Source organism: Typopeltis vanoorti, chromosome 15, assembly GCF_054136105.1.
Source record: "Typopeltis vanoorti isolate ZY-2024b chromosome 15, IOZ_Tvanoo_1.0, whole genome shotgun sequence".
NCBI lineage: Eukaryota > Metazoa > Arthropoda > Arachnida > Uropygi > Thelyphonidae > Typopeltis > Typopeltis vanoorti.
This window is the reverse complement of record NC_143563.1, coordinates 100697431-100769519: the sequence shown is the minus strand read 5'-3', so window position 1 is coordinate 100769519 and position 72089 is coordinate 100697431.

Genomic DNA, 72089 nt, shown 5'->3' with positions numbered 1-72089 from the left:
AGCACAGTTTTAAATTCTGGTGGCATTTCTTTGCAGGCTAATGCTTCCCTATGTATGAAACAATGTACCCAATTCATATCCCGAGCTACTTCCTTGATCATAGAAACAACCCCACTATGCCTGCCTGTAAGGGCGCGAGCTCCATCCGAACAGAAACCTATACATTTTTCCCACTGGATCCCTTTGTGTATTATGTAATTATTGAGAGTGTGAAATATTTCTTCTGCAGTTGTTCGGGATGGCAAAGTTCTACAAAATAGAATATCATCTGTTTTGTCATGAATTCATGAACAACATCATGAATGTTGTTATCATGCGCATATCTTACATAGCATATTAACTGTGCATCATTTGTAACATCAGTAGTCTCGTCTATTTGTAACGTATAATAAGGGCTCTTCTTAACTCTTTCGATTAACTGAGATTCTACATCACCTGCCATATCATTAATTCTGTGACCGACAGCGTCATTTGAAAGAGGAATCATATCAACATCTTTTAGTAACTTGTTGCCAAACATAGTTTTTGCCACATCTTTTATAGCTGGAAGTAGCAAATTTTCCCCGACAGAATGAGGTTTCCCTGTTTTCGCTATGTGCAAACTTAAGAGATAGGATGCTCCCAGTGCCTTGCTATTAATGGAACCCCTAGCCAAAACTATATCTTTCCCATGATTTAATGTCCCTAAGCATCGCTGAAAAAATTCAATTGGCTCATTTTTCACATTACAATGTTTAGTTTATAAATGTTGTTGGAGTTTCGCAGGTTTCATACATTTGTTTGCCGACACTTCATAACACAAAACACATTGAGGTTTCTGTTCACTTTCATCTCCACACCAAATGAACCCGAATTCCAAATATGAACTGTTATATTTTCTACTGTATTTTTTCTTTGAACTGCTTGTTTTTTCTCCTTTAATAGTATCAGATTTACTCGCTGTTACAACACGTGTATCACAATTAGGGTTAGCATCACCTGTTTTCATTTGCTCTTCTTTTTAAAGTCCTTGTTCTAAGCCACTTTTCCATTATTAAAAAACGTTTCTGGAAAATATATAAATACTGGGGTTAACTTACAACACACTTTGTCCAAGTATCATTTGGACAAAGTTTGTTTAATAATAGCACTTCTGAAGATATACCGAGCCTTGGTTAAAGTAGCGGAAGCCTTCAATAGTTGAAATGTGGATAACACATTCATTTCAAATCTGACAAGACAGTAAGGGAAGGCAATAAAACTTTATTATTGTTCACTTCGTACCTCTTATTATTCATCATTCTGCCACTACAAATTATTGTAGCGCCAGAATGACAAATAATAAAAGAGGGGTGAAATGAACAACGATATAGTTTTACTTCTTCCACCTTTGAACATTCTGATGCTGTTTGTTGGGTTATTTTTAAGTCTCCATTTGATTTCAATAATTTTTATTTACTTATTAAATTTTAATTTTTGTTTAGATAATTAAAAAATATATATTTATTTAATTAATTTAAGTCTGTCTGCAGACCACCTGTCCCATCACCACAGACCACAGGTTGAGAAACACTGCTCTATTGTAAAAGGTCACCAGATTACTAAAACAAGAGCACCCCCTTTAAGAAATCTAGCTATTATGCCCATTCTGTATAACAGTTCTTACCAATTTCTCCAAAATCTTAACTACTACAGTCTCCACTCCACTCTCCAAGAAACTATCCTATTGCAAGACATTAAACAGCCAAGCACAGTCAGTTCAACAGCACTTTCCCTTAAAACATGGTGAAACTTCATAACTTCTCACTGCCTTACTGACATTTAGTTTACTCAGTATTTGGAATGCATCCTCTTAATTCACTACTAACACTTCGCCACTCATTATCCTTCTAGGAATAAAGCCTGTAGTACCAGGATGAAAAACTCTAATAAAGTAACCATTAAATAACTCAACTAGGTCATCTGCATTGATCATCTGAGTTTTATTTTCATCCAGCAATGTAATCCGTCCACAATCATTTTCCCCCTGTGTTAAAACTTAAGTGTGGGAGAAACTCATGTTAGAGGTTTAATGGAGTGAAACAACACTGAAAAAGGATTAAAAATATTTAAAATCTCAGCCCCTCTCAAACCTTCTCTCTGGTTAACATATGTGGTGATGTGTTCTCTAAACTGGTCTCACGTCACAGACTTATTAGACTTTTTCCTCTCTCACCTCAACAGTCTTACACCCTAGAATCTCTTTACAATAGAAAAAGTAAACTAATAATAGTCTAGTCTAACTAAGATCAAAAGCCAAACGGCTATTTTTTCCGGCGAAATTAATTAAATTAAGGGGATAAAAATCCCTTATTATTTTACAGCCAGTGTGCGAAACTCTAAGATCGAAAACTACTATCTAAGAGTTTCATGCCGACGAACTATCAGCGAATCCAAGCGTAAGTGATCACCTGGTAGTACCACACCAAGGCAACTCGAAGCAAAGGTGGAGCAAGATCCCTCACTATCCTTGATATTTTCTCATAATGTAAAAACACACAGCTCCTAGGAGGCATCTCCTAGAAGCTGAGTTTTACAATTTTAAATAGTGACAATTTTGTTATTATATTAGATGTATCCAACAGATTAGAATAGAAAAACAAAATGAAATTTGCAAGTTTGCAGACAAATCTTGTAAAATGTCTTCCCACAAACTAACCAGAGACTTTCTTTGAATATCCACTCAATGAATTATTAGTCTTATTTGTTCATGCAAACCCTCAAATATTTCAAGAAACTGTGTCAACTCTTGGAACCAAAAGGAATTGGATGTTAAATTAATAGCCAGAATTTTTAGTGGAGAAGATTTCACATAAAAAGTATAATATCAGACCTAATGTTCAGTTGAAACAATAATAAAAATAATAAATAATTACTTTATTTATGTTGGATAAAAATACTTAACATAATAAGGATAAATAATATAGAAAACTATTCCAACCACAGTGATAAGATTTTCCCAATGATGTCACAAAGTAAGAAGTAAGCGAAAACATGTCCTGTGCAAAAGTTATATTTTTGAAGAAATGGTCAGAGTAAACAGTACTATAAGGAAAAACAATCGAGTCGAGTGCATTTTCAGTTACTGCATTTCGTTCATCCAGCTATCGTATTGTGTTGTGGAGTTTTGTGCCCAGTAAAGCAAAGTAAGATAATGGGCGAGCCACAAAAGTTTTTGAAATTTTCTTTCTTCAGTAAAATAGCATGAGACAAAACTCTTCCCATAGCTCTAAGAGGATGTAAACTGATTATTATTTTAGAAGACACGTACGTTGTGATGTATTTATCCAGGAACACTTGGGAAAATTTACACAGGAAGTAGTCTGATATCCTTGCCTACTTGCAAAGAAGAGTTGACTACGAAATAGACATTGGTGACCATTATATTCTGAAATGCCATGATGGGAACTAATGCTCGATGATACAGGAGCTGGCAGAAGTAAAGATTTCTCTATTAGTTGTGAAGAAGCTGGGAGATTTTCACCAAAAATGTATGACATTGATAATCATTTACTATTTTTGGAAACTGAATTACCAGCTATTCGTGGCACGGGAAGAATTATCGCTAACCATCTACATTCATCAATGGTAAAATTAGACTTTCTAGATTTTATTCAATTCGATAGATTCTTTATTTTGGGACAAATACGAAAACGTTAATATTAGACCTAGTAACCTGCAGAGAAAAAAAAAAAATGGCGGCGGCATTGTCATTCCATGATTTTCATTTGGATTTCAGTCGGTTCGTTAAGTGTGAGGTCTGTTATATGTATTCCTTCGATTACATAAATGATTTGTGGATGTTTAGTGCGGATGGAAGAAGGGTGTGTGCGAAATGTGACCTGAACGAGGAATTGATGAATGCGAATATGAAGTTGATGACAGAAAGTGCTAGTACCGATTGTGTTGCGAGTGCACGTTTGAAAGAGGAGGATGGTGAGAAAGACAGGAAATAAAAATGTTAAAAAATCAGGAAAAAAGAAAAAGAGCGATTTGACAACCGTAACGGATGTTAAAAGGGACGAAAGTGAGGCGGAAAGAAACGAAATTGAGAGAACGAATGAAAGTAGAAATGGCGTGATGCAGAAATCGCAAGTAAAAAAAATCGAAAGACTGAATGATAGCAAAAAAAGAATGACTGATGGCGAAAGTTGGACGCATGTTGGAACGAAAGTACTGAGCCAAAGAAAGATGAATGACAGTAAAAGTGAGAAGAATGATAGCGAAAGTTGTTAGTCCGAAAGTATGGAAACAAAGAAAGATATGTGAGAGTGAAAGTGAGAAGAATGATAGTGAAAGTTGGACGTATGTTGGACCGAAAGTACGGAAACAAAGAAGGATGAATGAGAGGGAAAGTGAGAAGAGGGGGTCGAGAGTTAGAAAGTTAGAAAGATTTAATGATAGAGTGAATGTGTTGCGAGGTTCGAAGGTGAATTGGATTGGATGAAGCAAGAAATGAAATGGATGCGGAATGAAATTAAGAGAATTCAGGTCAAAACTATTAAAATAAATCATGATGGCATGAAAGAGTTAACAAAAGATGAGCGAGTGGCGTTGTATGGCGACTCCATTATTAAGGGTGTGCTAGAGGATAATATGTACAAGGTATGTTTTCCAGGCGGTAAAATGAGTAGAGTGATTGAGGCATTGAATATGAGGCGGGAACGAGCAAAAGAGTTAATTGTATTAATTGGTACAAATGATTTGAGAGAGAACAAAGAGCATGTCAAAATGAATGTCAGGAGACTGCTTGGAAAGATAAAGGAGAATAGTGTGACAGGAAGGGTGGTCAGTGTGTTGCCTAGGTATGATTGTGGTGAAATGAGGCGGAGAGCAAGGATTATGAATGATATTCTGGCTGAAATGTGTGAGGAGATGGGAGTACAGTTTGTTAATGTGTGTAATGAGTTTGAGGGACGAAGTGAGCTGTATGGGAGCGATGGACTGCATTTGAGTGGTTATGGTGTGAGTCGCTTGGAGAGACTGCTGCTGGAAAGTGGAGAAGTCAATAGAGAGAATGAATCAGATCAAGAGGGGAGTGATGTGGAATAGCAGGAGAGTAAGAGAGGAGAGACTGAAGGAGTGGAAATGAATGGGGAAGTGAGTGGCATGAGTATAGAAAATGAGAGAATGGGTGTGCAAGAGGAGCAGGGAAACGGGGAGGCTCAGGGTGGACAGGGTCACACAGCATGAGAAAGGTGGATGCTCCAAGAAGAGGTGAGAGCATGTGTAGGCAGGAAAGTAATGGGATGATCAGGGATCAAAAGGAAACAGATGGAATTGCAAAGGGTTCTAAAATGAAGAAGCAGAAAGGGAAATGGCCCCAGTCCAGCATGGAGAGATCACATCGAGTGAGTGGTATCAGTGGAACTAGCTGTAGATCCAGAAATGAGTTGTTGTGTTTGTATACCAATGTTAGAAGTATAAGAAACAAGGCGGATGAAGTGGTTGCACTAATTGCGTCTGTGCACCCAGAGATTGTCGGAATAAGTGAGACATGGTTAGATGAGGATGACATCCTGACAGGAATAGAGATGGAAAGGTATGATGTGTTTCGTGAGGATAGAAGGGGTAAAAAGGGAGGGGGAATGCTATTGATTATAGAGAAAGAGTTATGTCCATACAAGGTAGAGATGCAAGAGGGAAATGGGACCAGTGGTTTTGAGGCAGTATGGTGTGAGATAGAGGTGAATGGAATCAAATACTTGGTGGGATGTTGTTATAGACCAGGTAATGTGGATGGTGGTGATATTGAAATGTACAATCAAATTAGCCAAGTAAATAAGAAAAGGGTGATCATTATGGGTGATTTTAATTATAGCAATATAGACTGGAATGAAGAGATAGCAACTGGAAGTAAAGAAAATGAGTTTCTTGAGTTTTTGAGGGATAACTACCTCAGACAGTATGTAACAGAAGGCACAAGAGGATTAAGGGTCTTGGATTTGGTCATCTCATCGGAGGATGTAATTATCAATGAGTTATAAATCATCCACCAATTGGTGAAAGTGAATATGAGGTGATTACTTGGGTGGTTGCCAGCAGTGCAAGGACCCCTGTGAAAAAAGGGTATATGTGGAACTACAAGAGGGGTGATTATGAAGAGCTCAGGAGACAGCTTGCAGGTGTAGCATGGAATGAGGAGTTAGCTGGAAAAGAGATCAATGCAGCTTGAAGGATTTTCAAAAAATATTTAGTGGATGCAATGTCTAAATGTATACCACGGGTGAGAAGGTTAAATAAGGTAGGTGTTAGATGGATGAATAAAGAGATTAAGCATGCAATACACAGAAAAAGGGCATTGTGGAGGCAGCATAAGAGAAGTGGAAGTAACCAATATCATGAGGTCTACAAAGACCAGGCAAGGAGGGTGACTTGGTTGGTGAGAGTAGCTAAAGAGAGGTATGAACAGCAGTTAGCTAATAAAGCTAAAAAGAATCCTAGGGAGTTCTTTCGATATGTAGCCAGCAAAAGAAAGAATGATTATGGAAGGATGACATTGATTGGAGTAAATGGTATAAAGACAGCTGTTGCAGAATGTGTGGTGGAGATACTCAATGAGCAGTTCATAAAGATCTTTCAATCTTGTGAATGTGACTTCATGGAGAGATTAAGAACAGTTGATGATGGGGAGGAGAGACTGACTGTAAGTGAGCAAGAGGTGTTTGGGGAGTTAAGTAAACTAGATGTAAATAAGGCTGTGGGACTTGATAATATATCACTGCGTATTCTGAAGGAATGTGCCAGAGAGTTGACATCTGCCTTGACATATTTTTTTAATACGAGTCTTGCACTTGGTCAAGTCCCTAAAGAGTGGAAGGAGGGCAAGATTGTTCCACTTCATAAAGGAGGTAATCGAACTCAAGCATCAAACTATAGGCCTATCTGTGTGTCAGGTGTTGTGATTAAGTTGTTGGAGAAGCTTGTGAGAACTAGGATCCAGAGTTGGGTTGACAACAATGGTATAATCTTTGATGGACAGAATGGATTTGCTAAAGGGAGGTCGTGTTTTAGTAATCTACTTACTTATTACAATAAAGTGACTGCTTCCTCGGACAGAGGAGAAGGATACACAGTAATATACTTGAATTTCGCAAAAGCTTTTGATAGAGTACCTCATGATAAGTTGACAGTCAAACTAGAGCAGATGGGGTTGGATATTAGATTAGTGCATTGGATTGGAGACTGGCTATCTGATAGGTATCAACAAGTTGTGTATGGGGGTGCAATATCCAGGAAAAGGAAAGTCACTAGTGGAGTGCCTCAGGGATCTGTTTTAGGGCCATTACTATTTAACTTGTATATTAATGATATTGGCGAAGATTTGGATGGAGATAGTCAGTTGTTTGCAGATGATGCAAAGTTGGGACGAACCATAAAGAGTAGTGAAGATGTTGTGGCCTTGCAAGAAGACTTGAATAAATTGAGTGCTTGGGCAAGCAAATGGGGGTGTGAGTTCAATGTTGCAAAATGTAAGGTTTTAAAATTTGGAAAACAAAGATGGGATGCAGATTTTATGCTTGGTGAGAATATATTGTTGGAAGTAGAGGAAATAAGAGATCTGGGAGTGATAGTGGATAAGGATCTAAAATTTAGGGGACACATCGCCAAAATTGTGAAGACAACACAAAGACTTCTGGGAATGATGAGGAGGACACTGACGTGTAGAAGTAGGGAGATTCTTGTTCCATTGTATAAGGCTTTGATTAGGCCACACATGGACTATTGTGCCCAGATTTGGTCACCTGGTTTTCAGAAGGATGAAGAGATGTTGGAAAGGGTCCAGAGGCTACTGACTAAAGTAGTTTCTGACCTCTGGAATGTCGAGTATGAGGAAAGATTGAAAAGATGTAATTTGCAGAGTCTAGTGGAGAGAAGGAAGAGGGGAGATATGACAGAGACCTACAAGTTGGTAAGGGTTTGTTATAGGATCAATGGTGGAGAAGTTCTACAGAGAATAGTGGGAGATCTGGGGAGAACCAGAGGTCATCCCTGGAAACTGTATAAAGAGGGTGCGAGTAGGGGAGTGAGAGGCAGGTGTTTTTCGTGCAGAGTTGTGAATGATTGGAATGCCTTGCCTGAGAGTGTGGTATCTGCAAGGAGTTTGAATGTGTTTAAGACCCGGTATGATGAGATGTGTGTGAGATAAAAGGACCTCCTAGATGAGTCTTTGACTCCATGAGGTCTTGTTTAATAATAATAATAATAATAATAATAATCATACGTAAACTGCTTGTGTATATCTGGTGACAAAAGAATACATAGAAAGTTAGGGAGGCATGGTGTCATATCAAATGTGTGGATCTGTGCTTCCTATGGTGTGTGATCTTAAGACTCTTTTGTGGGACCAGATATTTTGATGTAATGTAACCAAGAAACAGGGAGTAATGAACATTTTCTTTATTGAACTCATTGGAAAATGTTGAGTGTGAACAAAATATTGTCAAATATTTTTAGGTTACATGTGTTTTGAATTTTTCTCTGTGAATATACTTGGAAATAATATTTCAGCAAAATAAAATATGCATTTGTAAACTTAAATGAACAAAGATGTGTGGTGTTGTATTTTCCACAGTAAATTGTTTATTCAGTTATTCTGTTTAGAAGTTGATATATAAATCTATAACTTTATAATGCAATTCTGTTTAATTATTTTTTTAAAAAAGAAAAAAGTTAACATTTCTTTAGGAAAAGTAACGACTTTTAAGATCTAGAAAATTACATCTATACAACGACCATATCTGTAAAAATCGCTGACAATCTTTAAGCAGAATCATTAACACAGATCATAAAGCATCATAATACAAGAAAATGATGATGTAATATATATATATATATATATATATAAGGAAAACTATTAGCATCACAGAAGGACCATGCATAAAACATCAAAAGGGAGGATATGAGTCATGATTAGACACTGACATAAAACATAAAACTAGGCTAAAGTTTTAAATGTTTGTAACTTTGTAACATAGAAATTAACAAAGCATAATACAGAGCTAATATTCCTTTCAAATAACAATAAATAAATATTTATTTGTGCTGGAAAAAGAAGTTTCTAATAAGAAATCGCTAACGCAGAGTTCAAACCTTGTTTGTCTCATTTCCTTTAGCTCAAACTTACTAATGTTCAAATGTTTTCAACACTTCCACAATCGAACCAAGGACCACAACACTTGACCAAATATCCCCAGAATTCCAATCTGTAATCATTACCCATAATGCCACATGCAAACAAAAAAAACTCATCTCACTTCACTGACATGAGTCCCCCAGAGAAATCCCAAACATTCTATACTCTTTCTTATCTATAACCATCACCCACAATTCCATACTAAAATCATTACCCATAAGACACCACTGAAAACAAACGAAAAGAAGAAAATGTTCTCGTTTGTTTTCAGTTTACCTAACCTATCCCTATTTGGTTTAAAGTGTCTGACCAATCAATGCATGAATCCTTAGCTTGATCTTGATCTGGTTCGTAGTGTCCGACCAATAACGTCATGGTTCCTGCGTGACATCCCCAACATTTATCCTACCCCTATTTGGTTCATAATATCCGAACAGTGACATCATGAGAATGAAATATTTGGAATTTCCCTAGGGGAAACAGATGGCTGTGTTATCACGTTTCTGTTGACACTCCCCCACCATTTACCCTACCCCAATTATGTCCATGGTACCTCCCCTACTACTGAAGTGCTTGGATATCACAAGAGCAGAATCAATCCATTCATGGATTGATTCTGCTCTTGTGATATCTTGTGATAAAAGAGAGAGGTTATATATGAACCACTCGGTTCATATATAACCCTAATAGTTCCATAGGATAAGGCTGGGGCTGACTGGAAGAAGGATGATCTGTAGAAAATTAAAAAAGGACAAGGTTCTAGTCAGAGTTACCAAGTGGAGTGCTGAAGTGTATTTAATGAAGAGTTAGTTTTAAAAAAAGATCCAAGATGCTGGCAGAATGATAGAAATTATATGGCATTCTGGTAGGTAAGTTAACAATTTGTATTAGACCATTACTGACAGCAAACATTTCTGCTACTTTTCCAGCTTGTTCTCTGAATTTGAAGGCAGGTAGCCAGCAGAAATTGCAGACGCTGAAATCTCCAAGAAAAATTATCTCACTGTTTCAGTGATTAGACTGCATCATGAAATCGATCTTAAGAGGCAGATAATCAGTTAGGTCAGTAAGATCAGTATAATCATCAGAATTAGGAGAGCAATAAATGGAGGCAAGAAAATATTGAGCCTAAGCAGGTCGTATAAACAATTTGTCTGAATTTTCGGGAACGTTTTCTCTCTCTGCTTTTAATAATCAGGTGTTTTTACATTTATTAGTATCCAGTGGCAGTCCATACATAAGCACTGCGACACTGCAGCACCCCAAGGAAAAAATGAAAAAATTAAATTTTGTTTGTGTTTATAAATAATAACAATGCTTACAACATTATATAAATGCAGTACAACATGTTAAAAGATACAGCTTATGTTTTGACATTGATTGAATAGTTAATAATTGGAATTGTTCGATTAACGCTTTAGATTACGACACAAATGCACTGTGATCTAACGCCGATATTCGTTTGTGCTTGTCATTGTAAGTTACGTCATTCCCTACTGTAACTGCTCAAACGGAAGTGTATTTTTAGTATGCTTACGCACCTTATTCCTGTGAGATTCTTCTTCTTCTTCTTCTTCTGCAGCTTCTCCCACTTAAGTGGGGTCACTGTTTGTTATGAGTCTCCTCCACACCTTCCTGTCTTGGGCTGTCACCACATCCAAGTTCTTCATCTTCAAGTCCTCTTCTACCAGCTCCCTCCATCCCTTCTTTGGCCGCCCACGCTTCCGCCTTCCTTGCACATCCATCTGCATGACCCTTCTTCCCACATATTCGTCCTCCCTCCTCATCACATGACCAAACCATCTCAACCTTGCCTCCTGTATTTTTGCTCCTGTTCGTTACTTTCACTGTTCCCCTGACATAGTCATTTCTCAGATGATCCTTTCTGGTCACACCGCACATCCACCTAAGCATTCTCATCTCTGCTACTTCCATCCTGCTAATGTTATTTATCCTCAGGGCCACAGTTTCTATAGCATATGTCATAGCTGGTCTCACTACTGTCCTATAAATTTTGCCTTTCAGATTGATCGGCACCCTCTTATCACATAACACTCCAGCCATCTCCCTCCAGTTCCTCCAACCTGCTTATATCCTGCATCCCACTTCCTTCTCACCTCCTCCATCTTCTTCCACTGTCGAACCTAAGTATCTAAAGTCTCTCACCTTCCTGATGACATTTCCTTCCAGCTCCAGGTCTGTCTCCTGGCCACAGCCCACTGCGCAACACATATACTCTGTCTTACTTCTGCTCAGTCTCATACCTCTCTCTTCCAGTACTTTTCTCCATCTTTCCAGTTTAGTTTCCGCTTCTTCTCTTGAATCTACACACAGCAAGATGTCATCTGCATACAACATTGTCCAAGGTGCATATTCTCTCACCTCCTCTGTTACCACCTCCATCACAACATTAAACAGAAACGGACTTAATGCTGACCCTTGATGCAAGCCAACTGTTACTTGAAAACTTTCTGTCTGTCCCAAACAGGTCCGAACACTTGTCTTCACATTTCTGTACATTTCCTGCACCAACCTGACATATTTCTCCGGCACCTTCTTCTCCCTCAGACACCTCCAGACTTCTTGCCTTGGCACTCTATCGTATGCTTTCTCCAGATCAATAAATACCAGATGTAGCTCCCTTTGTTTCTCTCGATATTTTTCCATCATCTGTCGTAACCCAAAGATAGCATCTGTTGTTGATCTACCAGGCAGGAAGCCAAATTGTTCCTTTGCAATCTCCACCTCTTCCCTCAATCTACCATCAAGAACCCTTTCTAGGATCTTCATTGTGTGGGACATCAACTTTATTCCTCTGTAATTTTTACAGTCTTGTGCATCCCCTTTACCCTTGTAGATGGGAACAAGAGTACTCTCCCTCCATTCCTCGGGTATATTTTCCTGTTGGCAAATTTTCATGAACAGGTCCCACAGCAGGTCAATTCCCTCTTCCCCCAGTGCCTTCCATGCCTCCACTGGAATTCTGTCGGGGCCCACCGCTTTTCCATTCCTCATCCTCTTCATGGCCTCCATCACTTCCATTCTACTGATGTTCTGCACCATCCCCTCAGAAGGCTGCCCATCTCCTCTGTGAGCCCTTGCATTTTCCTCATTCAGAAGTCCCTCAAAGTATATTTTCCATCTGTTTCTTATGTCCACATCCCTCCATAATACTCTTCCTTCAGCATCTTTGATCTGCCTCACATGTAAGATGTCCTTAGTTGCTTTATTTCTACATTTCGCTAGTTGGTAAATTTTTCTCTGTCCTTCCTTTGTTTCTAATTGATCATACAGATCTTGATATGCCATGGCCTTCGCCTGTGCCACAACTCTCTTGGCTTCTTGGTTTCTTTCTTTGTACACCTCTCTGTCCTCTTCCACTCTTGACTCATCCCACTTCTGCTTTGCCTTCCTCTTAGCTGTCACTGCCACTTGTACATCATTATTCCACCACCAACCCTCCTTCTGCTCTCTAATCTTTCCAGATGTCTCACCAAGCACTTCGATTGCACAGCTCAGGATTACTTTTGAATTATGTTTCCACCAATCTTGTACACTTTCCAGTCCATCCGAAATCCTCTCTAACACTCTCTCCCTAAAATGATTCCTCACACTCTCTTCTTTTAAGCGAAACCACTTAATTGTCTTCATCCCATGGCAACCAGAAGTTCTTATCTTCGATCTTAATTTAAAGTCTGCGCACAGCAGTCGGTGTTGTTGTGCTACTTGATCTGTTGGAATTACCTTACAATTTGTCACAACCTTAAGATGTTTTCTTCTAGTCAAAATGTAGTCAATTTGTGAGCTGTTGTTACCACTTCTAAATGTTATCAAATGTTCTTCCCTCTTGAAGAAAAACGAGTTCACAATTGCCAGATCAAACGCTACTGCCAAGTCCACAACCCTCTCTCCTTCCTGGTTCATCATTCCCACTCCGTGGCCACCATGCACCCTTTCACAGTCTCTATTCTGTGACCTTATTCCTGTGAGATATGAAACATTTATTATTGGTGCATATGCGTGATGCACTATTTTTTGTAAGACTTATTTTATTTTGTTAAAATAAGATATAATTATTTATTTATTATAGATACAAGGCTGAATTATGACGAGTGTCACTGTTGAAAATATGAAAATAATAATATTTTTTCAATTATCCTTACACGAAACAAAGGCACTGCGATCTAACGCCGATATTCGTTTGCGCTTGGCGTTGCACGTTACGTCATTAGATACACTGACTGGGTGCGGCCCGTTTTGACTATGCTTGGTCATGGTTTGAACTCATGGAGGAAGTACGTGCTATGTGAGGTCGGTTAGGTGTTTCTGCTTTTGAAGTGTTTGTGTTATCGCCTATTGGTCGGGGTTGTGACCTCAATTTTACGTTATGAAGGTTCCGAACCTCGGAGATTATGTAGGGCCTGTGGATGTTGTTAGGGTTTGCGTCACATTTTATGGCCATCATTTCCGATATTCTAAGCATTGTTTCATTGTCTTGTCTGTCTACTATGATGGCCTTGTCGATCTGCGGGGTATGTTTTTGTTCAAGGGCGTGAACAGCTATTTCTGTTTTCCCTGTGCATTGTATTCGATTTTTCTTTTTGATGTTGCGTTTTTTAGTGTTTAATTATTCTGGAATAGGGATATTAGAATCACGTAAGTGTTCTTGTAGTCTTGCCATATAAAGACCTGATGGTGGAACCTGTTTCAAAAGCAGAAACACCTAACCGACCTGACATAGCATCCACTTCCTCCATGAGTTCAGACGATGACCAAGCATAGTCAAAACGGGCCGCACCCAGTCAACCCCCTTTTCCCCCAACCCCCCCCTTCTCAAAAAATCAGTTATTGTTTTCAACTCCTTTTACCCTTTCCCACCCTATATAAAAAATGCTCCGCCCATCCCTAATAATATAATATATGTATTTATATGTATATATTATACAAAAAAACGGGTTTTGTTCTATTTTCTTTTTTATATTTTAATTCTCCTACATTTCCTATAACTCCCACTCCCACACACACACATATACTTCCTTCCATAACACCATAACTGCAGTAGTTTGCACATTGCAGAAAGAAGACAAGCCACAACACCCAGGAAAAAGGGATGTGAAAATTTCTCTTCCTTTATGCTACATATACTTATTGGTAAATATACATCTACAATACCCTAAGAATCCGTGAGTAAAAAGCCAATGACATTCAAACAGGGGCACTCCTAAACAGAAGCAGGCAAAATAGCCGTAAATATAATAGTTTGTTAAGAGGAGTAACAAGTCATTTTCCCAGAAATAATATCCATAATTTACTTGTGTCTTATAACCATATAACCCCCATCATTGGCTCTCTACTCACAACCTCAGCACACCACTCCCATCTCGATCACAAAAACACCTTAAATATACATTCACTTAACACACACACCAACGCAAGCATATGTCATGGTCGCACGTCACACATTCAATGAGTGCATAAACTTTACAAAAGGTACATACCAAAAAACCATCTTAACATACATCGCACAAAAAATACACATAACTTTCATCAAAAAATGCCTCGATTACAACATCACACCAAAATTCGTGGCAGCACACAGCAACAGCACGATTCGCAGAAACAAAAAAAATTTGCTACCGGGCATCCCGTGCTCTCATAAAACAAGCCATAAACAACAGATTTAAAAAGAAGCAACAAGCATATTCATATATTCACAAAACAAAAAACAGACTGAAAACGCTACTGATCCCAAACGAATGGGCAGTCTTTTGGGATAATACCCAACTCACATCAACGACTACACGCTAGTATTAGATGCTCGACACGCAAAGAAATGGTTCGCACTAACAAACACCCAATGCAATAATCGCACTGCTTCCAACCCTTCGGATATTACCGCCTTAAAACCCACACAAAACAATTCAATCATCAATCTATCGCATCACAACCTCACACCCGACGAAATCACCATCCTGAGCAAAGGACTAAACTTTGGCGTATCCCCCAAATACATACAAAACAGAAACATCATTATCGAAATCTAAACTAAATTAGAAAATGACCCTAACAAATAAACAATATTCCACAAAATTAACAACATCATAAATAGTAAAATTATAATAAAACCAATCATCACCCCCAACTTACAAAAAGCCCTATTATCTCTAAAAAGGAACCCTAACATTATGATCAATAACCCTGACAAAGGGGATACTGTAGTCATCACAAACCGATTACCACAACAAAATAACAGCTAGCTTAAACGACCAACATACCTACCAAAAAATCCAAATTGACCCCACCCTCGACCTCATAAAACAAATCAACAGTACCCTACACACCCTAAAAAATGAAAACAAAATAGACAAAGCTACAATGAAAAACAGAACCCCCCGCACAACACGCACCCCTTGTATGTTCGGACAAATAAAAACCCACAAAGACGGGTACCCGATGAGGCCAATAGTCTCTTACAAAAACACCACCACAGCACCTTTATTAAAATTCGTAGCGAAACTTCTCAAACCATTAATTACAACGTCTAACTTCGTGATAAAAAACACGGACGACCTTTTCAAAAAAATAAATAACCTAAACCTATGCCAGGAAGACATCCTCGCTTCATCGGATGCGGCCTCTTTATACACCAACGTGGACGTCCCCAGAACTTTAGACATCGCACACACACACACACTACTCACAGAAGACCATTCCCTACACTCTCGAACTAAACTAACTCCGAATGACATTATAAACTTAATTAGACTAATAATCTTGGCAAACTTCTTCAAGTTCAACAACAACATGTATATTCAAATCTTCGGACTCCCTATGGGCCAAAACATCAGCGGACAACTAGCGGAATTATTCCTAGTACAGATAGATTCACTCCTTCTCCACCGTCCCCCCCCCCTGGAATCACCTTTTATGGCAGATACGTGGACGATATTCTGTGCATTGGAAATCCTACACACATCACCACCTTAAAAGCGTCCCTAAACAGTTATAGCAACAGACTAAAATTCACCATAGAAACCAAACAGAACAAATCCATCAATTTCTTAAACTTGAATCAGAACAAACAACAAAATAGCCACCAAAATATACCACAATCCCTCGCATATCGGAAACTACCTCCATTTCCACTCATACCATCCATATTCCGTTAAAAAATCGGTCATCTTATAACAATTCATAAATGCTTACACATTTTCAACCAATCATAGTAATCTGAACACAGAAATAAAAAACTAACACAAATCTTCAAAAATCGCAACTATCCTCCACAACTAATAAATTACGCAAACAGGACGGCCAAAACCCGTCAAAACAACCAAAACAACCTTCCCAACACAAAAAATTATCAAACTACCATGCACCCAGAACACTTACAAACTCTACAAATACGTCTTCAAACATACTGACTACAAACTGGTATTTACCACTAACCAAAAATTGGCAAATCTCTTAAAACTCACTAAATCTCACATACAAAAAGAAAGATTTGAATGCCACAATGCAGTCTATAAATTTCCCTGCCAAAAAGACTGTGATATCACGTACGCAGGTTCCACCATCAGGTCTTTATGGGCAAGACTACAAGAACACTTCCGTGATTCTAATATCCCTATTCCAGAACATTTAAACAGTAAAAAACGCAACATCAAAAGGAAAAATGGAATACAAAGCACGGGAAAAACAGAAATAACTGTTCACGCCCTTGAACAAAAACATACCCCGCATATCGACAACGCCATCATAGTAGACAGACAACCTTCAGAACATAAAATTGAGGTCACATCCCAGACCAATAGGTGATAACACAAACACTTCAAAAGCAGAAACACCTAACCGACCTCACATAGCATGCACTTCCTCCATGAGTTCAGATGACGACCAAGCATAGTCGAAACGGACCTCACCACTTCAACCCCCTTTTCCCACAATCCCTCCCGCAAAAAATCAGTTATTGTTTTCCCCTTTCACCCTTTTCCACCCTATATAAAAAACGCTCCGCCCATCCCTAATAATATAATATATATGTATTTATATATATTATACAAAAAAACGGGTTTTGTTCTATTTCTTTTTTCTATTTTCTATTTTAACTCTCCCACATTGCCTATAACTCCCCCCCCCCCCACACACACAGACACGTCCTTCCATAACACCATAACTGCAGTAGTTTGCATATCGCAGTAAGAAGACAAGCCACAACACCCAGGAAAAAGGTATGTGAAAATTTCTCTTCCTTTATGCTACATATATTTATTTGTAAATATACATCTACAATGCCCTAAGAATCCGTGAGTAAAAAGCCAATGACATTTAAACAGGGGCACTCCTAAACAGAAGCAGGCAAAATAGTCGTATATATAATAGTTTGTTAAGAGGAGTAACATGGGATTTTCCCAGAAATAATATCTATAATTATTTATTTATTATAGATACAAGGCTGAATTATGACGAGTGTCACTGTTGAAAATATGAAAAGAATTATATTTTTTCAAGTATCGTTGCACAAAACAAATGCGCTGCGATCTAACGCTGATATTCGTTTCAACTTGTCATTGCTATTGATACGAAACTTTTATTATTGGTATTTGTTCGTGGTGAGGATGAAATATTTTTAATAAAGCGATTTTTAATATGTAAATTTATTTATTAATAAATTCGTTACTGAGGAAAAAAAAAGTGTTTTTTTTTTGTGTTTTTTTTGTATATGCAACACCCCTACTTAAAATTTTCACCGGCTGCCACTGTTAGCGTCATCATCATCATCATCATCATGTATATCAAGGATTTAGGCCTAGCATGGCCTATTCTGACCTTAGAAGTCATCGTTGAATCGTTTAAGAGGATGTCCTGGTTTTCTTTTTCCTAATGCCTTGTACTTAATTATTACAGACAAAATAATGCAATAAAGGCAATGCTCTTTTCTGATAGTTTAATATTGATACATGCTGCCTAATATCCTTATTCTGGTTCTGTGCAAGCATTAATGCCAACTACGTGATTCTCACCGTGTGAGATATTGTAGACATTAAGTACTGAAATAAAACCCCATTTAGTAGTTCTTTGCTTGTGTATGTGCAGGGCCGGCGGAAGCGGACATGCAGAGCATGCAGTGCATGAGGACACCATTATGGAAGGGAGCGCCGCCACCGGGGCATGGTTCATAACTTCATTTTTAAGAAACAAAATTTTTTCATAAAAACAAAAAATTCTTAGAATGATCAATATTAAAATATATAAGGCCGGATACACCGAATAAAAATTTAAAAAAAATTGTATATTGCCGCCGCTTTGATCAGCTGGTTGTGTACAATTTTGCAGCGAGAGCAGACTAAATGCTTGCCTGCAGAATGTTGTGTCTTCTGCAGTCTATACAAAGTGAAATGGTGAACGGTTTTTATGCGCAGAAACGAATTTTTTTTAAAAACATTTGTTGCTAGTTAACCAGTCATATGTTACGCATCTCAGTAGGCTACTGACAGTAGTGCATGTGGACTATTATTCTCTGTGTCGTGTTGTGTAATTATTTCTTGTGGGTATAAAATAGAAATGGAATCAAAAATTTAAAAAAAAGTTATCTAGTGTACAAAATCGTAAGCGTCATGTTGCGAAAGAAACAGATATTAAGAAACAAACTGGGGCTCTTAATAAATTTATTAAAATATTAAAATATTCTAATTCAGATTGTAACCAACTCGATACATCAGAAATCAGAGTTGAAGAACCGTCCACATCATCCAGTTCGCATGAAAGTACTATTGCAACTATTGAACAAGATAACAAGACGCATGATTTAAGTGAAAAACAGTTAGGAGAAGATTTAGTTGTAGTTGACCACGAAACTAACACATTGTTGGTCTCTGTAAATTTAGAAGATCCAGGTGAATGAGGAAATATTGATGAAAAGTTACGAATTGGTTTAATTGAAATGGTGCCTGTTCAAAAGAAAAATATAATATATCCCAGAGATACATATGGTCGTAAATTTGGCGACACGTATTATAATAGAAAAATGGAAAACGGGCAGCTTGTGCAAAGAACATGGCCTATTTATTCCGAAACTTTAAATTCTGTTTTTTTTTGCTTTTGAAGCAAACTTTTCGCACCTACTGAATCAAGTAGTCTTGTAGGAGGTTATAACGATTGGAGAAATGTAAGTACAACTTTGCATAGCTATGAGACTACAATTTTATTATCAATCTAAATATTATTCCATAATTTTAGACCGCACACCTGATTCAAATAAAATAGGACAAATGACTATTATTATTCACTTTGTTTCCTGTGACAATGGAATTGTCAAGATCAGGGAAAACGTTTTAGGTTTTGCAGATATATCAGATTCCACAGGTCGTTGTTTATGTGCAACAATAATATTTAAAAATATTTAAAAATAACAGGTGTAATTAACTCTATATTTAAACCAAACCTAGTTCAAAAACAAACCAGGCTAAAAGTATACAACACATTAGCCCTACCGGTATTAATGTATGGAAGCGAAATCTGAACAATAAAACAAAAAGACAAACAAAAGATTAACAACAGCAGAAATGAAGTTTATGAGAAAAACTGCAAAGTATACCCTATTTGATCACAAAAGAAACGAAGATATTATGAAAGAATTAAACCTAGAACCAGTAATTGAAAAAATTAAAAAATATAAACATAGATGGATGGAACACGTTCAAAGAATGAAAACAGAAAGATTACCAAAACAAGCCTTAAAGTACAAGCCATTAGGAAAAAGAAAACCAGGACGTCCTCTTAAACGATTCAACGATGACTTCTAAGGCTGGAACAGGCCATACTAGGCCTAAATCCTTGATATGTATGATGATGATGAATAATGGAACAACTGGAAAAATGGAACATTCCCATTGAAGACATGCGAGGTCAAAATTTGCTTTTAAACAAAAATCCTCGAGCTTTTTACGTGCCATGTGCTGCTCATACTCTAAATTTAATAATTAACAATGCAGCCAAAGAGAATGCAGTACAATTAGTTTCTTTGCAATTATTCAAGAAATATACAATTTCTTTTAATTCTCTTACAAACGTTGGGCAATCCTTTTAAAGTTCGTAAAAAAAAATAACAATGAAACAGCCATCAGAAACGCGATGGGAAAATAAAATTAATGCAATCCACCCTCTACTATCTCAGTTAGGAGAAATTTACAATGCACTTTTTGAAAATTTAAATAATGAAAATTTTAATAAAGAAATTCAGCATGAAGCACAATCATTGTGTGCTAAAATAAAGCACTACAAATTTATATATTTGTAATCAATTGCTCTCTTATAATTTCACATGATTTACTTAAAGAATAAACCATGTGAGTAAAATGCTTCAAGACAAAAATATGAACATCACACTTGCTTTAGAATCTATCGAAAACTTAAAAATATTCTTACAAGAGTATCGATCAGATACAAATTTTAAAGAAGTTCAAAAAACGTCGGAAGTTCGAAGACGAAAAGAGGCACGACAATTTGACTACGAACTTCATGACGAAACGCCACAATCACCAGAACATAAATTTAGAGTGAATGTGTTTTATACACTTCTAGACGTTGCAATGTGTTCGTTAATAGAACGTTTTGAACAACTAAAAACATGTCATGATAATTTCAATTTCTTGTATAGATTACTACAAATTAATAACGAAGATTTACGAAAAAATTGTGACGATTTAGAGATTCTCTTGAAGGATGGCGACAATAAAGACGTAAATTCAATAGAACTATATGACGAGTTATGTGCTTTCTGGGATATTTTTCGGAAGGATAATTTAAATATTGAAAAGCCCATTCGATATTCTTAATTTTATTTTGTCCAATAATTTATCTTTCCCAAACTTTTGAATTGCTTTAAGAATACTATTAACCTTACCTGTTAGTGTAGCGAGCGGTGAACATTCCTTTTCCAAGTTGAAATTGATTAAAACCTACTTAAGGAAAAATATGCCACAAAAAAGGCTTGTTAGTTTGGCGTTAATAGCTATTGAAAATGATATATATGTGAGGAATTAGACGTTAAGGCCATTGTTCCTAATTTTGTCAATATGAAATCAAAAACCCTAAAATTTTAATTAAAAAATTCAAGTATATTTATGTAATTTAATTTATTTTCTGTTATTCTGTAAAGATGTTATTTTTTGAGTACTTATATTAAATGTTCTAATTATTTCTGAATTCTTTTCCTATTTTCTCATCTATCTTGAGTTTCTTTTATTTTCCTAAATGATAGTTCCACTTATAAAAATTATTAAAAAATTTTTACATGTTACTAAGAATTTAGTAACTTGTAAAATGCAAGAATTTTTTAAACTTTAGTTCAAATAAGTTTTAACTTTAATTAAAATTCATTTTAATTTTTAGCGATTCGGGTCGGTGAGAAGGCTATTATAATCCCTGTATCATTATATTCAACGATTAAAGTGAAGTGGCTTTATCAAAATTTGCTTTAACTTTTGAGAATTTTTTGAATATTCGGGTTTTTAACGATTATCCTGCCTAGTCAACCCCCAGTTCGTGACAATTACCGAACCAACGTGTGTCTGTTCTGTCAAAATTTATTTAAGAAATTTCAAATAAGTTAAATTTTTATTATCGTAAAAGAATCACACACGCCCGGATCGTTACAGGGACGCTTAGATAGAAATTGTATGCGGGCGGCAAAGACCCTTGCGCCGATTCTGTGTATGTGTATGTGTGATTTGCGGGAAAAGAATTCATATTTCTTATGGACCTTCGCGGTTCCTTATTGCAATCAAATAGATGTGATATGAATAACTCATTTGTTGAAAAACACCTCGATTCGTTAAAATGAAGAGCATATCTTCAAAATAAAAATTTATTATTGACACAACCGACCAGCTAATTCGGATTTCAGCCGAAAATGAATTAGCCGGTTTTCTATGAAGTTCACAGGGCTTTTTCTCATGGATAATTCAAGTGTTTCATCCCTTATTTAGAAAAACCAGATTTAGAACATATGTGAATCCAAACAGTAATATTGGAGATTGCTATAGGTCCGGTATGGATAGCCAGATTGACACGAGCTTCGCTTGATAAAAATGAACAATATCATCTTGTAGGATCAATGTCTACCCTATCGCACCCGCATACGGACGGCATGGAGGTTCAGGACCTCGTTTCTGTAAATTGCGATACTCATGGTTCCGCTTGAAAACACATACAGGTGGGTGCGTCAGCCCAACGAGATGCCTCCTCAAATCATGACACCACCTCTGCCATAAGTGTCCCTTTCAAGGATATTAGAGGGAGGTTAACATGTTCCTGGCCCTCTCCAGGTTAAAGCGCGCCTTGCATCCCTTTGTAGAACAAATCGGGACTGGTCTGTAAACACTACCAACCCCATTTGTCTTGAGTTCAGTTGGAGCCTGGTCCGTTTCAGATGTTTTCTTCTGTAGCGTGGTGATAAAGGCACCGGTCGCCTAGCATGCAGACTTCTTTCGTGAATTTTTCCACACAATGTGGAAGTAAGCAAACAAAGTTTGCATGAGTTCCCACCACAGATACGAGACCCTCGGTTGGCAATGTGCCAAGAACAGTCCATTCATGTTGAAGGGAAGAAAGGAACAAGGCGATATACGAATTTGTTACCAACATGCGAAATCACGTACTTTATACGTAGATTTTCCAACTGTTGTACAAACAAAATAGTTACCACTTTAAAATCTAGAATTTTCGTAAAAGAAAAGCTAATTTTCTGACATATAAGAATAAACGCTTATCCCACGAAACGCATTGATGTCGGAATGGATTAACCTTCTTCTAACATGCACATAGTCAAAGGGTCTCGTATCTGGAGGGAGGGAATGGACTCTGCGTTTGACTTTTAATGAGAACAGACGTATTATTTTAGATTGAGCCTGATTATATTGCATACAAGGTTTTCAGGAACCTCACATTGCACTGGCACTGACACAGTTTGATTCCTACTGTCTCCCCTCTGCATTGAAACATGCAAGAGGTCTGATGACCGGCAGGCCCCACCCACTATGAGGAACAGTGGTGGATTTAAGGTATTATAGGGAGGTAGGATTTCAATCTTTGGCCAAGTGGGTTTCTTTACACTCCTTTCCTCATTTAGCAGGAAGGTACAAGTCTAAATATTGTTAGTAGATCACCTTGGTCTACAGGATTTTTTGCTGTCAGGCCCCTAGCCCTGAAGGATTATATATACTGCTCTCAAACAATTGCAGCCAGCAGGAGACCCCGCTCCGATATGGAAAACATCAAGGAGCAGATCCGGATCCTTAATAAGGAGCAGTCCTTAGAGGTACTGAAACTCATAATGGATAAGCTTGAATCTGACTGGCCAGGTTTTATGAACCAGTACATTCAAACTAATGACCAGGATGGAGAGGAGAAGATATCACAAGGAGAATTTAATTACTGTTCTGTCGCCAAAATCTCCCTGTCAAAACAACTCACGGGAGCATTCTGATAAAAGATGCAGAACTACAGAGGACCGAATGTATGAAGACTCACCAACACCAGATGTCCCAAGGAACACAGAAAAGGTTCCATCTCTTTTATGAAGGGACAAGGACAAATGGACCACTGTCTCATCAGCCCTTAGGGAATATAAAATCTGATCTTCCTGGGCTAAAAATCAAGACGGAGTCAAAATCCAGCCAGCCTCAGTCACTGACTACAGACAAATGACAAAGCTAATGGATAACAAATGTCTTCCTTATCACACATTTACTTTACCTAGTGAAAAGAATCTCAAGGTGGCACTTCGTGGGGTAACCGAAGGTGTCACCTCTGAAGAAATCACTGCTGACCTTATGAGTCAGGGCCAGACCTTAGTCAAAGTGAGCAGGATGTTCAGGTCAGATAAACGCTAATGCCACTGGTACTGGTAGAGATTGACAAGATGCAGAAAAAGATATGTGAACTGACCGCTATCTGTGGCCTCAGAATTTCTACTGAGCCGTTAAGGAAAAAGTCTCAGCTGGGCAGTGCCATAGGTGCCAAAGGTTTGGCCATGCCCAAAAACTTTGCAAGGCCGATTTCAGGTGTTTAAAATACGGCGAGGACCACCAGATCATCATATGCACTAAGCCGAGATTGACACTAGCTAAATGCGCCAACTGTTGGCAGTTGGCGCATTTAGTTGGCGCTACAGTTGGCAGGATGAGATCATCCTGCCAACTGTAGTTGGCAGGATGATCTCATCCTGCCAACTACAAGGGGTTCTTTGCACACCCAAAGAACCATAGGTCAGCAAAAGCTGCCCTTCCAACACCTTACAGTGACGTTCAAGACAGCCATGCAGATTGCACCCCGGTCCAAATAATCTCCAGTTCGACAACTCAGGAAAGAAAACAAGCTGCAGCAATGACCAAAATTTATGCTGAGGCCGCACGAACTAAGGCTGTTCCATCAAATGAACAAATAAGCTCTAATCTAACGTCAGTATTAACTGCCTCACTAGCTACCATCTTACAAGAATTCAGCATGACAAATCCATCGCCATCCTCCACGAAAAGATTCCTACAAGGTACCCACTTAATTTTGACAGCCCTCAATAACGAATAAAAGAACCTACCAGCCCAATTCTCTCATGATCACTGCATGGAACGCAAATGGACTGAGCAACAAAATTCTGGAATTGCAAGAGTTCACTCACAGATACAATCCTGATATAATATTAGTAAATGAAACACATTTCAGGCCAGCTAATAACCACAAATTACATAACTACATAATGTACAAAATAGACAGACTCACCAGCAGTAGGGAGATACAGCCGTACTGGAGGAACCATCATTAAAAACTACCTAAGCCATAATGTCCTGACCAATCCACAAACCAAGAACCTAGAAATAACAGGCATTGAAGTTCATAGTAACAATGCTAGCAGTATCAAAATCTATGCTGTATACAATCCACCGGGCATTCCATTACTGGTATCTGACTTGGACTCCATTCTCAGCTCCACAGACTCTATCATCATCGCTGGTGACTTTAATGCCAAGCATACAGCCTGGGACAGCTCCACAATCAATGACAAAGTTTGTACTCTAAGCCATTACTCAAAGCAAAATTCTATTGTTCTAGGCGAACCCATAGTTCCCACTCATCACAGCCCAGCTGAAAGCTCAGATGTACTTGACATAGTCATCCTCAAAAACATCAGATACCAGTATCAGTTAGAAACATTAAATGAACTTTCTTCTGGTCACAACCCCATTCTTCTTAAACTCGGTACACAAGAGCAATTCTCTCCTCCACACTCTTTCATATCTTTGTACAAGCTCTCCATAATTCTCCCATACTACATTGGCCCAGTCCCTGTAGAGGAGATAGACCTTGCTGTAAACAACCTAAACAGTCAAATCAAAAAAGCAATAAAGTCAATCACCCAAATTACAATCTTTCACTCTAGTGGTCGGATCACCGAGGAAATCATGGATCTAATCAGATTATTAAAAAACAAAAACAAAAAGAGGTACCATAACACAAGTGCCCCGCAAGATAAAGCAACTCTGAATAATCTAAATAGACAAATCCATGATGCTCTGCAAAAACATCTAAACCAAGATTGGGAATCCAAGCTGAACAACTCCATCTGGAAATTCTTGAGAACCCTCTGCACTAAAAGGCAACTTATACCCTCAATTCAGACCAAGAATGGAATAGCCCATACTGACAAGGAAAAGGCAGAGGCTCTGGTAGACAGCTTGGAAACTCAATGTAACCCCTCTTATGAAAATCTGAACATCAATCTTATCTACAAGATTCACCACCAAGTCAAGCTGGTCATAACACAACAGGGGGATGACTCAGAACCTGTCACACTCACTTCTACAGCAGAAGTTATAAATACCATAACCCATTTGAACAACAATAAGGCTCCAGGTCTAGATGGAATCACAAACAAAATAATCAAACTACTCCTCAGAAACGCCGTTGTGAATCTAGCGAATATAATCAATGCCATCCTCAGACTCAAGTATTTTCCCTTAACATGGAAGATGGCAGATATCACGCCAATCAAAAAGATTGGAAAGAACTCTCAGCTCACCGAAAGCTACAGACCCTATCAGTCTTCTGTCCAGCCTCGGAAAGGTTGTGGAAAAAGTCATTCTTACAAGGCTTCAATCAGCAACGGATAAATTATGTATTATTCCTAATGAGCAGTTCGGATTCAGAAAAAACTATAGCACCATACAACTGATACATCGACTGGTCGAACTGATGACCAAAAGTTTCAACTGGAACCTCCACACAGGTGCAGTCTTTATAGATACTGCAAAGGCTTTTAATAAGATGTGGCATCAGGATCTTGTCTACAAACTCATCAAATTCAAATACCAATCAATTTAATAAAAAATAATTGACACATACCTCAAGGACAGATTCATGCAAGTCAAAATAAATGAAACTGTGTCAACCAGATGCAAGATCCTGGCAAGTGTACCGCAGGGCTCACTCCTGGCTCCCCTGCTATTTTCTATCTACACAGCTGATATCCCTCAAAACCCAAGTTCAATAATCACTGCATTATACGAAGATCATACTGCATTATTAGCAAGATCTCCCAGCCCAAACCTAGCTATCAGAAGACTCCAAAGCAGTATTCGTACATTGGAGAAATGGTTGATGGACTGGAGGATTCAAGCAAGCCCACAGAAGAGTTCAGCCATACTGTTCTCTAAAAAGAAGTTTCAGACCAAGGAAGACATACATTGGAGAAATTGCTAGGAGTGAAGATTCAATGGCAGTCTGAAGTCAAATATCTCGGCGTGATGCTCGACAAAAAACTACAATTCACCAGTCATAAAACACACATAAGCTCAAAGACATCCAAAGTAATCGCACAGCTCTACCCCATAATCAACATAAGAAGCAAACTGGATACTATACTCAGAACAAACTACTGATATACAGGAGGTAATATGCCAGTCATCACTTACACATCTCCTGCATGGAGCCATACCTCGAATACAAATATTCAAAAGCTGCAGAGAACAAATGCGTGAGAACGATTCTGGATCCCCCATGGTTTATCAGAAACTCCCAGATTCACAGAGAAGTCAACATTCCCGACATCACGTACCTCCTATCAGAATGACCTAACAGAAAAGTTCTTCACCAAGACAATCATCCAAACCAAGCAAGCAGCTTCAGATTAAAATGACGCAGAATTCTGCAAATACAAAAAACCCAAGTCAATTCTATGCTCAGTTCAACACAGCTAATGTCACTGCCCTTTCAGAGTGAGCTTAAAGCTCAATAACCCTTCACTCAAAGAACTTCCCTCTCAGGCAAAGGGAAATATGAAAAGCATTTATGCTTCACCCATCAAATCAGTATCGTTCTGTGTTCTGCGGTCTCGTATCTGTGAGCACACAGTATCTTCACGACTAGCTACTTCTAGAGGCTAATGACTTCATGTCAATTGCCATAATATTCCATAATGCAAAACACACATCCTTTCGGACGTGTATAATGCTATACATTATGGGATGGGCCACTTTGTTCAAACTCAAATTAGCACCCGGAAAACGTTAACATTCCCTGTATAAACAAGTAGTTCCGCATTTAAATGTGTTGTCTATTCGGGATTTGAATAATCTCAATCTCAGAGAAAAAGTAAACAGAATATCTTTCATGGAAGTTTCTTCCTCCTCTACTAATTCATTTTATTTCTCATTACAGATCTTTAACAAATAACATTAATTATTCAAAAATTGTAATTGTTATAATGGACGCAAAAAAATTTTCAAGGGAAGAACGAAATGATATAAGTTCATTGTTCAATCTTTGCATTGTTCGTCATCAATAATGTATATTGATGTAGGTTCAAATACGGTTCAAATACAAAGTGAAGGATAACATAAGCTGGAGTTCAGCTAAACAACTCTTCCCTCTTTCATTTTCTAATTCAGACTAAAGTGAGCACATTTCCGTAAATATATGATAATAAATTATCGCTACTAATTTTATATTATATTTAATAATTGTTATGTATTTTCTCAATTTTTTTTCCTGTTAAACATGACATTTCTTTACAAGTAAACATACTTCCATTAATTACAAAAATTAAGTGGATATTAAATGCAACATCATTTCAAAGCCGAATACAGAAACTATAAACGTTTCGAGCAAGAATTGACTAGATAGCTTGCGGGAACGCACTACGAGTTGCCCTAGCTGAACCTTATAGGAGCGACGCACGCTCGTATATATTCGTCTCCTATTGGTTCATTTTGATAAAGTTTCACTAGTCTGACAGCTGTTTCAAACTCTTTAGTAAATACTTTACGCACCGACCGAGAGTTCGCTTACAGAAAATACACCCCTCCTACTCTTCGAGTTCCTTAGTACTGAGAGTTTTTGCTTTCTTAGGTTTCTGCCAGTTGTCAGACGAAAACCAATTAGTTTGAAACAGCTGTCAAAATTGTGAAACCTTATCAAAATGAACTAATAAGAGGTGAATATATGGACACTTTGAGCGTGCGACGCTCCTAAAATGTTCGGCTAGGACAACTCGTAGTGTGGCGGCGAGTGTATTCCCTCAAACTCTCTGGTCAATTTTCGCACGAAACTTTTATAATTTCTGTATTCGGCTTTGAAATTTTGCTGGATTTAATATCCACTTAATTTATGACATTTTGCATCACCAAAATGAAGCCTTTTGGCTCTTTATTTTAATAAATACTTTACGCACCTACCGAGAGTTTGCTTACGGTAAATACACCTCTCCGACGCTTCGAGAGTTCCTTAGTGATTGCGGATCTTGGATCTCGGATGATACAGAATTCTCTTGTCAGCAGCTTTCTGTAGACGGCATAAGATTAGGTATTAGAATCAGGAGGGAGATTTTTTACCTCATTTGAGTGCTAGAGGAGGGAAAATTCGAATCGGAAGCTGGCAGAATTGAAGGAAGATTAGAGGGATAAGGATAAGTGAGAGTTATTTGAGAACATTTTATTAATATAAGAATAAGAAATATATATATTGCAGATGCCAAAATTTCAGGTAAGTAGGTAAGGTAAAGGTAAAGATTGAGACAGGTGATCACAAAGTATAGTGATCCTGAATATTGTACAGCAAACTGCAGACTAGTCTTAATCATCATGAACTGTCCGTATGATGAACCAGACTTTAAGCAGCTGCTTGCAATTTTCCGACATGTAGGAAACTTGCTACATACAAAAATGGACGGGTAAAGTAGAGATCCATCAAATCGCTGAAGTCGAATCTGAGGACTATCAACCTTCAGAACCTCTCCCCACCACTTCTCAAGATGACACAAGAGACAACAACCCAGCCACAGATACTCAGACCCGGACGACTACCAAGCGGTGAGCAGAAAAAAGCTACGAAAAGAGACACCAGCCATTGGACACAGCGGCACGAATCAAAGAACGAGTCCCGCCGGTAATCTTAAGAGACAAAAAAACAATGGTCGACAATTTCGGAGGCCATGAGAAACTCCGAGATTAAATTTAAAACAGCCAAAAATTCCGACGGAGTCCGTATCCAGCCCGAAGGGACATCAGACTACCGTCGGCTAAAAGTTAATGGACGAGCTAAAGACCCCCATACCACACTTTCGAACTGAAAAGCGAAAAAAACCTAAAAGTTGTCATCAGAGGACTGGTATAAGAAATCACGTCCGAAGAAACAGCCATCGACCTTAGATCTCAAGGACTGGAGCCCATAAAAATATCAAGAATGTACCGGGCAGACAAACGTCCCATGCCGCTGGTTTTCGTGGAAATTAGTAAGGAACAAAGAGAGATTTACGATCTCAAAACAGTTTGCAATCTCAGGATTAGAACAGGAACTACTCAGAAAGAAAGCAACAGCAGGACAATGCCATCGCTGCCAGAGATATGGGCACGCACAGAAACTGTGCAGAGCGGAGTACAAATGTGTAAAGTGCGGGGACAGTCACCCTACTCACACATGCTCCAAACCACGTACAACTCCAGCCACATGTGCAAACTGCAGCGGCCCACACCCAGCCAACTATAGAGGTTGCACTGTCCACCCAGATAACCTGGCAAGAAACAGAAAAGCAGGCACTCCACCAGCTCAAAAACGTGCAACACCCCTTGAAGAAGGAATCTATCAGCGAATATCACACAGCTCATATGCTGCAGCAGTCACCTCAAAGGCTAAATCAGCAGAACCTATGTCCAACAGTCGGAACACAGCTGCCACCCTAGGGGAGATGTTAACGGCTTTCAGCAAGACCAACGCCAATCAGAGTGACACAAACAAGTTCTTAAAAAATACTCAAGTCATCTTCACAATGATAAGCAATGAATAATACACCTGGTTCGAAAAACTTCATACAGATCGCATTTTGGAATGCCAACGGCCTAAACAACAAACTCCTGGAACTACAAGAATTTACAGAAAGACATAGAATAGACATCCTCTTAATCAACGAGACGCACCTTCGGCCCTGCGACAACCCCAAACTAAGGAACCACGCACTACTTAGGAATGACAGACTCAATGCCAGAGGAGGTGGAATGGCTATCTTTGTCAAAAAAAGACATAAGATACAACGAGATCAAGAAGACAACGACTACACACCTGGAAGAAACTGGAATTGAGATACACACCAACAATGCAGGTAACCTAAAGCTATATTCAGTCTACAACTCTCCAGGCAAACCACTACTAGCCTCGGATCTCTCCCAGCTCCTCGACACAAACGAATAAACAATTGTTGCGGGAGACCTAAACGCAAAACATCCTGCATGGAGCAGTAGGAACTCCAATAACAACGGGAAGAGCCTACACACGTTCGCTATGACAAGAAACATCATAGCAGGTCCCGCCGAACCAACACACTACGACCGCTGGGAAGACCTGATGTGCTGGATATAGCCATTTTTAGGAACACCTCGCACCAATTCCAATTACAGGTAGTCAATGATCTTAGCTCCGACCATAATCCGGTACTATTAAGCCTAGGCGGGAAAACAGAAATCATCCCCAAGCAGTACTCCACAAATTTCAAAAAGCTGAACGCTACTCTCTGCAACCTCATAGTACCCGTTCCAACTATTTCCTCACCTAAAGAAATAGATACAGCGATCAGAAAACTGGAAAGTACAATCCAAGCTGGCCTAGCAGCAGCTTCTACCGTTATCACTCCAGCTCAAGCCAACCTGCTCCCAGAAGAGATTCTACAGCTCATCCGCAGCAAAAACAGGATCAGACGCCGATACCATACAACACTATCCTCCCAGGATAGACAAGAGCTAAACAGGGCAACAAACCTAGTCCGATATGCGATCAAAGATCACAAGAACTAGCTGTGGGAGAAGAAGCTAAGCTCCTTAAACACCAAAGAGAACTCATTGTGGAAAATGACTAAAGCCCTTCGCACAACATTCAGCCAATCCAGGGAGAAAGGGGCATGGCCTACCGAGACTGAGAAAGCAGAAGCCTTCGAGGACGCCCTGGAACTGCAATTCAGTCCAAACTATGCGCATGCGGCTTGCACTTCATTGAAAAAATACACAGGCATGTCCGCTGTGCACTCCATCAAACCAGCAGTCAAGAAAACACAAGCTACGCTACACCAAAGGAAGTGCACCAAATCATCAAGAGCCTCAACAACAGAAAGGCCCCAGGTCCTGACGAGATTTCAAACCAAACCATAAAAGCACTCCCACATAAAATAGTTAGCATAACACACATAACACATAAAACGTTGTGTGGCCACACTTAGCCACACAACGACTACAAGACGCAGCAACAAATCTTGAAGAATGGTTTCAGAAATGGAGAATAGATGTCAATGTCGACAAGAATACTCTTTACAAGAAAGAAAGCACACCACGGAGCAGTCACGATGTTCAACACTGATATCTCATGGCAAAAAGTAGTAAAATATCTGGGAATCAAACTAGATAACTGACTCAGCTTCAACCTCCACATCTCACATGCCTGCAACAAAGCCAACTCAGCAATAGCTCAACTCTACCGCTACTCAACCGAAGCAAAGTCAGTATAGAAAACAAACTAACAATATACAAAACAATCATCAGACCCATACTAACGTACGGATCGCCGGCATGGAGCCACACCTCCCCTAGCAACATCAAAAGACTACGGGTACTACAAAATAAATGCCTCCGAATGATCTTCGACGCCCCGTGGTTTGTTAGGAATGCTCTCCTCCACCAAGACGGAAACATGCCAGACATACCTTCGTATCTCAACCAGACTTCGCCCAGGCATCACTCCATCCCAACCAACTCATTCGTGATGCATCAAATTATGATGAAAACGACAGATGGAGACACAAACGCCCGAAGGCAGCTCTGATCATCCCTTCAAACGACTCTACACAGCCCTAATTCGGGCGAGCCACGCGCTCAAAAATTTCTCATTATCAATAATCACAATCTAGCGATGAAGGGATAAACATCCAAGGGATTGACGTCCATCTCGCCATTTAAGTTAACAGTTAACAGTTCCTTAGTACGGATTAATACCCTTGGAGGGTAATAGATGGCAATGCCGTAGCCAATGAAGTTCTAACTGAGGTGTGGCTATTGCTGTTACCCTCCTGCCACGATCAGAGCTTTAATAGCTCAATAACACTTTATCCCTACACTGTCCTCTACAGATAACGGGGAAGATGAAAAGCATTATTGCTTCGCCCCTTTAAGCCAGTCCTTATAAGGACTATAAGGAAGTTCCTTATTACGGGGATGTGAGATTGGAATCGACCGTTAGATGCGGTGATTATTACCCTTGGATGGTAATGGATGCCAATGCTGTACCAATGAACTTTAACTGAGACTCGGCTGTTGCTGTTACCCCCTGGAACACAGAGATTCGAGAACTCAAACGTTCCCTCTGTTAAGGTTTTTGCCTTAAGGGAGCCATTTGAGTCTCCAGGGAAAGTGTTCTCCAGCATGGCCCGGTGAGAGGTTTTGTCGGTGAATGCTTTTCTTCGGAATATGAGCGGTTCTGCTCGGTGGTGGTGTGTGGGTGGAAGGGCATCACTGAGTGGAGCCAACGCTGAGATGGATAATCTTTCGCCCACGATTGAGTCGCCTAGTGATCGTCCGAATTTTTAGAGACGGCTTTACCTTTACATATGGCAATGCTGTAGCCAGTGAAGTTCTAACTGAGGCTCGGCTATTGCTGTTACCATCCTGCCATGATCAGAGCTTTAATAGCTCAATAACACCTTATCCCTACGCTGTCCTCTACAGATAACGGGGAAGATGAAAAGCATTCTTGCTTCGCCCCTTTAAGCCAGTCCTTATAAGACTATAAGTTCCTTAGTACTGAGAGTGTTTGTTCTCTTAGTTTTCTTCCGAAATTAGTTCCCAGCGAGGGGAGCTTAGATTTCTGGATGTTTGCTTTGAGAAAGCATTTTGAGTCTCCGGGGGTAGTGGCCGTGAGGGGCTTTGGTGGTGGATGCTTTTCCATGGAATATGAGTGGTTCTGCTCAGTGGTAGGGTGAGCCTGTCACTGAGTGGAACCAACACTGAGTAGGACGATCTTTCGGTCACTCCTAGGGAGTGGTCAGGGGGATCGCGTAATTTTTAGAGGGCCTTTACTTAAACACGGGGCTTAAGATTTCGGAAGAGTTTTGTCTGAGAGACCATTTTCAGTCTCTGGAGAAAGTGCCTTCTGGCATGGTTTGTGAGGGGCTATTTCGGTTGGTGCTTTTCCCTGGAATATGAGCTGTTCTGCTTAGTGGTGGGGTGAGCCTGTCACTGGTGAAATCAACGCTGAGATGGACGATCTTTTCTGTCACTCGTAGGGAGTGGTCCGGGGGGGGATCGCCTATTTTTTTAGAGAAACCCTTACTTAAACAGTGTCTGGCCTCCGATCAGGTGAGCTTTAGATTTCGATGGGTTTGCCCTGAGAGAGCATTTCTGAGTCTCTGGGGAGAATCTTTTCCGGCGGGGCCCCTGAAAAGCTTTGTTGGTAGATGCTTTTCCCTGGAATATGAGCGGTTCTGCTCAGTGGTGGTGTGAGCCTGTCACTAAGTGGAACCAACGCTGAGCTGGACAATCTTTCGGTCACTCGTAAGAGTGGTCTGGGGGACAGTCCTAATTTTTAGAGAGGGGCTTTACTTAAAAATTTCGCTCTGGTAAGGGACTTAGATTTAGGGGGGTTTGACTTGAGAGAGCATTTTGAGTTTCTGAGGAGAGTGCTTTCCAGCGTGGCACGTGTGCAGCCCTGTCGGTGGAGACTTTCTCCCTGGAGAATGAGCTGTTCTGCTCAGTGGTGAGGTGAGCCTGTCACTGGGTGGAACCAATGCTGAGTTGGACGATCTTTCGGTCACTCGTAGGGAGTGGTCTTTGGGAATGCCCTCGGGGGCTTAGATTGCTGGGGGTTTTACTTGAGAGAGCATTTTGAGTCTCTGGGGGAAATGCTTTCTGGCGAAACCTGTGAGGGGGCTGTGTTGGTGGGTGCTTTTCCCTAGAATATGAGCGGTTCTGCTCTTTGGCTCTTTATTTTAGTAAATACTCCCATTAATTTTAATTTTAACATTAGTAATTCCACTTGATAATAAGTCTGGATTTAATGTTGTTGGATGAGTTGCTTGTCGCGGAAAAGTATATTATCGAATTAAGATGATTAGTGCAAAAGGAGTAATCACAGTGGGGGACTATAAGTAACCGAACATTGACTGCTTAGCAGTGAAATCTCATGAGAAGAACGAAACCGAATTTATTCTGTTGCTAGTCAACTTCCTCAAGAAACATGTGACAGAAGGAACTAGAGGCGAAAGAGTGTTAGATTTCAAACACAGTGTTTCAGTTAAAACCGTAACTATTCTGCCTCCGGTTGGTAATAGTACTCACTTGGGAAGTGGCTATGTTTATAAATGCACGATTCAGAAAAGGTTACATGATGAACTATAAAGCAGGAAATTATGACCAATTGAGGAGTTGACTGAGTTCAGTGCAATGATATCGATTGTTGGATGAGAAGGATATCGATAGTGCACAGGAAGCATTTAAAAAAAACTTAAATGATGCAATATCGGAATGTGTTCCTAATCTGAGTATGAAAGAAAACTAGCTCTATCGTTATGCTGCAAATAAAAAAAAAAATGAATAGAAAAGAATAATTGATTTTTCGGGTTCGAAGTTATATTGGGAGTGATGGTGTAATTTAGCGCTTCTGTAAATTTAGCGATTTTTATCTATTTTGTTGTGTCTTTTTTTTTTTTTTTTTCATCAGAAAAATTGAAGTATAGTCATCCCTCGACCTACGTCCGTTCGAAGATACGTCCGTGATTCCATAAAGGAATAAATAACATTTTCGACTATACTTTCGAACAAGACGCAAGGGAGCGTAAATTAAAGGGTTTCTAATTAGCAATAATGCATCATGTGCAGTGGCAACAATACCTTCAGCGGCAATCACCCTTAACACTCTGCACGTGTCTTCAACAGTTCCTCTGTCGATTTTGTGTTTGAGAAATAGGTTATTTGTGTATTTATCGTTAAATATTTCGCGATATTTTTGGCAACATGGCCAAAATATCGCGAAATTTTGGTTTACTATGATCTTCACCCTACATGCCCAATCAAAAAAAAACCTAGTGAAGAATCACAGAAAAAGAGGAGATCAATTGAAGTTGAAACTAAGTTGCAAGTTATAAAGCAACATGAAGATGGTAAGTCAGTGTGTGATCGCATACGACTTCAGATGGTCTCATTCTACAGTGACGATCATTTTGAAAAATAAAGAAAAAATCGTAGAGGCTATGAAAGGATCTGCTTCCATTAAATCGACAATTGTGATGAAGCAATGACAAGGTCGAGCCGGTGATATGGAAAAGCTACTTGCGTCATGGATAGTGACTTGAACTAAAAGCGCATAGCCCTTAGCACTATGACCATAACCGCTAAGGCACTAAGTCTTCAACATGTTGAAGAATAAATCAGGACCCCGATTACGACTATGAATTCAACACTTATTCCGGTTGATTCGTGAGATATAAGCAGCGTTTTGCGCTGCATAATGTGAAAATGTATGATGAATCTGAAAGTACCGATGAGAAGGCTGCCTGGAGAAATTCGATAAAATTATAATAAGCTAAACTCTATGCCTTGTTTCAAAGCTCTTAAAAACCGTATTGCGATTCTGTTAGGGGATAATGTGGCTGGATATAGACTGAAACCATTTGTGATATCGCACATTTAGAATCCATTAGCCTTCAAAAACATTAGGAAGCATACCCTTCGAGTTCATTATCGAAGCAATGAAAAGTCGTGGATGACTCAAAAATTGTTTGCGGATGCCTTATTCAACTGTTATGTGAGTGAAATGGAAAGCTATTGTGTGTGAAAGAAAATGTAGAATTTAAACTCATAATTCTAGATAATGCTCCAGGTCATCCTTCTTATATCTATGATCTTCACCAAGTTCATGGTCGTGTTTCTCCCTCCAAACACTACTTCATTGACCCAGCTGATGGATCATGGAGTTCTAGCAGTATTTAAGGTTTATTATCTAAAGAGAACTTTTTTTTCATAAGCCATTTCTGCCACTGAAGGAAATGATCAGATTCTTATGCAATTCTGGAAAGCATTCAATATTTATCATTCTATTAAAAATATTGCTGTGGCTTGAGACAAAGTGACTTCTCAACGTATGAGTGAAATGAAAAAAACATTAAAAAGGTTTGTGCACTATTTTGGAAGTTTTGAAAAAAAATGAAGACCTTTGTAAATTGAAAAAGAAATAGTGGGCCTAGCAAACAATCTGAATCATGAAGTGAATGTTGACGATATAGTTCAACTCATAGAAAATGCTCCTGAAGAGTTGACGAAAGTTCGACAAAAAGAATTGGTCGAACTGGAGGAAAAATGTGTTGCAGAAGAGGAAGAACGAGAAAAAGAAGAGGGAAAAGAGAAACGAGACGAGGTAGTTAAACAATTTACAGTGAAGGGTCTTGGAGAAATGTTCTCTGAATGGTTGAAGACATGGACCCCAGTGTTGAACGCTACTTATTAGTAGAAACGAAGGTACACTGTGCGTTTGCTTGCTGTAAACAAATTTATGATGAAAAGAAGAAGAGGAATAAGCAAAGCACATGGGACATTTTCATCAAAAAATAATAATAATAAAGAATAAATCAAAGGTTACACGAGAAGAGCAACAGCCACATAGTCCTTTACATACGGAAGGTAATGATGATTGTTGAGGAAGATTTGGGTGATTATTCTCCTGTTTTATAGTGGCAGTGACGCACAGTACAGTTTTGTAAGGTTTAAAAATTAAAATGAGACAGTATACTTATTAAGTATACTGTCTATAACTCCCTATAACTCTGTTGATTTAATGTACCGACTTACGTTCTGCCGGATTGAACGGAACCCGGACGTAAGTATGATGACTGTATTCTAGTGCATTGATGTAGATTTTTGTGTTTTTAGAGTATTAGTATATTAATAACATTATTATTATTATTATTATTATTATTATTATGTGACACTTCCAGGGAATCCAAAGACTCATCGAGGGAGAGTGTGCCAACAGCATCGAACGATTGACCCCCTTCCAACTATTACCAAATATTGCTGTGGCTTATTTGGTAATAGTTCGAAGAGGATTACAACTTCTCCCAAACTTCCTTAACTTTTTTATTCGGAAGCCATTGGTAGCAGAGTCTCAAAATAAGAAAATGCTGTGTAGGATATAAAGAGAGAAAGGTGACCAGCAAACTCATGAACAGTACAAGGCTCAGGCAAGAAATGTGACCAGCATGGCAAGGAGGGCAAAGTCAGATTATGAGAAGAATTTAGTCGAGCAAGCCGAAGGAAATCCCAAAGAGTTCTTTCGTTATGTGGCAAGTAAGAGGAAGAATGAATATGGAAAAGATCAATGAGTGATGATGGTCACGAGAAGACAGAAGCGGATAAAATAGTTCAGATACTGAGTGACCACTTTGAAAGCATATATCTTCCTAGTGAGGTTACTGCTTTAACTTGAGTGATAGACACTAATGTGGGAACAGAAGTGGATGAGTTGGAGGTCCTTACGATATTGCAGAATCTCAATCTAAATACAGCTGTGAGATTAGATGGAATATCAGCTAAGGTTTTGCAAAAATGTGCAAGAGAACTGGCAATGCCTTTGACTAAGCTGTTTAATTTAACACTCAGCTCAGCTAGAGTACTAAGGGAGTGGAAAGAAAGCAGAATTATTCCTTTGCATAGGGGAGGTTCTATGACGACAGTAGCAAATTATAGACCAATCAATATCTCGGGTTTGGTGGTAAAATTACTAGAAAATTGGTAAAAAATAAGAATTCAGGAATGGGTAGATAAAAATATGATGCACTATGAAGGTCAACATGACTTTGTGAAGGGTCGGTCATGCCTTAGTAATTTACTTTTTATAATAGAGTAACAGCTGAGTTGGATAAAGGAAATGGTTACATGATAGTAGTATGGGAGGCATTTTAAATCAGATCAAGATCAAGATAAGATAAGGAATCGTGACGTCATTGGTTGTTCCGATGATGACGGCATTGTGTGTGTGACATCATGAGTTTGGAATGTTTGAAATTTCCCTGGGGGTATATGTGTCAGTGACGTCAGATCTTGTGTTTTGGTTCACATAAGGAATTGTGGGTGATGGTTGGATATAAGGACTCGTGTAGTGATTGGTAGAGCAGTTTAAACCAAATAGGGGTAGGGCAAATTGGGGAAGTGACGTCAGTGTCGTGGATCTGTGTTGTTATCAGATGTAGATAAGTGATGTAGATAATTTGTTATTTTCAAAAAAGTGACGTTATTGTTTTGAATGGTGATGGTAACAGAAGATATATTAGAGGATAAGGATTCGTGGTGCGATTGGTGGGACACTTTAAACCAAACAGGGATTTGGTGAATGGGGGAAGCGACGTTAGTGTCGTGGACGTGTGTTGTTATCAGATGAAGATAAGTGACATAATTTGTTAGTTGTAAATGAGTGACGTTATTGATTTGAATGGAAAAGGAAGATTATTAATGAATAAGGATTTGTGTCGTGATTGGTGGAGCACTTTAAACCAAAATGGGGTAGGATGAATGGGGAAGCGACATCAGTGTCGTGGCTGTGTGTTGTTGTGAGATGTAGGTAAGTAAATGGTTTGTATATGGCATTATGGATGATGGATAGTGATAAGATAGTTTGAAATGTTTGGAATTTCTCTGGGGGACCCAAATCTGTCAGGGACATCACGTGGTGTGTTTTTGGCTCCCGTATGGCATTGTGGGTAGTGTTTCGAGATTAGGAATCATGACGTTATGTGTTTGGAAATTTCTGGGGAACACATGTCCCTGTGATATCACGAGGTGTTTTGGTTTGCCTATGGAATTGTGGGCGATATTTAGAGATAAGGTATCTTGAAATTTCCCGAGGTGACAAGCAACCATCGTTGGCATCCAGTTTTGTGTTTGGTTGTCTGTAGATGGCATTACTAATTTCCAATATAATTTGGGGTATTTCTTTCCTGTTAGTCTGGGAATTCTTAGAGTCGAGATAGCGGCAGCGTTTAGACCTTTTCTGAATAATTAATTATATGCTGGTGTCCACTCAAACACACACACACACACACACACACACACACAATGTTTTTCTTGTGAATAGCTGAGTGTGGGAATTCTTAGAGCAGAGTGGAGATGGCGGCAGCGTTTAGACTTTTTATGAATAATTAATTATATGCTAGCGTCCGCTCACTCCTCTGAATATTTTAATTTGTCTACATTTAAGACCTTAAACTTCATTACTTTTTCTAATTAACGTTATCTTTTTTACAAAATGTTTGGCTATTGGCATTTAAAAAAGTAATTAAAATAAACGGATACTTCAATGGATTACAACAACTTTTGCATGTAGTCTAGAAATTCTAATGATAATTTAAATTACTTACAGTCTTTCAAGAATGGCTCTTCTTAATGCGATGAGATATTCCAAAATAGTTGAATTTTATATCCACAGCACAGCACAGCACAGCACAACACAACACAACACACACACACGAAACGTGGGTTGAAAGAACGAAATTTCTCTAAATAAACTGAAATAGTCAAGATGACTATTTCTTCCTTTTAGATTTATGTCTGTTTGTTACTCTGGATTAATTGCATTTGCATGTTGCCTCATGCTATGTTTTCCCACACTTTCTGTCCAAAATAACATCATAGAGTTAGCTTACATGCGATTTCCTGTTTTTGGAATTCTGGTAGATTTGGTATTAGGACTCGTAATTTTTTTTCTCTATTTTCTTTAAAAATCAGTTAACTACATTTTCTAGCCAGAATAACTGAGCAATAAATAAATGAATGTGTGTGAATTTTTCCCCACACTGTACATTTTTCATTAGTCTTTTTTGAAGATTAATCATTAATTTCTGCTAGCTTAGTTTTCAGCAGTCCTCTTTCAGATTATTGGAACTTTACACAGTATGTGTAATCCATGTGATTTTTCTCCATGTGACATTTCCAAACAAGTTGAACTATGGTTTTTTACAGGAGAGGCAACAAGTTACCATCAACTCCTTGTTTGACTCATCTCATTTCTGTTAGTACCAATTGACTATTGTCCTCTCAGCCCAACATTTATTTAACGGTAGGGAAATTTATATATATATATTTTGTCTGTAAGTAGGGTTACCATATTTCTTGAAAACAATATGCAACAATGTCAACCATAAAAAATAAATAAATAAACTAAAAAATACAATATGGGTATGAATTTCAAAATTCATACCCATATTGTTTTCATCATTTGATATCATTTAAACCAAGAACAGGTCTGACTATAAAATTAGTAATGCTTTTGATTTTTCTCTTGCTATGGTGAGCAAAAATTGATATTTGATTCACTTGTTATCTGCACACTATGACATCTTTTTATTTTCTACAGCAATCTTTTTTAAGAATTTAAATAAAGTGATGGGCTAAAATTTCTGCTGTCTCTCTGTAAAATAATCAAATTCTAACAAGCATATTGTTAGAATTTGGTACGACTGTTTTTTTCTAGTCTGGTGAAGGTATCTACAGATATAGTAACAAAATTGTCACTTTTCAGGTGAAATCTTCTCCACTAAAATTCTGCTATTAATTTAATACCTGATTCCTTTTGCTTTCAAGAGTTGACACAGTTTCTTGAAATATTTGTGGGCTTGCTTGAACAAATAAGACTTCTTTGAAAACGTTTGCTGCCACGTTCCTCAGGCATTGTTTGTTCCCACACGTCAAGTACGTTTGCGTCTTCAAGGGCACTACGAGTAATCACATAGCCGGCTTATCAGACAGAATTTTGTTTCACAGGCCAAATATGAGTAATCTCGTATCACTTCCACCTATATATTACATGCGCTAATGACAGTGTTTATTGCATCTAGTCTAGTTTTAGTTTCTAGTCTCTAAGAACCTTCAATTTCGCCATAGCCAGTAAAAGAAAACTTACTGATATAGAAGTAGAAGTTTATGCTAATATGAGCGATGATGAATTTCATGAAATATTTGGTTCCAATTCCGAAGATAATCCTACAGATCATGATGAAACTTTTGAAGATGAAGTTAGCATCCAGCCAAATACATCAACATCTACTTATTAAAAAAATTCAGAACAAGAGCCCCCACAGTTTGACTTTGTTGAAACTGCAGGTTTTAAAATTGACACTGGAAATTTATTATCAAAAGGTTAGATGAACTTTTGCTTTTCTGAAGATTTTCTCACAATTTTAGGACAACAAACCAATTTATATGCTTTACAAAATATTGAGCAAAGCCGAGCGCAGATCAAAAAAAGTCAAAGAATTTCAAACTGGAAAGCAACAGACGTACCTGAAATAAAATTATTTCTAGGACTTTTACTTCATATGGGTCCTTGTAATTTACCGTCTATTGAGCATTATTGGACTACAAATCAACTTTACAATTTGCCATTTTGGTGCTCTAAAATGAGCCGAAATCGATTTCAAATTTTATTGCGTCATTTGCATTTCCAAGATAATTCCCAATGATATATCAGCTAATGATAAATTGCACAAATTAAGACCAGTCCTAGTTCATTTTAATAGTGTAATGCGAAATAGCTACACACGAGACAGAAACTTATGTATTGATGAGTCAATGGTATTGTGGCACGGTAGACTAGCGTTTCGGCAATACATAAAAAACAAAAAACAAACATCGCGTGAAATTCTATGAACTGTGCGAATCGAATGGATTGGTGATAAAAATAAAAATTTGTAGAGGAAAATCTGAATCCTCTTTAGCGAAAATGGGTCATGCATATGATATTGCATTCCACTTCATGGAAGTATATTTAGACAGGGGTTATGTATTGCATATGGACAATTTTTATAATTCTGTAGCTCTGACAGAATCGCTCTGACAGAACAACGTACATCTGTGGAACGCTGAGAAATAATAGGAAAAACAATCCACCAGATATTATTCAGAAGAAACTAAAGAAAGGGGAATTTGTCTGGCAAAGAAGAGGTCCTGTTGTAGTCAGCAAATGGAAGGATAAGAGGGAAGTTCTTTCCATTTCAAATATGCACAAATCTGAAATGGTTGAAGAGCAAAATCGGAATGGTAAATTTCAATTAAAACAAAATATCGTTAGGGATTATAATTTGGGTGTGTCAGGCACCGATCTTTCTGATCAAATGCTTTCTTACTATTCCACCTTACAAAAGACAATCAGATGGCCAAAGAAATTGGCAATATGCATTTTTGAGGTATATATTCAAAATGCGCATAAATTTTATAACATGATTACTGGAAATGCAATGAGTGCGATAAAATTTAGAGATCAATTTATCTCAGTTTTTGTTGGAAAGGATGAGCTTACAGCATCAGAGAATATCAGGAGGAATCGGAAATTTCATTATTTGGAAATTTTACCTCCAACAGAAAAAAGAATCGCCCGACAAAGTCATGCCATGTGTGTACACGAAATAAAAACGACGACGCGAAACATATTATTGTCCTGTTTACCAGGAAAAACTACTATTGTGCTTTGAAAATTAATTTGTTTTAATCTTACTTTGTGTGGGGAAAGGTAAACTTTGTATTTGTGTTATCTGGACAGTACAAATCTTTTTTCTATACCAAACCTTAAGAGTTTAAGTCATATTTGGGGTTATATTATCTGCTGTCTCTCTGTAACACCACCAAATTCTAACAGTTTGGATTTTCGATTATGTGAACGAAATGTTTACAGATAACTCAAACAATGTCAAAGGTAGCATTAGAGAATTTCTAAAATAATTACTTACATGGATATTAGTTTTCACTACTTTTTTCTGTTCCTGGCATTAATATCACAGTAGTGATTTTTTTACAATAAATAAACAGAATTGCATTAAGGTATAATCTTATGGATTTAAATATCAAACTCTAATCAGAATAACTGAGTAAAAACTTTACTGTGGAAAAACACAAACAACATGTGGACAAACACAAAGATGTGCACTGTTTACAACAATAGTGCACATCTTTGTTCATTTAAGTTTACAAATGCATATTTTATTTTGCTGAAATACTATTTACAAGTATATTCACACGGAAAAATTCGAAACATGTAATTACCTAAAAATATTTCACAATATTTAGCTTACACTCTTAACATTTTCCAAAGAGTTTGATAAAGAAAATTTTCGTTACTCACTTTCTTGGTTATATTACATCAAAATAGCTGGTCATGCAAAAGAGTTTTTAGATCAGATACCATAGTAAGCACATCTCCATACATGTGATGATATTGCGTCAGTCTGGAAATGACACCATTCCTCCCTAAACTTTGTGTATTCTATTGTCACCAAATATACACAAACAGTTTTCATAAAATGTTAATAAATGTCCCAAAATAAAGAATCTTTATCGAATTGGATAAAATCTTGAAAGTCTAATTTTACCATTGATGAATTTAAATGATTAGCAATAATTTTCCTCATGATACGAATAGCTGGTAATTCAGTTTCCAAAAATAGTAAATGATTATCAATGTCGTACATTTTTGGTGAAAATCTCTCAGCTTCTTCACAACTAATAGAAAAAAACGTTACTTCCATCAGCTCCTGTATCATCAAGCATTAGTTCCCCATATTGGCATTTCAGAATATAACACTCACTGAGGTCTCCATTTCATAGTCAACTCTTCTTTGCAAGTAACCGAGGATATCAGACCACTTCCTGCATACAGGAAGTTTTCCTAACTTTTCTCGAGTGGTCTTGGATAAATACATCACAATGTATGTGTCTTCTAAAATAATAATTGGTTCCCATCCTTTTAGAGCTATGTGAAGAGTTTTCTCGCATGTTATTTTCCTGAAGAAAGAAAATTTCAAAGACTTTTGTGGCTCACCCATTATTTTACTTTCTGGACACAAAACACCACAACACAATACGATAGCACTGGATGCACGAATTGCTGTAACTGAAAAGGCACTCGACTCAATTGTTTTTCCTTATAGTACTGTTTACTTGATCCTTACCCTGACCATTCCTTCCAAAATGAAACTTTCGTGCAGATGACTCACAGACATGTTTCTACATGCTGTGAGATATGATGATGATGTGTTTTTATCTTATTTTGTGACATCATTGGGCAAACCTTATCTCTGTGGCCCAAATGGTATTGTATATTTGTGATGTTAGAGCATGTGACTAGGTCTCTCACTCATATGCCCGAAATTGTTGGAATGGGAAAAATAAACAATAGCATTTGGTGGTGGAAGTGAAAGGTTAGTCAAGAGGGTGACAGTGGTCTTCCCTGCAATGCTCCCCCAACCTCATCCCCTAACCCCCATCTGTCTTTCTCCTGCAGAAGATGTCTGCTCAGCCTAGTGGAGATGAGCTCGCCCATCACCACTAGGCTGAGCAGATATCTTTTGCAGGAGAGAGAGAGAGATGGGGTGGGGAGCATTGCAGGGAAGACCTCATCCCCTAACCCCATCTCTCTTTCTCCTGCAGAAGATGTCTGCTCAGCCTAGTAGAGATGAGCTCGCTCATCACCACTAGGCTGAGCAGATATCTTTTGCAGGAGAGAGAGAGAGATGAGGTTGGGGACCATTGCAGGGAAGACCACTGTCACCCTCTTGACTATCCTTTCACTTCCACCACCTAATGCCATTTTTTAGCAGACACCTTCTGCAGGAGAGAGAAATATTGTGAAAGAAAATATTGTGAAATATTTTTAGATAATTACGTTTTGTATTTTTTCTCTGTGAATATACTTGTAAATAGTATTTCAGTAAAATAAAATATGCATTTGTAAACTTAAATGAACAAAGATGTGTGCTGTTGTTGTTGTGTTTTTCCACAGTGAAGTTTTTGCTCAGTTATTCTGATTAGAATTTGTTATTTAAATCCATAAGTTTATACCTTAATGAAATTCTGTTTAATTATAATAAAAAAAATCACTACTGTGAAAGTAGAGCAGAAAAAAAGCAGGAACAGAAAAAAAAGTGGGGAAAATTGATATCCATGTAATTAATTATTTTAGAAATTGTCTAATGCTACCTATTGACATTGTTTGAGCTATCTGTAAACATTTCATTCACATAATCGAAAAATATCCACACTGTTAGAATTTCGTTGTTTAACAGAGAGACAGCAGATAATTTAACCAAACATGACTTAACTCTTAAGATTTGGTATAGAAAAAAGGTTTGTACTGTCCAGATAACACAAACACTAATTTTACCTTTCTCCACACAAAGTAAGATAAAAACACATCAACAGTATATCCACCAACATGCAAAAAAAATGTCATTGAGTCATCTGCGCAAGTTTCATTTTTGAAGGAATGGTCAGGATAGGGTGGGTAGGGTAAACAGTACTATAAGGAAAAACAATTGAGTCGAGTGACTTTGGACTAAACGTAATCGTTCATCCATTACAGCTATTATATTGTGTTGTGGTATTTTGTGTCTGGTAAAGTAAAAATAATGGGTGAGTCACAAAATTCTTTGAAAGTTTCTTTGTGAAATGTTCTAATTGTTTATAATTTTTAACAGAAAGTTAACATAAAATATAAGATCAGAGTTAATAATCAGTGAAATAATAATAATAATAATAATAATAATAATAAATAACTATTTATTTATAATAAATTTATTTTAATCCTTTATCCAAGTATGAGCAAACAAAATTTGCTCCTGAAAATATCTTCGGACAGGTAGTACAACACCAGGCAACTCGTAGCAAAAGTTGACCAAGCTAACATCACTCCTATCTCAGTATCTCCCATAATGCAAAACATATCTCCTTGCAGATATGTATTTTCTTATGTATTAAGGGAAGGGCCACTATCCAGACTAGTTTCAGCCTTTATTGAGGTCTCTTCAGTGGGAGCCAGGCCCAGAAGTGGAGATACCAGGCAGAAGCAACAGCAAGGTTATCTTTACCTATAGGAGTTGGCAAAAGGTTTGCCACCTTTTTATTAAATTACTCTGGATTTAGAGAAAGATGATGAAAGTTTATTTTTCACTTGGTTAGACTATAATAAATTTAGTTTAATCCTTTATCCAAGTGTGAGCAAACAAAGTTTGCACCTGAAAATATCATCAGGATTGGAGTAAGGTAGTACAAATATCGAAATATATGAATATCTGAAAGTACAAATATCGAAACTAGTCTGGGTAGTGGCCCTTCCCTTAATGCATAACATTATACATATCCTCAAGGAGATGTGTTTTGCATTATGGGAGATACTGAGATAGCAATGATGTTAGCTTGGTCAACTTTTGCTACGAGTTTCCCAGAGTTGTACTACCTTATCCCAGTCCTGAAGATATTTTCAGGTGCAAACTTTGTTTGCTCACACTTGGATAAAGGATTAAACTAAATTTATTATAATCTAACCAAGTGAAAATAAACTTTCAATAACTATTTAGTTGTAGTTCCAAATGAAGTAATGTAAGAAGAATGAAGGAAAACGAATATGAAAACTCGACAGCATGTGAAAAATACGGATTTTCAGTTATCATTAGTATAATTGATGTACAATTTCTTTTGAATAAGACTTCAAATTTATTTCCTAAAGAAATATTTGTATTTCTGATGGAATTATTGTAAGATATGCATTAATAAAATCACCATGTAGTTGGGATGAATTACCTGAAAGAGTTAAAAAACAGAATTCTTGGTTAATAAAAATATAATCATCAGCTGAAGTGAGAAATTAGTTCCCTATCTCTGAACAAACTAAGAAATTGGATATTAGTATCAACATGCAAATATCAAATATTGCTCACCAAAGGAAGAGAAAACTCATAAATATTAACGGATTTAACAGGCCCACCTGTTGTAGATTTAAATGAAATTGGATGCCCAAAACGTGAAAACATACCGTGTACTGTTATATGTTTTTGGAAACATTGCAAAGATTCTGTGCTTATATCAATGCTCAAAAACATATGTACAGGGGGTCCTTGAGTTACATCGGAGATCCGTTCCTACGGACAGACGTAAGGCGATTTTCGATGCAAGTCGGAATTACCATAGCCTAAGTTACTTACCTAAGCTAAAACACCCTAGAGTTATATGTATATATCATGAATCAGAACTAGGCCATAGGAAAATGAAAGGGAGAACATAATTACTGTATAGTACAGAAAAATGACAAAAATGAAACTGTAATAAAAAACGAACATAAAAATGAGAACAATCTCCAAAATGACAAATAAAACTGTACATTCTGTGCAGGTGATTAAAACAAAAAAAAATGAAAAGAATTCTTTACCTTTTATCCTGTGGTTGGTTTGCACACTAGAAAGGGCGTTGCAGAAAGGGCGAGACTGACTTAATCCTTCCACGTGTTCAAGGATGCGAACTTTATCCTTGATAATAGACCCGACTGTGGTGTGACTTAAGTTCAACGCACGGCCGATGTTCGTTGGCGTTTCTCCCTTTCTTGCCCTTTTAATAATGTCTAATTTCACTTCTATTGTAATGGCTTTCCTTTTCTTCGACACACTGCCATTGGAAGAGTCTGCCTTACGTTTGGGAGCCATATTGAAGGGTAAAAAGTCACAAAAAAACACAAACACAACAATGAGAGAGCGGATGTAAACGAAGCACGCGGTACCCAGAGAGTGTATGCTAGGACTCAAGCGATGCCACCTCTCCCAAACAAACGCCTCTTAACGGCGTATTCTTCCACCTCGCTCACAAACAATTTTCCCCCAAACGTTTGAATTTTACGTCGCGCTGCTTCAAGTCGAAATTTATTTTTTAAATTATTTATGGGATTACAGCCGTAAAGTTGAAACGACGCATGTTGAGGACGATGTAGGTCGAGGACTGTTTATAGCTATTATTTTATTTTATTATAATATCAGCGAAAATTCAAAGTAAGGGTGCTATTGCTTCAATTAAAAAGAAGAAGACGCGTAAACCTATTGCATTACATACTAATATTAAAATTATTAATTTTAGTGGCGATGATGTATCAAATGCTTAGATAAGTTTAGCCTATCTCGCACTACTATTTTTACAGTTGTTAAAAACACAGATAAAGTTTTTGGTGAAGTGAAAAGCGCTACACTAGTCAATACTACGGTTATCTGTACGCTTGATAATTTTATTGCAGAAATGGAAAAACTTTTAATGGTGTCGACTTATGTCCAAACTGGTTTATGTGTTCCCTTAAGTCAGGATCAGAATAACTTTACATTTGCGAAAATTATTCTAAATTTTTCATTTGCGTATCAGATGTAAATAAATGTTTTATTTACATCATTTACACATATATATGACCTGCCTAACATGTTATTAAACAACTGCATCCTCTACAAGTGAAAACAAAAAAAAAGCAGTGTTTCGCTGCTCTTCTATACTAGAGTTCAACTAACTCAGAAACCGACTGAAGAAAGGCCTAGAAAAACTTTTGACAACTAAAATCATACCTATTATAGCCAAAATAGTTGATATTGACGTAGTACTGTTCTTAATAGTTAAGCTTCTGATTGGTTTATTAAAAAAAAAAAAATTAGAGCTTTCATTGTGGAGGAACAAATTCCGTTACTATCCATCTGAGGTTAATCATGAAGCCCCGTGCAAAACTTTTAGAATGAAATACACAATAATGCAAGTGCTAAAATGTACATATTTATTTTTTCGAACACTAAGAAAGCATTATTAGTTAGAAGGCGAACTAGTTTTATCACTTTTACTCTGAAAAATTATTTCCATTCGTTCTCTATATCGTAGCCTAGCAGGTATCACATCACATTCCATATTACAACATTCACGAAGACAATAGTATTTCCTATAATAATATTAGAATTTACTTTCTGTTTTGGTTAAACATCATTTCCATATTTGATTGGTATTTTTTTTGAGGGGGGGAGGGCAGTCCATATGGTCATAGAATGTCAGAACAGTTGGAAATGAAGATATCAGACATAACAATAGGGAATGGAAAACCGATGGAGGCATTATTCATGTTTCTTCTGTATTCACTGGTTTCATAATAGCTTTACTTGGAACTCTTGAATAAACCTTATCTTCAATTTGTCATTTGCAGAAAATATATTTATGACGTTGTATGAGTTGGAGTTGAGATGTAAAATCTTCCGGTCTTTTAGAGTGTTTATTCATCACACCACCAAAGTAAACGCTAGTTACAAGTTAGTGACGAGGAGTTTGCATATCTCCAGTGGTGGAGCATTAAGATGGTTAGCAGTGACAGGTGGGACACTGACAGTTGAACTTTTGCGTACTTTGGCAGATCTATTTATAGACAATGATAATCCAACAGAGATTTCGCTCGCTCCTCGAGACCAATAGTTTTCTATTCACGCGATGTGAAATAGGTTCATTTGAAATTACAAATAATTCTCATCTATACACTGGGTGATCCAAAAGTAACAGAAAAAGTAAAAATTCAATAATTCGAAAAGTATAGACAGTAGCACGATGCCGTTTTCACAGAAAGACTTTTTAATAACGAAAAATTTTAATGCAAGAATAGTTGCATTTGTCTCCGACAGGTGGCACTTCAGTTCTGTCAGTAGTTTGTACAGTGGCGCAGTACAGTTCGCAACGCATCTAGGATTACAAATGTTTAATGTGACGGCGTCATTCATGAGAATGGCCGTCTGACGTGGCAAGACACTCTGCATAGCATCGAAGACGGTTTCAGCTGTAATTCCTGTCACATGATAGCGAATAGCTTCTTTCAACATGGCCAATGACGTCGGCCGACCTCGTACACCTGTGACAAGTAACCCCATAACCAAAAGTCACAAGGTGTAAGGTCTGGAGATCTTGGTGGCCATTCGTGCAGGAAAGAGCGACTGAGGACATGGTCATCGCCAAATGTCGATCGCAGCAGGTGCCGGACAAGACCTGTGATGTGCGGAGGTGCTCTATCCTGCATGAATGTTACACTATGGAGCGCTTGCCTCTCTTGCAAGGAAAGAATGATGCTGTCTCTTAAAAGCGCTGCATAACACTCGCCTGCATTCTCCGGACTGAACTGAACTGTTTCAGTCCGCATTGTTTTCCATCTGTTGAAAAGCCCAATTTGCAAATTCATGACGTCTCTCGAAATCGGTTGGTTTAAGTTCCTGTACGTGCTGGATTTTGTAAGGATACCTCTTGAGGATGATCCTGAGTGATCGCCACACAATCCCGTACAAAATGCCAGTTCGTCTTGAAATTTCATGAGCACTGCATTCCCCATGTGCGGAAGCTGCCGATTGTATGTCGGTCTGGTGCACAACTGCAATAGTTTTTTTGGGTCTCCCGCTTCTTGCACGTCCTTCCAAACTGCCAGTGTCCTCAAACCTTTTCATCATAGCTATCAGTAAGGAACAAGACATCGGTCCCTTTCCACTTCTAATACCCCGCATCGAACGATAGGTGCGCAAAGCCGCACTTGCGCATTCGGAGTTCTGATAATACAGCTTAATTAAATGTGCTTTATCTCATAACGATAACAAGCCTCACCTTGGCAGAACGTTTAACTTCAGTAATAATCGTTAAATGCTGAAAGTTTAACTTCAGTATTCACTACATCTGAAATTTATGTACCTCACGGTTTAAATAGCGACAGACAGCAGCTCCGGGACCGCTACAGTGCCACCTGTCGGTGACAAATGTAACTATTCTAGCAATAAAATTTTTCGTTACTAAAAAAAAATCCCATGTCTTTCTGTGAAAACCGCATCGTGCTGCTGTCTATACTTTCCGAATTATTTAATTTTTACTTTTTCTGTTACTTTTGGATCACCCAGTGTGTGTGTGTGTGTGTGTGTGTGTGTGTGTGTATGTATATATATATATATATATATATATATATATATATATATATATATATATATTATTATTATTGTTCCGGGAAACTCCAAGGAGTCGACAGACTCATCGAGCGAGGCCCTAACATCATGTCAAGAACAACTATTCAACATTCACACAGTATCTATCATACCTTGCCTTGATATTTACCACTCTCCAAGTAAAGAACCTAGCTCTAACACCCTTGTCAACCACGCTCTTGCCCAGCTTCCATGCATGGCCCCTTATATATATGTAATTATATGCTTCAACTCGGTTGTTGTGATACATTTTTAAAATAGATTTAATGACTTAAAAACCGAGATTACTTATAAAGATTTAATAAGATTAATACAACTAGTTTCGGCTTATAATAGCCTTCATTAGGTATTCTTAAAGGAAGAGAATAGTAATAAACATTGAAGTATCTAAAAACTTGAAAATACAGGTAAAATATCGCCACATAACTGATACATAAAAAACGTTGTATTTTTTCAAGTTGTTCTAACAGACGTGCCATTGTTTATTACAAGGTATGCGTGCAGACTCACGTGAACGCCAATATTGAATAACTGCAGCATGGCTATCTGGGATGTTATAACTAAAATTATTGTTTAAGTGGGCAGGATTCAGAAGGATTTCCCTTGATTCTATAATTTTTCTCTCAAACTCATCATCAGAGCGAAAAATATTTTCTGATCTATCCCAGCAAACGGAGTGGCTTTGTTGATCATCATTAAGATTATTTGAAAAAAGAACATGACTGGATAACGCAGTTGCATGTGATCTTTTGTAAGAGATGTCTCTTTTATGCTCTTCTATACGTTGCTCAACAGATTTGTTAGTTTGTCCGAAATAAGGGATATTGCAATCGCACCATAATTTATATACACCTGGATATTTTAGGTTGTGATGAGGCGGCTTTGGATGACTGATTAGAGAACGGATTTTTGGAAGGGTGGTGAAGAACGTCTTGATGTTATATTTTTTAAGGACTTTTGCTAATTTGTTAGAGACTGTGCTGATGTATGGGATGGAGATGCTGCCTTTAAAATTACTAGTTCCTGTGGTGCACTGTCTAGGAGGATCCAGAAGAAATTTCTTAATCGTTTTTTCAGAGTAACCATTTTGTTTAAAGATAAGCGAGAGTTGATTTATTTCTTTTTTGTAGTTCATCTTGTTCATTCAAGAGAGCGTGCTCTGTGTCCTAAGGCAGCGTTTCCCAAACTGTGGGCCACGGCCCCCTTGGGGGCCGTAGGTTTTGTTGAGGGGGGCCGTGAAATAATGAAAAAAATTTAAAATGTTTTAAGACTAAGTAGATTTTTTTATTTTAAAAGAAACGTATTTAACTTTTATTTATTATTTCTTTTTTGTTATTTTTTATATTTTAATGGAAAAATGCACACATTGGTGTTGGTTCACAAACTTTGCTTCTTGCGTATTTTGGCGCTTAATGAATATTAGTAAATATTGCTTATTCATATGTTTCATTTCAAAGCAGTGGTTTATTGTATTTACTTCAAATGCTCTCCAGGGAAGCTCCAAATCTTCCTGTCCCTTTCATCATGCGTTCGTAATCAGGGACTGTTGATATTGACTTTATATACATATCAAAACTCGTTTTATATTATCACTGTCATCCGAGCTAGTTTTCTGTTACCAATAGAAGTTTCTCATATACTTCACACATGAAAAAAAGCTTCAACAAGTTCATGTGGGGAGATAGTAACTCGCTTGCAGTGGTAAACAACACGCCCTCCCTAGCAGCCACTATACTGCAGAGGCAATAAAAACAAGTACTTTTATTATGCCAGTGAATAAGTATGAGGAGTCTGTGTAATATATTTCTCAACAAATGGTGCAATTAGAGACAGCTGGGATAAAAACACACTAATGAAAAGAGCTTCTGTGTTTGTTTTTCCTTTGAGAACCATGATCTTTGTCTTGCCAGAATTGAGTTGAAGTCCTCTGTTATTACTGATCTTGTTAACTTTGTCAAGAATTAGTCCTAGTTCTTTCCATGTAATTACAAAGGAGTACTGTATCATCAGCATACCTCAGATAACTGATCAATCTACCTCCTATCCTAATTCCTGTCCTGAGCTCATCCAGTGCTTCATGCATGATGTCCTCTGCATATATACTAAACAAGTGAGCAAAAAGTAAACATCCTTGCCTAACTCCTTTTACCAATTTGAAGTTAGTCAGTCAATCCAACACCTGTTCTTACTGTGGCTTCTTACTCCTTATACAAGTTGGCTATCAATCTGATAGTGTGTTGAGGAAAACCCTTCTTTTCATTACTTCCCACAGTTTCACATGCTCAACACAGTCAAAAGCTTTAGAGTAATCTAAGAAACACATTACCAGAGGGAGTCTGAATTCTTTATATTTTTCTATGATCTGTGTATGGCAAAGGATCTGATCGCTGGTGCCCCTACTTTTCCTAAAACCTTCTTGTTCCTCGGGCATCTCTGCCTCAACTTTGGCCTCAATCCTATTTAACATGATCTTTAATAAAATTCTGCTTGCATGAGATATCAAACTAATAGTTCTATAATTCTTGCATGCCTTCATATCACCTTTCTTATGTAGTGGTATGAAAACTGACTTCTTCCAGTCTCTAGGCCATGATCCTGTCTCCCATATCCTTGTAATCAATCTATGAAACACTCTTATCCCTCCATCCCCTGTGGCCTTAACTCTGCTGGGATTTCCTCTGCAACTGGGGCCTTATTGCTGTTAAGCTGCTTAACTGCTCTTTCAACTTCATGCCTGAGTGGAGGAGGTTCCAAATCAAAATTTTCTTGGTGGAAGGACTCCACATTTTCTTTATCCACTCTGCTGCACAGTTCCAATCCTCACAGTATTCTTTCCATCTGTTTTTGATTTCCAACTCTTCTGTTAGTAATGATCCATTCCTGTCTTTGATGCCATTCAATTCAGGCTTAAACTTGTGCTTTAAGTCACGAACTAAATAAAACATCGTTTTATAATTATGCCTTCTCATCTGGAACTCTATTTCTTTACATTTATTAGTATAGAACTTTTCCTTGTCTTGCTTGATGGCTCTTCTGACTTCTCGATGTAATCTCTTGTATTCTTAGGTACCCGTGTCTCTTTGTTTTTCCAACCGCCTTCTTTTGATTAGTTCCCATGTTGAATCTGATATCCATGGGTCTCTTGGATTTCTTATTGGCCCGAGATACATCTTCGCTGTATCCTGTATTATCATCTTGACTCCTTCCCAAAGCATTTCTGGTGAGATTTCCTCATTAGTCTCCAAAAAATCATCCAACAGAGTTGATGTTTCTTCTGTGAATCCACTAGGAATTACTCTAACATCCAATCTAGTGGAATGTGCTCGACCTGGAAGTTTTCAGAGTTTTAGTCTTACTTTGGCTCTTACTAGCTGATGGTCTGTACTATAATCTGCTCCAGGAGAAGTATGTACATTAGAGATGCTTGTCTTCCACCACTGGAGAGCCAGGATGTAATCAATCTGGTGCCTTGACCTATCAATGTTAGATGTCCAAGTATAGGTCCGTCGTGGATGTTTCTGGAAGTAGGTATTGGTAATAACTAATCTGTTAGCACGGGCAAATTCCAACAGTCTTTCACCACGGGTGTTACGTTCACCCAGACCAAACATGCCACACTCCGGCCTGACTCTCATACTCTTTCCCACTTTCGCATTTAAGTCTCCTAAGATGTACAGTATGTCTCTCCTTGGTAGGCAGTCCAAAACAGTTTGTAAGTTTTCATAGAATTCTTCACTCTCTTCTTCTTCAGGCCTATCCGTGTGGGGTGCATAAACTACCACAACTGATACATTGGTAGGCTGAGCCTTAAGTCTAATAGAGAGTATCCTATCATTAATGGGGTTATAACCAAGAAGGCTTCTTGCCTGAGCTGTCTTCAGTATCACAGCTACCCCATGTTGTTTTGAGTCACCACCTGAGTAAATAATTAGCTTCTCATCCTGTCTTTTCAAGTGACCTTCTCCATTCCATCTGGTCTCTGTAATTCCCAAGATGTCAATTTTATACCTATCCATCGCTTTACAGACAATCTCAAGAGTACCCATTTATAAACCCTGGACATTCCATGTGCCTATGTAAAATTCCTTTCTAAGATTAATCTAATACATTCTGTGTTGCTCATTCACAGTATCACTGACTTTTGATGGAGACTGTAATATACTTCTCGAACAGAACCCTCTGCCTAAGCCCTGAACGCGGCTCTGATTATTCTGCGCGAAAGCCGATGCAGCAGCATGAGATGCGTTATAAGGCACAACCATAGTAGCATTTTGGAGTGAAGTCACTGTAAGAAAAAAGTGGTAGGGTTGCAGTATATACAAAGTAATTTTATAAGCTTGGTTATTTAAATCCTAATCCCAAGTATGCAAATAATTAAGTTTGTGCCTGAAACAAAGTTCAAGTCTAAAGATGGTACAACACCAGGCCAACTCATTGTAAAGGTGGGGTAAAGCTCTGATCATTATTCTTAGTATTTTCCATAATGTAAAGCACATCTCACTAAAATATGTATACTGCAATTGAAACCGGTCTGGGTAGTGACCCCACCCATAATGTATTGCAGTATATATATTTTAGTGAGATGTGCTTTACATTATGGAAAATACTAAGAATAATGATCAGAGCTTTACCCACCTTTACAATGAGTTGCCCTGGTGTTGTACCATCATTAGACTTGAACTATGTTTTGGGCGCAAACTTAATTGTTTGCATACTTGGGATTAGGAGTTAAATAACCAAGCTTATAAAATTACTTGGTAACCCTAATATACAATATTCCCAAGTTAAAAAATTAATTTCATATATATATATATTGTATATCTTTAAGCGAGTATCTTCTCGAAGGGAAACGCGGAATGTGACCCCACCCAGCCTGAACGCGCCAAAGCTATAAAATCTATGAGATACGCTATCTGATATCAGTACAGTAACGAGGCCATGAAGCACCTGTGGCAAATGCCTAATTTGCGCCCCCCCCAATCCAAAAATGACACAAACTTTGAAAAATTTAAATGTAACAAGTTAAAGTTTACTAAATGCAATATGTTAAATACTTACTATTAACTCCATCAAAATGAGTTGCAGTGTGTTGCAGAATTTGTGTCTAAAGCGGCGTATTGCCGAAATTTAAAAATGCAATATAAAATAGCGGACTTTTATATCTATTTATTTAGGTATTGTTTCTGGGAAAATTCCCATGCTACTCCTCTTAAACACTATTATTATTATTACAATTATTAAAGCCTGTTTTTGTTTAGGAGTGTCCCTTATTTTAAATTCATTGGCTATTTTTACTAAATATATATATATATATATATATTTTTTTTTTTTTTTTTTTTTTTTTTAGGGCATTATGGGTGAATATTGAAGGCAATTATAGCAGAATAAAAGAGGAGGAAAAATTTTGTACATACCTTGTTTTGATACTAGGATGTCTTCAAATTCCATGTTCCTGCGGAAGGTTGTTTATAACAAGGGGGATGAAAGCACGGGGAGGTGCGTTTTGACGCGGGACGAATAATTGGAAACCCGGGTTTATTTTAATAACATATATATATATATATATATTATCGTGTTTCAGGGCGCTTATTTTGGGGGGAGGGGAAGGATTTACTTATGGGGAAACTGGGGCAGGGGAGAACCGGGGTGCGAACCGTTTCGGTTGACTGGCCATCATCGGAACATTTTCGGAATGAGTGTAGGGCTATGTCATGATTGCAAGTTGAATCTGCCAAATAAGGGCATTTGTTGTCGCTAAATAGCCGGAGGCGTGGCCTGATTTGCAAGTTGTGAATCGTCCAATATTCGGAAATTAGGTAGGGTCGGTGGACGTTGATTGAGTTTTCATCGCATTTTATGGCAATTGTTTCGGATATTCAAAGCATTGTTTCGTTGTCTTGTTTGTCTATGATTATGGCCTTGTCGATTTGCGGGATATGCTTCAATTCAAGGGAAATACAGAGTACTTTCCTGTACTCTGTATTTTATTTTTCTTTTCGATGTTGCGATGTTTTTTTGTGTTTAGATGTTCCGGAATCGGGATGTTGCAATCCCGGAAGTGCTCTTGTAGTCCATAAAGACCTAATAGTGGAGCCATTATTGGTGATTGGTGATGTCACAGTCTTTTTGACAAGGAAGAGGCGTGGCGTTCTGCAGGTCTGCTTTTTCTTTCGCAAGTGTAGAATTTTTCTGCTAGTTATTATTTATTTTGTGCTCCTTTGCTAACAACTGTTACTAATTTGCTGGCTCTAGTGGAGACTTTTTCCCCCCAATAGAGTGGGATTATTAGCCTTCCCAGCTCATTCACTAACCTACTAACACTCTAAGTCGGTTGGCTTAGAGTCTATTCTTTTTCAGTTTTTTTTTTTTAAACGCAGAGTTTAATATGAGTAAATTTGTTCATGTCCCCCCCCCCAGGACGAGAACACTAGGAATTGAGGTGCCAGGTTTGGAGGAACCTAGAGTACTAACCAAGATCCTCAAGGAGACCATTGGGACGCAGAACATCAACTCCTTCACTCCAAATGGGGGTGGAAAGTACCTCGTAGTAGTGAAAGATGTCGATTCTAGAGATAAACGTTTAGAGGGTTTTTCTGTACAAGAGAACCATATAACACCGGTTATGGTAGGGAGCCATGTGAGGACACTCAAAATCGATAGGTCCCCTATGGAGTACATCCAAGCCAGCGACGACCTGCTGGTACAAGCCTTTGCTAAGTGGGGAAAGGTGAGCAACATCAAGCGAAACATTTCTAAGGAAGATCCCACTTGGTTCTCCGGGGAGGTAACCTTCGCCATGGATATGAAGTTATAGTTCGCCCACCGATTAGAGATCCTTCGACACTTCTGCGCATCTCAGAAAAAGGAGAATCCATTCCGAAAATAGGGTAATCAGTCCGTATTGTGGGATGAGTTGTTTATTATTACAGGTCGGAAAATTAACTTCTCTTTTATGATTATTGTAGTTAACTATGTTGCTTGTATAACATTTGGAAAATTTTACCTATAAAGCACGCGATTCCGCGTGTTGGCGACCAATTCGGAGGTCCTTCATTTCTTTCTCCCCTTCAGCATGAATCGACTATTCTTGGAAAGACGCGAAGCAGAGACCTACAAACGGTGGGCAAACTATACCCGTACCCAACTTAGTGAATATCGGAACGGCACAGGTCATGGTTAACTACTCCGGGGTTCAAAGACAATGCTTGCGTTGTGGCTCACACGAACATCTGGGCAGAGAATGCACCCGAGCCAAATGCTTTAATTGTGTCAGTGTGGGGCACATAATTCAGCCAGTGCCCTAACCCCTGCCGCAAATGTAACGACCCCGAACACCGGGTTACCAGCTGCCCGTTACGCACATTCGCAGAAAGAGCAGGGGCACACATCGAATCACTGACACAATTCCCTACCATGACCAAAGAACAAGGCGACTTCCCACAACTCCCCAAAACCACCGGGGAGAAAATCTTCAAGCAGACGGTCCTCTGAAGGATAAAGAAAGTAGCAACGACTGCCACCCCCGTAGCTACTTCTGCCGCGCCAACATCAGCGGCGACACCGGTAACAGAAGAACAGCCGGAAACAACAAAGACGGAACCGGAAACCACCAAACCGGAAACTTCCGTCGAAGCCGTCACCTTACCGGCAACACCACCAGCTGGTATTTCCGAGGAAAAGACTGCTTCATCTCAAGGAAGTGACCCCTCCCCTGCAGAAGACATGCTCCTTGAAGAGGGGGAAATAGCTGACATGCCACCCCACCACCTGAAACATCAAAGGCGGCAAAACGCAAAGAGGAATCGGCTCTTAAAAAGGACAAAAATCGTAAATCCAAAAAAAAGGAAGGCGTCAGACACTTCAGAATCAGAGATGGAGCTTGATTCCATCCCCCCCCCCCTTCAAAAGAAGATAACATCACGGAGAGAATAAAAAGATATACTGGGTCCCAATTTAACACCTACACATATAAGATCTCCGAAGACAAATTAACAAGCTTCAAGATAAAGAACAACAAACACGAGTTCCAAGTCCTTGCGAATTCGTGTTTGACACTTGAAGCAAGCCTGCAGGGGGCCGGATATTCCACTTCCCCCCTACGTATTAAATCACTGATTAGACTCGTTAAAGACCTGAAAATAGAAGATCTAGACCGGGCATAAAACATCCAATGACGCCACCAGCCTTTTGCATCGTCTCGCTCAACATCAGTGGCCTCCGATCACCACTCAAACAGGAGGCGGTGTGGAAATTGATGCTAGCATATAACATCAGACTATTGTTCCTGCAAGAAACCCACTTCTACCATTTCAGAGACATGCAGGAACTTAGTCAAAAGTAACCCTTAACATCCTATTGGAACTTCGGCCCATCACCATTCAGTGCCGGAGTTGGGGTAATTATGCTAGTCCCCCCCCTCTCTTAGGAGCCTTTCACAACATCCAAAGGGATGCAGAAGGAAGAATTTCGCCATAGACTGGAAGTACCAGGGCTGTACTACCGGTTTCTCAACGTCTACGTCCCGACTTACGCACCTTTGAGACCAGTGTTCTTCCAGACCCTCAACAACCACCTCTATGGCGCCCATCACATCGTCATGATGGGTGACTTCAACTGTGTGGCAAACCCGGTCCTAGATAAAGTGGGGGGAACCCAACATCAGGAACATCCGGCTACAAACATTTGGAAGTTCACCTTCGGAATGCTCAGCTCACCGATGTCTGGCGACATCGGAATCCCCACACCCGTGACTACACATGGTTCGGCCAGGGTGTTGGCACTCGGCTATACCGATTTTACCTATCGCCATCGCTCCTTTCTAGAGTCGAGACGGCTGGGCACGTCAACATTGGTAACAACATCTCGGACGATAAATTAATAGTGCTCAGGTACCACCATCTAGATAAAGTGGAAATTGGTTCCGGGCCCCTAGAAGTTACCATCAGACTTCCCGTCCCTTTTCTCAGCCCAGCTTCAACATCTCTGTTCCACCTGGACGCAGGCGGGCTGGGATTGGGACACCTGGGCACAGTTCAAATTCACCATCAAGAACAGAATGATTGAATGGGACCAAGAACGTGCCTACCTTCACAGATCTCTTCGCCAAGATCTCTACAAAGAAAGGAACTCGTTCATAGCCAGCCAACTCCAAGGAACACCATGTGACATCATCCGGGAAATTAACTGCGAGACGCCGAAAAGCAAATGCAAGCGGAGGAAAGGAACTTTAAAATAAGAACACATGCGCTCGGAAGACAGGCCGTCGGCCGCCTTCTATAACAGGTACTTCACAAAATTCAGAGAGAAGAGAACCATCCTGTCCATCACAGAAGGCAGCAACATCTTTAACAACACTTCTGACATCCTGCGAGCCTTCCAGAGGCATAACAGTGAACTATATTCAGACAACAGTGCCTCTACGGACTTCTCCTCCTGGACCATTCCAACACTCCCTGCACACATCCAAGCAGGATTGGATTCCCCCTTCACGGCGGCCGAAATAACAGCCTTTAAGCAATGCCGAGCCAAGAAAGCGCCTGGTCCAGACGGACTGGGGGCAGAGTTCTATCGTGAGGCATGGGACTTCATCTTCCCAGTTCTACTGGCACTCTTTAACACCTTCCTCACCACCGGAAACGTGCCAGGCGAGTTTGTGGAGTGCCATACGGTATTCATCCCCAAGGCCAATAGAGACCTATCCCTAATCAAGAACCGGGCCAATTAGTCTCACCAACATAGACTACAAGATCATGGCCAGAGTCATCATCAACAGACTCAAAGTGGAGATGAAATACGTCATCAACTGTACCCAAGTGTATGGCATCCCAGGCCGATCGATAGAATTTAATTTATACCTCATTAGAGATCTGCTCTGTCTGGCATCCATTAAAAAACATCCGATAGCATTGCTTTCACTAGACCTCAACCGAGCGTTCGTACTTATTTTACATCCTTAAAGAAGTCGACGTCAGCAGTGGCCTCCTTTCCATTCTTCAGGGAGGCTATAACAACAGCTCCACCCGCCTCCAAATCAACGGATACTCAACCGACCCCATTACCATCACGAAAGGGGTCAAGCAAGGATGCCTGCTGAGTCCTCTTTTTTGCTCTGGTCCTTGAGCCTCTTCTTCAGGTAGTCAACAGCTCTCGTGCAGTCAGAGGGACACCACTCCCTCTCACCACGGAGTAATCCAAGATAACAGCCTATGTCGATGACGTGGTGGGCACCCTTAGGGACAATGACTCCATTAGGAACCTTTTTAACATCTTTGACAGGTTCCAAATATCGGGATTAATACCCAATCCCGATAAAACACAGTTAAAGACATATGGAGTCTGGGACCAGGATAATATCCCCTAGGCCTTGTTCCTAAGGAAGATCCCATAACCATCTTAGGGGTACCCTTTACGGCCCAGCTTGAAGTCAACGAAGACAATGTCATCATCAAGATCGTCGACAGTCTCAAGGACTGGAAAGTCGCACCGCTGTCACTTTTCGCCAGGGCCACAGTGATAAAAACCATTGTCCGCCCAGCATACCAGCATGTCAACATCACCAACATCTCGAAACAACAAGATATTCGGCTGTACAGGGAAACCCTTAAAGTTCTTCTGGGGCAACTTATGCCTGGAGGATGAAACCAAGACCATTCAACTTCCAGGGAAGCGAGGGGGCTTTGGCTTCCCAGTCCTCAAAATGGAGGATGAAACCAAGACCATTCAACTTCCAGGGAAGCGAGGGGGCTTTGGCTTCCCAGTCCTCAAAATATGATACCCTGAGTAATACTGCTTTACATCTGAACAGGATACTGCAATCTAACCAGTTATCTTGTTCGGTATTACTTGGGTTTCAAACTTCCCCTGTTTGGTATTCCATCCCACCAAGGAGCTAAGGCAGAAATTGTTCTAGAATACTACTACCAGCTCTGTCAGATCTTACAACTTAACTCTTCGGGTATAGATATAGACATTACTAAAATCCGGAGCAGCAAGAAATGGTACAACACTATCTTTGACCATCTCTACACTGAAGCTCCGGACATGGAGGCCGTCGACGAGAACATCCTCTTCAGCCACCTAGCAAAGACATTGTGGCTACCCGACGAGGAAAGATCTGGCCTGGAGTATAGCATACCGCAACCTTCCAGTTAATTACAACATCTGGCGGTTCCACAACAACAGGAACCCCTTTTGTGATTTCTGCCTGAATGTGGACAATGCGGAGCATGCTTTCTATCAATGCTCAGTTTCCCATAACATCTGGAGGAGGCTGAGCAACGTGATCCGCATTCCACTTCTAACGCAGGACAAATCATTTTCTTGCAGTTCACACCACCAACAAACAACACACAGAGGCTATTCTGTGTGATCTTCGTGATCAATGAAATCAAGTACCACATCTGGAAGGTGAAGAAAAAACATGCCAACAACATCAATCCTCCCAGCTGAATAGACATCTCCCGGATCATGTTATATCGCTTCTACGGGTCAACTCGACGTTTCCTGATGGTCGAAAAAGAGACTCTAGGTGAGCAGAAATTCAAGAACACCTGGTGCTCTCCTCCTCTCCTGTGCACCTTAAGGGGGGGGGGGTGTTCAAGTGTGCACTCCTTTTGCTGTAAACATCTATAATGGAGTGCATCATAGCTCTGGTCCATCTAGTTGAGGTTCTCGTCCTAGGTCTTCCACGGAGGGTAATTTGGATGCGAACCCGGTCAGGGAAGACCATCTCCATGTGGCCGACCCAAAATGGATTTATCACCTGGGCGCCGATTACCCCTGTGGTCTCGGTCGTACAGGAGACCTGTGAGGCCAGCGGTGAAAGAGTTAAACATCTGAGAGCTCTGAGCTATTTAGATGAGAATTATTAGCTGAGGCCCATTTTCTTCTTCTTCTCCTCCCCTTCCCATCACATTCCTTACCTCTCTTATTCCTCTTACCCCCCCTGTCACTTCCTACTTCCCCCTTCACTTAAGGGGCACTCTGACCCCTTGTTTCCATAGGCCAATGATGAGTTTCCTTTACTCTTTCACCGACTACGTCGTGGTGTTGGAATATTTCTTTGTGTATGAGAGATTTAGTCGGTTTTAGGAGAGTTGCTAATTTTTGTTTCGTGGTGAATACTAGCTTATAGTCCGTGTGTTTGAAAATGTATTTGTAGGCTTTGTATGCGTTTTGGATGTATGGCAATTCGATGACCATACGTGTAAGGAAGTCTGTTTTGGTTGTATTGTTGTTATGACGGGTTTTTGCCATGCTGTTTTCGAGTAATTTATTGGATGTGTGCGATAGTTGCGATTTTTAAAAACCTGTGTTAAATACTTTAATTCCGTGTTAAGATAATTACTGTTGGTTGATAATTTGTAAGCATTGATAAATTGTGATAGGATGACTGATTTTTTAACGGAATATGGGTGGTATGAATTGAAATGGAGGTAGTTTCCGATATGTGTGGGTTTGTGGAATATCTTCGTAGCTATTTTGTTGTTGATTCTGATTAATGTCAGGTTTAATAAATTGATGGATTTGTTCTGTTTCCATGGTGAATTTTAGTCTGTTGCTATAATCCTTGAGGGATGTTTGTAAGGCGATGATGTGCGAGGGTTTACCAATGCATAGAATATCGTCTACGTATCTGCCATAAAAGGTGATGCCGGGGGAGTGATTCTGTGTGTGCCAGAAATAATTCTGCTAGTTGTCCACTGATGATTTGGCCGATTCGGAGACCGAAAATTTGAATATATAAGGAGTTGTTGAACTTAAAGAAGTTGGCTGATATTGTGAGTTTGATCAAGTTAATGATGTCATTTGGTGTTAATTTTGTGCGTGTGTGTAGGGTGTGGTCCTCTGCGAGTAGTGTGTGTACGATGTCTAATGTTCTGGGGACGTCCACGTTAGTGTATAATGAGGTTGCATCTAGTGAGGTGAGGATGTCATCTCGGGATGAAGTAATGTTATTTATTTTCTGTAATAGGTCGTCCGTATTTTTAATCATATAGTTAGACATTGTAATGGTTTGATGAGTTTGGCAACAAATTTTGATAAAGGAGCTGTTGTGGTGTTCTCTGATAACCGTCTTTGTGGATTTTGATGTTCCCGAACATATAGGGGGTGCGTGTAGTGCGGGGGGGGTTGTGTGTCTCATTGTGATTTTGTCTATTTTGTTTTGACTTTTTAAGGTGTGTAGGGTGCTGTTGATTTGTTTTGAGGTCGTGGGTGGGATCATTATGGATTTTTTGGTAGGTGTGTTGGTCGTTTAATGCGGCCGTTATTTTGATATGGTAATCGGTTTTGTTGATGATGACTACAGTGTCTCCTTTGTCAGCTTTTGTGAGCATGATATCAGGGTTCTTTCTTAAGGATAATAGGGCTTTTTGCAAGTTGGGAGTAATGTTGGGTTTCGCTATTATTTTGCTATTTATGTTGTTTATTTTTTTGAATATAGTATCTCTGTTTGGGTCATTTTCAAGTTTCGCTTGGACTTCAACAATATCCAATCCATTTAAACTAAGGGACACTCCTAAACAAAAACAGGCTATATAATAGCCGTAATAATAATAACTATTTATTTTTATTTTTTAGGTTTTGCGCCCCAAACCTAGTTGCGCCCGTGGCGGGCGCCTCTTTCGCCACCCCCTCGTTACGGCACTTTCTGATATTTTCAATTAAATTTCATTTCAAAAAAAGTTGGTCGCGACCCACAAAACTGATTACACGGCCCATTAACGGGTTGTTACCTGCAGTTTGATAAACACTGGACTAATTCATACTTAATGAGAATACGTAATTAGAAAGTTTAGAAAAGGTTTCTCATTACGCTATGATTAAATAATGAAAATAAAACCCACTTTTAAGGCCCATGTGTCGTCTTTCTAATATGTTCACGTCTTTTGCAGAGTAACACCAAATATTTTACAAATAATTCTTAAAGAAAGCATAAATCGTGCATTTCCTTTGTTGCTGTAGTTAAATAAATCATTTCGCCAAAAATCAAAACAAAAAGTAGAAATAGATAAGGTTTTTTTTTTTTTTTTTTTGTCTCTGGAGGAGGAGTTAATGGCTAGATTTCTTAGACCCCACAGACGCACTCGGTGGCTAGTCCAGCAACTAATACACACATATATGCAGCAATCCCTCGATTAGTGCGCCTAATACGTTCTTTAAAACAGGCGCATTAATCGAAAACGCACTAATCGAGTATAATAACCTATGGAAAATAACCTATGGAAAAAAGCATAATTCGCAACTCAAATTTTTTTTTTTTTTATCCTTGATTTTTTTATAAAAGAATTAGGGTATGTCTGGGCCTAGCTAGAGGAAAACTATGAAGCTGAAAGACAATAAAACATATTTAAAATATAAATCTATTATTCTTGCAGGCATTGTTTCTTTTTTTCATACAACTGCCTCTTCTGCAAATGTTGCTGCTTCTCTCTTCACAAGGACCAGTCTCTAAGCATTGCTACTTAAAAGTTTCGGTTGCACGAAAACTATTTTAAATTTGTTTCTGTGAAATCTCTTTGGGCTTGTCAGTGATTAAATTTTCTTCATATTCTTCAGGATCTTCCCGCTGTGCATCTAAATTTAGCAGGTCGGAATCACTCAGTTTCTCAGAATGAGATTTAATTAACTTGATTCATTTGAAAAGCCTCTAAAATCATTTGCACAATGTGGAAGAATGTGCTTCCAAATGGATCACATATTGATGGCAGTAGTTTCATTCGACTTTGCGACTTTATAACCAGGCTGAGATTTCTCTGATTTAGCCAGAAAGGTACTGGAAGACATTGGCTTCCAAAAAAAGGCCAGTTTCATCGACATTAAATATTTGTTGGTTCCAATAGCCCCCTTCTTATACAATTTTCTTCAATTCTCTGGATAATTTTTGACCACCTCCTTATCGGCACTTGCTGCTTCGCCTGTGATTAGAACATTATGTAGACTATTTTTCAAACGACCCAACACTAACGTGAAATTCTTCTTTTCCATCATTGATAGCCCTTTCTTTCAAGGTTGCAAAGAGACTTAATGCTTTTGATTTAATAAAGTCAGATCTTAGCAAGATCCGTTTTTGGTTACAATCTTCGATCCGTGTACAAAGAAGTCTCTCTAATTCAATCATTACAATACCTTGTATTCAGCAGTTTCGCTTAAAATTGCTCTTATAGTTGATTCACCCATTTTTGTGTGAATCTTGTCTTATCTTTGCTCTGGACTCGCCTTGTTTCCACTTTCTTTATTATTTCAAGTTTTTCTTCCAATGAGATTACTTTTCGAATCATTTTCACACTCTCACTTTGTTGCTCACTAATTCTTTTACTCATGATGAAAGGTTGGGAAAATACTTTAAAATAAAAAAATATATATAAGGAGGAACGAGATATGATCAGGAAAATGCTATGTAATTAGCAGACCACAAATTTTGGCAGTAAAAATTTGGAACATAGTATACATAGCGTACACGGAAGTAGTGTAGTATGCCATTAAAAATAACTTTGCAAAATGTTTTAAATCAGTAACTAAATTATTTCATTCTGGTGAGTGATTTTTTAAAATAGTTAGCCATAAAAAATGTATAGATAGAAAATGTTTAAAATCTGTAACATTTTTAAGATGTAGACGCACTAATCGGGAGCGCATTATTCGAGGGTTTATATATATATATGACTTAAATGAAGAACACTTCATACTAGAAACAATTTTATTATGCAATAATATGCAAATAGTAATGACAAAAACACGTCATGGGATGCGTATTATTACGTATAAACTTCCACGGGTGTTCTTGTACCGTCACGTTAATGTCTCAGAGGATTTTATATGTGAATTTCTGGCACAATAGTACTAATGTGTCATATTTTCGTTATTGTTCATAAACAAACCAGTTACACTTTTGTTTTTTACTTGCAGAGGATTTAATGTTAATTATTCTAAATATAATGTCATAAAACAATAACAGATGCTTGAACCACCTTTTCAGAACACGTCAACCGATCCAAAGAGAGTGTAAAATGTCTATGGATGTTTTGGATTTTAGACTTCATTTTCGGTCTACTGGTTATGCATAAAGGGAATAATCGTTTATCATTCAGGGAGGGGAAAATTGCTGCTTAGACGGAAAAAATTATTTGTAACAAAAGAAAAAATTAAAGGGCGAAAAAAAAGAATAAATAATGAGTTACGTGTGTAATTGCGTAGCTTAGTGTAAAAAAACAAACAAACGTGAAATCTAATTTTCTTAATGCTAAATTCAAACTTTACTTTTCTCAGCGTTATAGAATATAATTAAGAATAGCTTATTTAATGCTCAGGTGGATATTAGGTTGACAATGAAATGTAAAGTGAAATATGAAATACCAGCTGAAGGACGTGCTAAGGGGGGAAGGGAATGGAAACTCAAGAAACAATATAAATCATTAAAATTAACTTTACGAACATATCGAAGGAAATGGATAATGAATATTAACGCACGATTTGAAAATTAATACAAATTGTGAAGAATAAAAACACCATTTACGAACTTATCAATTTAATGTTTATTCTTCGTTGGATTCCCCGTACTTTGACGAACAACATATTTGTTCATTCAGCTGTCGATATTTCGGTTTCACATTCTATGTTGAGGTCCTCACAGAAACTTTAAAACGTGTTAGATTGAGTGCCGCTCTTGTATTTACTTTATCTTATTCAAAAGTTTCATTCCTTAAGGAGATAAGAGTTACACTATGGAGATAAAGTTAAAGATTAAATTAAAATAAAAAAATAGGTGGTCTTACCAAGTTTCTCACTGAAGAAAACAATTAACCTCTTCTTGTAATCTTCCCAGGTCATGATTTGGGTTTGCAACTTTTTAGAAATAAATTGGCTTTGAAAACAAACTTGTCACAGATCACTTTAACTAAGCTGTTAAACTTATGAATCAATTTCTTCGGAACAATTCTGCTATCTAGCTTTATTCCCCCTGTTTTAAAATAAGATCATTTGCTCTCTTATAGTAGTCACCCGCCTGACGTTAAAGTCGTGCATCGCATAATACAACCCTCTTAATGTTCATTTAAGTTCTGTAATTCAATAAAACAATGACTTGAAAAAAAAAAAGTACCCGTGCTTAAAGTTTCTTGTTGCGCTTTCTTCAAAAAATTAGAGCTTACAGTAGATGTCTTGGATTAGTTTGCCTACTTGTATAACCAAAGGACAGCGTGACCGAAGTAGGCAATAAACAGGAAACTTCACTTCAAAAAAAAAAAAAACACTGCTTCTCCCTTTTCCTTTGTCTCTCATATTATTTTCAAAATCGTACTCTTTGGTGGGTCGAAACACGTTATTTTGTTTTTGCATTTTTAAAAATGTAACTCGACTAACTTAAGTGAGCTAACTAACTTCTGCAATGAATCAATCTGTGCTATTTGTACTTGCAGTATAAGGAACATTATATTGGCTATGCATATATATTTATTTAGGTTCGTGGAATGCCTTTTCATTATCATTTTAATGATGACGATAGGAACTGCATCATTAGATTCCTAACAACAATTTTCTTCCACAATAATCTAGCTCTTCAAATAATATGGTCAAATCTTACGTAAAAGCAGAACCTTGTTAGGTTTCTAAAATGGATTGGCCTTGGCCCTTCATGGTATTAAATGCATAAGTTTCCGACCTTTCGTGATGCGACTCGTATTAAAAAAATAAAAGGTATAATTTCTTTGATTTTTTTTAAAGACAAATGTTCTGTAAACATAATTTTGATTTCATTAATTTGGCCACTAATGATTAAAACACTAACTGAAATATTTATTAGAGATTCTAAACAAGAAATTTAGAATCTCTAATAAAAGTAACGTTTCTAATTCCTTCCTATCAAAGAGGAATTATTACTGTACTTTCGAACAGAACCCATTTTTATCACTATCATTCGAATCGGTTCTGGGTTCAGTTTCTATGTGATAATGAATGTCTGGGTTAATTTTCATATTTGTTTTAGATATGATCATTGAAGTAATTGCACATCACCTGAAATTTATTATTAATTTTTATTTTATTGGGTTTTTTTTGTTTGTTTTGTTAGCTGATATAAGTATGTAAATACTATCTCCCAGCTTAAACATCACAAAAGATTTATCTTTCAGTTTACTAAGCTCATAAAATAACAAAGTCTTTAACATCACATATTTTTAATTAGTTACTTTATTTTTTATTACCTATTGTGAGATTTAAATTTTCTGTAAGACAGCTGATTACATTTGCTGTTGAACTTTGGATTGACCCTAGGCAGAGCAGGTAAAGCTATTCACGATTTACGGATAGTAAACATGCTTACGCGAACTGGACACTTTAATAATCCCTATTAACTTATAATTAGCTAGTCTGGGTAGCTGAGTAGTTTTTCTCTCTTATCTAACCGGACAGAAAGGGTTTTAGTACCTTTGTAGGATTCAATGCTCTAAATTTTCAACTTTTAAGCACTAAATTTTGGAAACTGATAAGCAGCTTTTTTACCACTGAGATGAGTGCATTCTGATAGTTGCTCGATATTTACTCGATTTTTGTTAATCATAATTGAAATTTATTATTGTAATTTATTTATACGTGTGTTTTACCATTCTACAAAATTTGCATAATTTTACATTACAGTAGGTTTGGGAAGACTGTGTTTTGAAACTCAACGACTCCGAGTCTAGATGTCGACTTACAATTTTGTTTTATTTGATAAACTAAAATATTTTGATCGTAAATAATTTATTTATAAATAATTTAATTTACTTAATTTTAATTATAATGTATTTTAATTTTAACCTAAGCTGTTTATGTTAAATAGAGTGCATCTATCTATCTCTCTATATATAACAATCCGTCCGCACGGTTAGCCTAGTAGTTATGCGCTTCGCAACCATATGCCTGGGGAAGGAGTGTCCTAGGTTTGATTCCCGTCGGCGAAGTGAGGAGCTGAACGATATTGCTCAGCCATAGCCAAGTTAGCCGGTCTTGGGCGTGGACAGTAAGGTTTTTTCCCCAGTTTATCCATCCTGCAAAACAGGAAAACCGGCCTTGAGAACTCAGCACTCCAGTCATAGGATATACCGGGGCGTAGGGCTGACCCCCTTATCCTGTGAACGGTTTGAAATTCGATGATTAATAACCCTCGACGCCGCAAGGAGAAAGGAAGATGAGATATATAACAATCTTATTTTACTTACACGCTACATGCCGATTTAGAACTAAGACCCAGGATACCAGCAAAGGTTGGTTGATTGGTAGAGCCTCTGCTACTAATGGCTCAGCAAAAAGTTAAACAAGTCTGCGTGCGGTTAGTAGTTGTAAGGGGACAATCATTCGATGCTGTTTGCACACTCGCCCTCGATGAGTCTTTGGACTCTCTAGAGGTGTCACATAATAATTACCCTTGGCGATTACCTATATATATATATAGACATCTATGGCAGATTATCCATGTTTACTATCTATTCATTTAATTGAGTAAAAGGGAATGTATTTTTGTATTTTATTCAAGAAAAAGGTTAACGAGTAACCATTTTATTAGATTTACGTTCACGAAATAAAATTTAAGAAAAATCAGTGTTTATAGCTGTGTTTGGCAATTTTGAACTAACTTGCGTGCAAAAATTTGTTGCAATTGTTGTTCTTTCAGAATGTGTTGATATTGTCTGAAAGGTTGGCAAAGCTTGATATAAATTTTCCGTTTGCTGTTATTTCCTTTTTATTTTTAAAAATACGACAAATAAACTGTTGTTTCAAGTCACAAAATTTAATTGGTTCTAAGAGAACAACACTGAAGCAATTTTTCGCACGTCCTAAAATTCGCTTCTTCTCTCGTTGCCCGCGTTTTTTTTTTTTCATTAGCCTGAAAAAATATTTTAATAGTAGGTTATTGGCAAACAAAACAAAACAAATAGAAACTGATATTTCTAGTATTCTTTGTTTTCAGTAATTTCAACCGGAAAAAGAAAAGTGTGTGTCTTCATTGTTTCTTCAGCAAGATGTAATATACTCCGTGGTTCATCAAGGTTTTTGAGACATCCCAAAAAGATCATCTAAGTCCATATTTCCGAGCTCTTTTATGGGAGAGTTTCCATTTTAAATAAAAATTTTCAGCCTAAGTCGCCTCGAGTTTCCTTCGACTTTAAGTTAACTATGCTGCTCAAAACAATTGGGGGATATTCTTGTTAAAATTATTTCACGCTAAAATGTATAATTTGTTAAATTTGTTATAAATATCGATTATTTAAACAATATCTCATCAATTACACCCTATCTATAAGTAAGAAATATTTATTAATATTAGTACTTAATAGTTATAATTATTTGCTTATAATTGAAGTACTTAATAGTTATAATTATTTGCAGAAATTTATAATTATCCGACAGAAACTAAAACATTCCCGAACTGTTTTGAGCAGTTCTTGCTGAAAGAGTAACACTTTGTCTAGTATGTGCTTTGACAATCTAATCAATTTAATCGGTTTTCGTGAATTATTCACACTGAAGCAAACGACTGTTCAGCTATTTGATTAAGTTTGTGATACCGATATTTTTAAGAACCTCTTTAATAAACTTCGTCTTAAAAATATTAAG